Below are 71,366 nucleotides of genomic sequence, written 5' to 3'. Positions count from 1 at the left end.
TGGCAGGGCTGCTGGCCCGGCCGGGAGCGGAGACACGGCGCTCTTGGCTTTGAGAAGGGCGTGAGAGACGCTGGCCCCAAGCCGGCAGTGAGCGCCCCTCCTCTCCCAGTGCCCCCGAGCCGGGCTGCCCCGCTCCCGAGGGGCTGACTCATGGAGATACAATAATCAAGGGAAACGAGAAATATTTGACATTCCTCGCACCCTCTCACAGCAAAAAACAAAAACAAAACAAAACAAAACAAAAATAACAGTAATCAAGGGAAATGTGAAATATTTGACATTCCCCGCGCCCTGTCACAGCAAGAGATGCTCTGGGTTTCGTGCCCTGCGGGCACCTCACACCGAATGTCCGCGTTCCTCTGAGCACGGAAGGGACCGCGGTGTTTCAGGGGAAGGGAAATGCCTGGGCTGGGCCGTGCCGAGGCCGGTGCGGGATGAGGAGGAGGAGAGGAGCCCTCAGCAGCCGGGGCTGGGCCGTGCCAAGGAGAGGAGCCCTCAGCAGCAGCCGGGGCTGGGCCAGGCCCGCCTTGCGCCGGGGCCTGCCGCCAGCACCACGGGCATCGGGACGGAGCGGCGGTGCCAACAGTGAAGAGTTGTGAGATGAAATGGAGACTTTTCCTGTGGAACAGTCTTGATTCACATTTAAAAAAAAAACACAACATAATAATATCAGTCTGCTGCCACACGCCTGGCTTGGCCCTGTTACAATTTACACGCGATTTTTGAGCAGCCCTCCCCGTGGCTGGCGCAGGCATCAGCCATTTTGTGCTTAAGTACAAATTAAAGGATGTCTTATCTTTGTTTTCCCATCGTCTGTCCTCTCTGTACCTCATACAGCTGATCTTTATACATCCTTGCATTTCAGGAAGGGGAAAAACACCCAAGAATTCACTTGTATTGTATCGAAGAGAATATCTTAAAAAAACCCAAACAACAAAACGACAAACCCCCCGCCCTGCCTCTGTTCCTCCCTCAGGTGGAGATTTTGGGACCCTGCAATATCAATCTGGCAGTTTGGGCTCCTGTTTCAATGGAGCGTCTTCATGAAATAAATCTTACTGAAATCTGCTTCTCCATCACCAGAAGAACCCCTGGGATAAATCCCACCTCTCTCCCTTCTGTAAATGGCTGTGATGATCTCACTCACCTGAGCTGGATCTGCATGGCTTAAAGTTAGCAACAACGTACAGAAATAAAATTAGCTTTTTCACCATTTCTTTCTGAGATTCTCATCTCCTGATTTCTCTTTCTTACCTACATAGGAGGAAAGAAAGTGAAAGCCTTTCTGCTTGTGAGACAATTAATTCCTCTTTTTAATTATGAGGGTGTTTTGCCATAAATGTGGTTTAACTTCTACCCAAGTTGTCTTCTGCTTCTCCCACTACTTCTCAAAACCTGTAAAATATGTAATGTGTTATTGCTTCATGGGCTCATTGACTCCCACATTGTGCTAGAATATGCTCCCATGGGAATACTTATTAAGTCAAGCTTTTTTAAAAATTAAAGGGGCTTTAAGCAATCCTTCTCCCTGCCAGTCCTGATGGCATTGCTGAGGACAAACAGGGCTGAGGCTGCCCCTCTGCCCCCTTCCCACTGGGTCTAGGTGGTTTGAATCCCTGCCTCCCTCGGCAAGACTGCTTTTTTGGACCAATTTCTTCATTTATCACCTCTACAACAGCTGTTTCCATTGTTGAAATTTGAAAGAAAATCACCCCACAAATGCCCCAGCAACTAGAGAGGGTTAAACATTTCCTACCAAGAGAAACCTTCTCTATCTGAAAATTTTGGTTAATATGAACCAAAATTATTTTTTAGGCTACATGTATCTGCTTTGTGGGGGGGTGGGGGGGGGGGGGGGAAGGAAGTGATTTTTTTGCTTAACACAGGAGAAAATTATTGCACAAAGGTAACTGAGAGATCTTTGCCTAGACCAGGATTCCAATGTCCCCTCTACAAATAGCTGGACATGAGAATAGGGACTCGACTTTTCCTCTACAGTCTATTATCTGAGTATGAAAACAACATTTCCTGTTTAGGCAGAGATTGAATAAACAGTTAGAGGAGAAATTTTCCCTTAGATTGAACCAAGAAACAGAAGTTTAGGGGTTCTGGAGATGAGAAATACTTCTGTTAACATCTAAGATATTTTTGATCTAAACCCATGTGTCTCTTAGGGGAGATAGAACTTAAACCTTCAAAGGCTTTTTTTTGGTAAATTTAAGATAATTTAAAAATTCAAGATGGCTTTCTGCAGTGAAATGTAAAGGGGTTTGTTTAGCAAAAGCCAAGAAGGGATACCAAAGTAATATTTCCAAAAAATATGTCTCCATTTTGAGGGTCAATATTTTTGGCCAAACTTAACCCAGATTTATAAGTAGATTTATTCTTTCTAAAGGTGTTTTGATTTTGATGGGGCTTTTTGTTTGTTTTGGGTTTTGGTGAGGTTTGTTTTTTTTTTTTTCAGGAAAAAACATACTGTTTGTAAAACTAAATTTGGAAAGCTTCCATGTTCTCTCACTTCATCTGGAATAAGGATTGTGACCATTTGGTTATGCTGAAGTAGGTGAGAGGCTTCTCCCTCACTCCTGTTATTTTTTCATCTCTAAAAATAGTGGTTTTCCCCATGGTGAAACAAGGAATCAGTTTTCTAGTTGGATTTCTTGCCAGGCTCTGACCTGTCTCCCAGCAGGATGAACTCCACTGCAAAACTTCTTTCTCATTTAATGCCTGGCCAAGGCATAGGAGCAGTTTTGAACAGGAAGACTGTCAGCAAATCCCTTAGCACTTTCCAGTCCTCTGGCATCCCATTAAATGAAAGAAAGAGGTGGCAGAGGAATTATCTCAAGCAGTGGTGCAGTCTCTTCGCAACTAATTCCTGAGGGAAGCAAGAAAAAAATTGTCCTCCAGGTTTGAGGCTCTTACTGTCCAAGGAAGAGAACAAAACACTAATGCATTACTTTTGGTGAGCTACCTGTAGGTAAAAACACATTTCATTTCTTGAGCTGGATATCAGTTACACTATTGTGAGTAATATCAGCAGGATTACAGCGATTTTGCCACTCCTGCAGAGTCAGAGGATGGCAAACTGAAATCGCTGCCTTGATCTGCTCTGCCTGTTTGCTCTTGTTAAAAGGTTAGGGACTGGTTTTCAAGTGGGACAGGTTTTTGAGAGCTCATTGTCAACAGCTGTAAGTGCTCTCAGCACAGCTCACACCCAAAGGCAGCTCAGCGAGCATTATTGTTTCTTCCCTTGGAAATGTACTGAGCGACGCCAGAGATGCAATTTTATGTAACACAGTGGTGTGCTACAGCATTCTGCAGGCAATTTAGGGGCCTTGTGATCTAGACTAGCATGAAGAGGCAAGGTTACTTTAATAAATGCTCACTCCTGCCTCTACGGTATCATCAAACCAAAAAGTTTTACATGACCTCCCCTTCAGGCGTGCTGGTTTTCAGTGCAGCAGTGCACTGATGCACATGGGAGCTCCAGCTTCACAGCCAAAGCATGTACCACAAATTATTGCAAATTAATAAAATAATAAAAAAAAATCAGCTTCCCCTATGTAGGACCAAGATGCTGCCATGCATTTTATTGTATCCTTAGATTTAATGACATTTCCTTCTGTGGGCAAAGCCCTCCAGATTAATATAATTAAAACAAAGTAAATGCCAAGGGAATAAGGGCTGCAATATAAACTGCCTACATTCTGACTGCTCAGTGGATACCTTGCTTTTATTAGAGCCAGCAAGTCAGAGTATGACCCTGGGTGCCCAGCCATTGCCTCCAGGCTGTCATGGGGAAAGCAAAGGCTCATCCTGCCACCTACTAGTTCTCGAAAGTGCATAATGAAATACAACATCTGAAAGGGCAGGACTGAGCTTTACATCACTTTTTAATTCAATGGCTCGTTCATTCAAATGAGATTTACAAAGACATTATGCAATTTTGCAGCACACAGTCACCAGGGTTGTGTAATGAATATCTAAGCTGCAGCCTGAGAGCCTTAACTGGGTGTAGATCATCTCATGACCATGGCTGGGAAGCAAACAGAGGCCATGCACCAACTGAGCCTGTAAAAATGTGTTGAAGTATCTGACTCAGTTGTTGTCTTATATAAAAGAGAAATGCTAGAACATTGTGAAACCTTGGAGTTATGCAAGGAAGGAGTTTAATTACTATTATTGAATTTGTACATTTTTTGCTCTGCTAGTAGCTTTTAATTACTCATTACATTTTAAGCACTTGACAATTAGAAATAAGAACTGCAGGCAAATTTGTCCTTGATACTGCTTTTAAAGTAATGGAAAGTTAAACCTATCCATACAGCTTATTTTACAGAGATATGTTAATTCATACATGACATAATGAAAAAGAAAAGCTAATAAAAATCTTATTCACTCATTTCTCCCTGAGAACTTGTCAAAGAGATTAAACATTTCTCATTAACAGTGTTTTAACTTCTATTAGAAACATTTTCCCACCTTGAAAGACTCCAAAAGCATTTATTTATGCTACAAAAAAGCATTTCTGGAAGTTATAACACACACACACACACACACACACACACACACACACACACACACACACACACATCTATTTTCCAGCCTCCAGTTTACTGGGAATATTGGCATCGTTTCTTGCAAACAAAAGGTGTAAAAATGTAAAAATACAATATTTCTTGCTGAATATATGAAAACCTGATAATAAAAACTTGATGCAATTAATTAAAAGAAAAAACTATTTATTTCTCATTTAAAAATTTGGGAAGAAACTTACGTATGCCTCATTATCTACCAAAGTTTTTGAGTGCTAATGGAGTGAAAGACAGAATGCTTTGAATTTTTTTTTTACATGGACATCTGCAATGATCCTTACAGAAAATATCAGGAGAAAAACAAGCAAAAATGCATTTGATAATGATTCATATTTGCACTTGTAAACATGGTGAAAACACTTGACACAAGGAAATGAATGTCAGTTCTGCAGAGTTAGGAAAGAAACAGAATGTACACTAGGCCAGAGAAAATATGATTATTTCAAATAATGCTGAACGTGGTTTCCCTTGTCCCTTAACATAGTCCCCATGCCCATGGCAGTGACAGATACTGGATTTAACTGAATTCTCAGTTACATTTCTGTTGCCACTGCTGGGTTTAATTTACTTATTTGGTATACTAGGTAATTAACGACTTGTGTGAATTCAGGTGTCTGTGATTATCAATACCAGTATTGCTCAATACTCAGGATTGAGTCTCCATTGATTCTATTAACCAGCAAGAAGTACAGAGCCTAAACTGTGGTAATGGGGAGAAAAAAGTATCACATTGATGTCCCTGTATTTTTATAGTTATCAGTTTCCACTGAGTCTATGCTCTTCACATCCTCAGGATTGCAGCAATTCATTCTGGTGGCTGATCTCAGTTTAGTAATTTAATTTTTTTGTTTCTTATGTAGCAGAGTGATGGTACATATAAACAAAGCATGTCAATTTGATTTGAGTATTTTGACTTCTCCTCTGACATCTTTACAGCATAAGCACAACAATAATAAATCTCTGCCACTATTTATTTTTTGTACCCCAAATCCCTGGCCAAGCTCAGGAGATGAACGTAATTTATTTCTGCACAAAAGTGATGATTAGATTTTTGCCCTAAAGGTTCAAGGTGGCTACAAAAATAACTGAGTCACTACCCATGGAGGTATTTTAGAGAAAGACATGCAGATGTGCTGCTCAGGGACATGGATTAGTGGGTGACTTAGCAGTGCTGCTTAATGGGTGGACTCTATGATCTTAGAGGTCTTTTCCACCCTAAAGGATTCTGTGATTCTGTGATTTTGCATAAATTCAGGGTTTATTCCCACAGCCAGGTTTTCCTGGTAGCCAGAAGGAGATGGCAGGATGTGGAGGGTATTGGGGCTGGATGTGCCCAAGTGCTGCACAGGACAGCTTGGTGATCCAGAACAACATCCCAACAGGTACTGGTGCCCATGCCTGGACCTGTGCCCTGCAAGCCTGGTGTCTGCTGGTGCCAACACACCCAACAAGCTGGTCAGACTTCCAGCTCCAGCCACCTACCCAGGGTAGTTACAAAAGAAGCCCCAAATTACATGAGCTCACTCAGCCCACCACCGGATATTTATTTAGCCTTGCCACTCTCAGACAGAGTTTTCAGCAGGGTGGTGAAGAATTTGATGCTAAAGGCTGAAGCCAAAAACCCCAAAAGCTAAGAAGCAGTGAGAGGCAGTGGCACAGAGCCGCAGATCCCGGCAGCCTGCGGTGCCCCTGGCTCGCCTGCCCTGTTTTGGGTTACACAGTGTGGGTGACTCAGCCAGCGAGAGGGAGCCCCGGGAGGGGGAAATAAATGTGTTTGGAGGAGGAAATTGAAGGAAGAAGAGTATTTTCTGTAGGGGAGTAGAGTGGTATGTAGGACTGCTCGGTGGAAATCCAACATAAACCTTGCACAAGCCTGACTGCTATGATCCCCACGACTGTCTTCTCATTCCTTAAGTAATTGAGGCTTCAGCTCAGCAAAGCATTAAAGCTCAGGCTTCATTTTATGCTGTCAGTAAGTGCTTTGCTGAACAGGGGCTTAAAGTATCAAGCTCCTTGCATGAGATTTATCCCACCTAATTTTAGACATTTGCAGTGCAGATATCTACGCCAGAGCTAGTGACTCCAGGCTCTCCTCACTGTGAATGAGGACAAATAAGCATCTCTGGGGTGCTGTTCATTAGGCTACTCTGCCCTGGAACAACAAATAGCACTCACAGAAGTATTTGCAATCAGAGCTCAAAATAGCTAAATCAGATGTAAACATCTACAATCCATGTACCTACACTCATGCACCTGAACCACAACAACCTCTGACAACAGATGAATAGGAAAAAGCCATACCAATTGGGAGATATCAGGAAAATGCAAACTGAATTCTAACAGAGAACGGAAACTGAAAATTATTTTCTCCCTGAGAAAGTTAGAGTTGGAATTGTTTTTAAGACAAACAGAGGAAGAACAGAATAAGCCATTGTTATTCCCTTGTTTAAGGCATTATTTCTTTCATACTTGCATTGTTTGAGATTGCTTCCCTGCCTCCATTGGTTGCTGGGGATTCCTGCTCACCCGCCTAACTTTTAGAAAGCTGTAGTTAGGTGAAATTAATCTCCTCTTGTGTCAGACAGATATTTTTGAAGGAGTAATCTCAAATATTTGAGATATCTCTGCAAAGTTATTTGATTTGGAGCTCATGTTTCTCTGAATATTGAAAGCCACTGCTTTCCCTGCGTAGGCAACTGCAATGTAAACTTCTGGGGATCACTGCAAACATGGGAATGCCTGGAATCCCTCTGGGAAATAACTGCAAAACCTTTAATCCCTGTTATCTCTGAGAGCACATATTTTTGTTTGCTTGATTAGCAGTGGGAGAGGATGAGCGATTGGTGTGTTGGGCAGTAAAGCCTCGTGCTGTTTCTCTGCTGCTGCCTCAGGCTGCCTCGGGGAAGGTGCTGGTTCCTGGGCAAACACCCCTGAGCAGAAGAGCAGCATCAGTGCTTGGTGTGAAGTGGTGGGAGGCAGGGAATGTGTGGCAAATACAAAATCAGCAGCAGCAACTGCAGCTGTTGAAAGTACAACACAGTGACCAGTGCTGTTAGACTTAGTTGGTGCTCAACGACAGAACCACAGAATCCCAGAATCCCAGAATGGCTTGGCTTGGAGTTCCAACCTTCTGCCATGGTAAGGGCCACCTTCCACTAGAGCAGCTTGTCCAACACCCCACCCGACCTGGCCTTGAGCACTTCCAGGGATGGAGCACCCGCAGCTTCTCTGGACAGCCTGTTCCACTGTCTCACCACCCCCACAGTAAATAATTTCTTCCTAATATCTAATTAGGAAGAATATCTAATTAATGTGGTCTGACTCCTATGACAGGAGTTTGGGATGCCCATTTAAGCACTAGGTTGGGGCAGTAAGTTAGCAGTAGAATTGCTTGACTTTTCCTTCTGCAAACAGTGGAGACAGGCAGCTCCAGAAAACAATTCATGCTATCCTGAGGAAAAAAATTAAAATTTGTGAATTGAATCTCTCTCTGAACACAACAGTCTCTCTAACTGCAAGAAAATCATGAGATACTTAACAGTGGTGGATAGTTCACTCCTTAAACATTTCTAATACCAACAATTCTAATACAGAATCTTACCACTGGAAAATTCTTTTTTTCTGCACTTTAACATCTGCTAAAATGAGGACTGTGCTGAGATTGCTGTTTCCATGTGCTCTCACAGGGCAGCTGATAACAGAGCTCTGGTCTCTGTGAAGTAGAGGGAAAATTCACGTACAGGACTACAAGACATCTTTCTATTTTGGCATCTTTCTGACTCTAAGGTGAGTGCTTCTACCACAAGCCTGGGAGCTATGTGGGGAACAGATCTAGTAAAGGGTGTATTTTACTTGGGGACAGATTCTGTCTGGGTGTTTTGTGGGGCCAAAGAAGAGGAAATGATTCACTGACAAAGGGGGGAACAGATGCCTTGACTCACAGTTTCCTGCTACAACCACTAGACAATTCCTCTAGCAATTCCTTAGTGCATCAAAAAGATGGATTAGTTTCTTAATTCCTTCAACATCAAGAAGGAATGAAATGGTTTTCCAGTATTATACATCCAGGCTTACCATATTGCCTACTGGAGGAAGATCTTTAGGTTTTATTCTGTAAGTTAGTAGAAGAAGTGCCAAGTGAAGTGTATTTGCCTGTCCAAATGCTAATTGCTGATGGAACCAAAGTGCCAGGTCCGCTGCGCTGATTTCCTCACATGTGGAGGGCTGGAAATATGGAGTTGATTTACCCCTATCTCACTTAGTTCATGAAATTCCAAACATAACAGAAGATTTTTTTTTGTGCCTAATTTGGTAAGTTTCTGGATGATGCTTAAGAATCCCAAAAGGATTATGTCCACATAAAAGCAAATTTCAGACATTACTGTTCAATTAAATCATTCTGGGGTTTCACTTTCTTTCCAGTAAATAGAATTTCTTTGTATCCATGACCACTGTAAATGGTTTCTAGATCATAGAAGGATGATCAAAAGAGTGATTTTTTAGGCATGAATGCAAAAAGCTTATACTTACATTTAAGCTGTCAGCTGTACTTGAGAATCTTAAACGAAACTCCACTACTATCAGATTGTCTCATATATGCAGTTTCTTTTATGATTATTTCTCCTAAAGAGAAAACACGCTGTTTTCAAAAACAGTATGCTTAGGCTGACAAATCCACAGGATCCCCTTGAAGGAACGCTCAGATTCACAGCCCAGGCAGCATTTCCTCTTGCAGGCTGATTTTAGTTTTAAGACTGTGCCATCTGCTGTTGGAACTGCAGATTTCCCTGGGTCCTCAGAGTCTGCAGTAGTCAGCTCCGACGGCCTGGCCACACACGTCTGTGATTTGTCCCAGGTGGGGGACACGTTGTAGAGTGATTGCCACCCCTGTCAGAGGCTTCAACCATCCCAGGATCATTTATTTCACTGCTTTGAAGGGCTCTGCTTTGGCACGGACATGTAAGGGCTTCCATTTTTCCCTCCTGCTCAGAAGTATCAAAGGCGGTATGACACACATGGGATGCAGAGTCCTATTCTACAATATTAAATTTTAGCAGAAAATAGAACCGCCTTCTGCTCTTCAGTTCCATGAACAGAGAAGGTGCACAGGTAACTAAGGAATGGGCAATTTCACCTTCTTAATCTTATACTTTAGTTCCCATTGTTTATATGCTTGTGGGATCACAGAGCTATTAAAACTAGACTGAACAATAGAGATATTATTCTGCTACTGAAACTGGATTACACTCTTAACCACAAGCATCTCCTATCTGCCAACATGAAAGTGATACCACTTTGGGAAAACTGAAAATGATTGTGCACTGGGTACTCAGATTCCTCACAGGGGTAACCCACATCCTCTGCAGAAGCGTTTCTGAGCTCAAAGGTCTACCAGGAAAGACTGGCAGGGAAATATTCCCAAATGCATTTTGAAGTTTAACATTTCAACACGGGGCATTTTCCTGGCAGTCGCTGCAGAAGAGGCATGCTGTGATCCATGCCTGTGCATGGCAGCTCCAAAGATGAGGCAGTTGGTATAGGGATGAGCTTTCCAAGGAAACAATAGCACATTTTGAGAGACACAACTGACCTGGAATGTCTTAATCCCACTCCTGTTATAAGTACATCTGACTGCCTCACATCACCAGCATGCCTATCTACTGACACTATTAGAAAAGGAAATGTCTTACATTTTACACACAGAATTATGTGAGCAGTTAGTTAATAGGATTCAGTTACTGAGAGCTGCAGGACCTGGCACCTTTGGCACCTGTCTAATGAGGGGGCTGTATATGCCTAGGGATCAAACTGAGAATGGCCATCACACCACACAATAAGCTCATTATAAATCCTGAGGCATATACCTTAAACCCTGTTCTGCTTCAGGATTTAGGCAGTTTTCTCTCAACAGCATGAAGAACTCCCAGATCAACAAGCATCATTAATACTCACAGCTGGCACGACAGCCGTGCTCCTCCAAGTACCTGTCCCCAAGGCTTTTAGGTGCCCATCCTACCATCAACAGTTCCTGCACCAAAATGTCACCCCCTGGCCATGCCAGCCCACGCCTCTGGCCACACCAGCTGACCCTGCTGGCCACACCAGTCCATGGCCCGTGGAACCTGCCCCAATACTACTCACAGGCACAGCACATTCCAAAGTTAAAACTGAGGCTCACAGGGAGAGCAAGGGGTGGTGTTGCCTTGTGTAGACCATGGGCTGGTGGAGTTTGGGGAATGCTGATCTGAGAATACAAGCACATAAAGGATGTGAAAGCAAAGCCATTAGCTCCTTCACTGAAATGGCTTGGCCAGTGTTACCCAGCAGAACTGGGAAGTGAACATGGCCCCCAAAGGTCATGTAAACCATGGTTTGTTTTCTAGTTGTGAAATAAAATGGAAAATACCAGGAACACAAGTAGAAAATCCCTTTTGCAGACTGAGAATGTGGCTAATATTGGTGTTCCTCCTCTGCTTCATTTAATCGTCTTACAATTTGTTTATAACAGCAAATGATTCAATTTCAGGTAGAAACATGATGAAGTGTCAGCAGACACCCTTGACATAATGATGGCCAGCATTTCCTTCCAGGATCTGAGTTTTTCCCACAGGACCTACCATCCACACCAAGCCTTTTTTCAATGGGAGCTGCCTTCTCCCAATCCTGCCTGCAGCCTGCGGCTAATTAGAGGAGAGCTGTACAGAGGTCAAGATGCTGAAGACCTTTCAGTTTTCCTGGCTTCAGGAGGTTTCAGTGAGCCTTGGGCCAGAAGCAGGACTACAAATGAAAACAGAAGGGCTGAAAGCTGGAGGCAAAAGTAGCTGTGAGTTTTTGACCAAGAGGGCTTGGCTGAGAGCAAGACATGAAGGGAAGTGAGCTCTTCCTGGAGGGAGGCCTTGGGATCCAGCCCTCACTGGACAGACCTGGCAGATGGAGTTGGGCATGAAGCCACCTTCTCCTGCCTCAGTTGCCCTCTCCTGCCTGTCCTGAGGCCAGCACAGCTCTGCCCAGCAGCAGCACCACTCAGACAAAGAAACTGAGCCTTGGTATTACTGCCTACATTTTCCAGCCCGGATTGCCTCCTGAGACACTTTACTTCCCACATTCTCAAGGTGGATTTAAAAATAGGACTGTCTCTGATCCATGCCAGGTAAACAGATCTTAATTTCCTGGTTTGCATGTTTGAATAGCATGTGTTGCACAGTATCTAATAACCACAGTAAGCTGCAGGCAGCACAGTTTTTGGAGGCTGAGAAAAGACACATCTCGTCTCTGGAGATGTCTCATACAGTGAATTTAAGCTCAATACCCTAAATTTAGAACAACATTACATGTAAGGAACATGAAGTGTAAGGAATTGCTAAAGGACTTGAACTTAGCTTAAGCACACACTCCTACAAACACTCAGAAAATTGCAAGGTACTCCCTTCTGAAAAACAGCTACCAAATATGCAGCCTTCCTTTCTAAAATGTTGCATTATTTGGGAAGAAATCTGGAAGAACAAGTAACCATTTGCATGGGAGTCTCCAGTAGCACTGCTGCAACTGCATGTTGCTGTATGGTGTGGCTGGCAGGCTGGTGGGTTGGCATTGAGTGCTAAATTTTGCCATGTTGTGAGAGATACAGCCCCAGAAATGAAATGTTATCAGAAAAGTTACACTGTAGTTGCCATGGCAATTATAAAAAGGGAAACCATCGGTGCCATTTATTTCATTGTCACATGCCTTATGGTGAAATCTTGGCACCCTGGGTTGTGGAAGGAGACGATAAATGTGGGCTTTATCCCAAGTGGCTGAGGGGTTTTTGTGTAGGCTGAGCTGAAGAGCAACAAACCCAACAAATCCTGATTGTCTGGATCCTTGGGGCACAGCTCAGGGACACAGTCTTGGGATCCAGAAAAAATGGTATTTTGAGAAACCTTAGGACTTCGTTGCTAATAGAGATTTCTACTAAAAACCCAGATCCAGAATTTTCTTTGTGATTACTGTAGCCCTGTGGCCTGGCTGTTCATGGGACAGAGCTCTTGTTAGACAAAGCCTATGTACCCTGGAACCACAAGCAACTGCCAGCCATGGAGGAGACTCAGCCCTTCACTGTGACTCCTTTGAAGGAACCGGGGTCACATTTTATTTAAAGGAAATTGGTAAACTGGCTATGAAGCAGAAAAAACATGAGCAGCCAGCTCCACTGGTGCCCTTCATATGCTGATGAGGAAAAGAGAACTAAAATGGTCCCACATCATGTGTCTAGGATCAAGTTAATAGGTTACAAAGGCTGAATGTTACCTCTTCATAAGACAATGCAGAAAAAGGATGTCAAGGGAATGTGCAAAATAAGAGACTCCAAAACCAACATCAGACCTGTTGGAAATGCCTTTTGATGAGAAATACAGTTTTAATATCTTTTATTTATCAGAAGTGAGTCTAAGAGGTAACATACATGTGACACTGAAGCACTTTCTCAGGAGGAACAGGAGAATGATACTGCTGTCAGAGCAAGACACAGAAATCAGTGGTGGAAAACCAGAGCTAGATAACATGAAATTAGCAACAAGAGGTAGGTTTTTTTCACATGGAGGATGACTAAACATGAGAAAAAACCATAGGGGATGTGGTGGATGTGGTACATTTTTCAGACCTCCACATCTTCAGATCAAAGTGGAAGATCCTCTTCAGATGCAAAGCTTATCTGAGCACATCTAGGGACAGCCATGCCTTTGATAGCCAGATCTCATGAGAACGTGAAACTGCCTGAACACTGCAGGGTAGCCACACTTTTACCAGTGGATGTGTATTCAGACATTTTTGACACTAAAATCTCCCTGAGGGAAGTGATGCCCTCCCTCCAGTGTCTCAGCTGCATCTCTCAGAATGCTGATTTTGACAGCAATAAACTGTGTGTCATCACTCATTTACTGCATGCTCACTGTGTCGTGTGTCAGTTTGGATTAAAGCAAGGAGAGACATCTTAATTTGGAGACCTCTCTGTAGACATCATGTTCCTGTAAAATTGCACACGTGCTGCTGGTTGCTGATGAAGGAACCTAGGAAGTCTTTAAAGCATGAGTTTGAAGTGTTTGTCAAAAGAAACAGCAAATTACCAGCTGGTTTCCCAGACAGCTGGATGTGGGACAGGCTGAAAAGCACTGAAAATAAATATTCATGGAAAGAACATAATAAAGCCCTGTCTTTTGCAGCTAAACAAATACATTTATTGCTTGTATAAAATATTTATAATAGCATGTTTTAAGTTGCACTCAGCTTTTTTAATTTTTTTTTTTTTTTTTTTGGGGGGGGAAATAAATTTTCCTGCCTGACTCCCAGATTACCACTGAGGAGATGTGCAAAAAACCTACCAATCCTGCTGTATATTCATGCAGCTCTGCACTGGCTTCCACCCAGGGGAAGAATGGGTGCTAAGGATGCGAGTGACCTGGGGCACTTAACAGCTTCTTTCTGAATTGTTTGACAGGGATGCAAACCTCTTCACCTCCAGGAAAGCCAGTTATGCATACTTTTATGTCTACTTCTGCTTTGCTCTCAAGGCCTTTGATTTTATCTTTAAACCAGCAGTGTTTACGGTTCTCAAGATGATGTGTTCTGCTAAACAAGTTCCTTTGTCCCACAGTGTGGCTGACAAGTCTGCTAGTGAAACAATTTTACTATTCAGCAACTTCAGTTCTGCCTCCAACATTTTCTCTGTCGCCTTTGAACTGCCACTGCTGCATTGATGCCTGCTCTGGCTCTGCCTGCCATGCATGTCATTGCTATAGCCCATTAAAAGCAGTTGCAGCCGTGCTTACCACTGGCTTCCTCCTTCCTTTGAAGCCCTTTTCTTTGACTGGTCTTAATTAATGCATAAGCTGGGAAAGTGCCTTCTTTCCTCCTTTCAAGATGTTTTTTGTTTCTTTGTTTTAGTTTCATGTCTTTGGCTGAATAGATGTTTCCAGTATGTTCTTTATGAAAATGAAAGGGAAATTGAAGCTTACACAACTTTTTTATTGGTGAAAGAAACCCGGGCCGTGGTCTTTCTTTGACTGCCTTACCATTGCGTGCTTTTTTGACTCCATTGCTTCTCTCTATTCAGGAAAGCCAAGTAACATGATTAAAGTCTTCTTCCAACTCAAAGACTTTGACAGCAAACAAAGATGGATCACTTACCAACTGAATGAATCATGTACAGGAAACCGAGGCAAGTGTTAAACATATTTACTAGGGGAATCAGTTAAGAATGGTATGCTGAAGATCTGCAATTAATTAACAGAAGTTCCCTGTACTGAAACAAGAGATTGAAAAGCTATTAGATAATTAATAAAATTCTATAAAGCTGCATTCCTCAAAGCAGCCACAGATGCCGAAAGGAAATGCCGGACTGCTAGGCCAGATACCAACTTGTCAAGGAATTAATCATCTTATTTAATGGCAAATACCTGGCCACGTGGGCAGCTGTGCAAAAGAGCTGAATAGTCTGAGCAGATGGAGCACTCCTCTCTCATTACTGGTCATTGTCACGCTGCTGCCAGGCGTGCAGCCACCACCTTCCTCAGTTTCCTCATCCACAGGCTAAGCAAGCTCAGTGCTTCATCAGCTTTAGGCATGTCCATGGGGAGTCACTGCTGCACCAGGGCTTCAGACAGGAGGAAAAATGGGAGAAGTTTGAAAATTACACAAATATGTGATGAATACATGCCCTGCGCATCAGCAGATGAACCTCAGGACTTGGTGCAAATATCCCTTCAAGCCTGTAAACGAGCAGGTTGTGAGACTATCTCAGCCTGTAAATATCTTCATTACAGCAGAGCAGGAGGGTCCCAGCCCACAGCAGGGCCTGCAGCAGGAGCTTGCTGGGGGTCACATCCTCTCTCAGTGTCTCATTGCCCCCAAATGCCTGAAACAGAGACCTGTGCTTCGATCTCAGCCACGTCCAAACATCCTCCTGCCCACATCTGCTCAGTGCTCCCCTGAAACCTCTCCCAGCTGTGGGCTCAGAAACACAGGGACTGCTCCATGGCACTCAAATGGGTGCAAACCCCCGCTGTTTTCCACCCAGTTACCACAAATTCCCTGAGGCTCAGAGAGGGGAAGGGTCTGCTCTGAACAGCCTGGTCAGCACCAAGGGCTCCTCCAAGGGCAGGCACAGCTCCTACTCTGCCTTGACCTAGGGATTTCTGAGCAGCTGCTTGGAAACAAAACTCCCTGCCTTCTTCCAGATGCAGCTCGCTGAACTCCTCAAGGTTAGGGAGTCTGATTAAACAGGTCTCCTCACTGCCCCTCAAAAGGTGGTTTTGATGGGACCTCAAAAGATGGTTTCTCTGGGGCAGTTTAAAAGCTTCCTCTCTATATCTCTGACTTCTTTGAAATCACTAATTTTTCTGTCATGTCTGTTGCTTTTGATTAAACATGAGCAGTGTCAGCATAGGGCATTTCTCTTGGCTTTTGTGGGAGAATCCTTAAGTCTACTGTTAATACATCAGGTCAGAACCTTATAATTTCTGTGAAATGTTATTAAAAGTCATTTAATTCCTTCCTTTTTTAGTAAATTTCATTTTTAATGGTTCAATAGAAAATTGAAATAAAAATAATGCTTTAATTTCAGCCAGAAAACTCTGCTTTGCCTTTACCATGAAAACTGCCCAAACCAAGATTTTTGCCTTTTTTTTCAGTTGCCATATGATTTTGTCAAAATCAAACAGCTTTCATGAAATATTTAAATATTAATAAGACTGGATTTTTCTCCAGAAAACTTCCCAAAGCCTACCTTCATAATTTCAGCACCCTGAATGACAAACTCAACACAGAAGCAGACAGGTTTAACCAGGACCCATCAGGCATTAGTGTCTGCACTGTTTTGTCAGTGGAAGTCCACCACATTTTGATCTACAACAGATAGGTTGTTCCAGGTCCTAATTATTGGACTTTCTGTCCAGGTATGAAGGGAGAACAATTCCAAATCTGACATTTGCAATTAGCTCATGTCTCATTTCATAAATGGAAAAATATCTGCTCATGTTTGCAATAAAATTTCAGTCTTTCCATATAACATGACATGATAATAATTTGTGCTATTTTCATAGAGCAATAGTGTAAGAGATATGCTGCCAAATGAGCCTGTAATAATACTAAAAAAAAAAAGGGTCTAATATTATGATGCTTATCTTTTTAAATAAATGCCATTAGGGGCCAGCCACAGTAATTGCCTCTATTGAAGAAAAAAAAGAAATAGAAAGGAATAGTGCAAAGCAGTAATCTCATACTCAGTTAAGCAATGCTGACTCCTGAAATGTCTTTTAGCTATGTTTCCCCAGGAAAAGAAAAACAAACTAATTTAGACGAGCTGAAAGTAGTGAATTTATGTATGAGCTGAGATATAGACTGCATGCATTTAAACAGCTCAGACCTGAAGAGATGTATCTTAATTTTACAAACAGAGAAATAAAGAAGGGTAAAAAATAAAAATCAAGATAAGGAAAAAAATAAAATACAAGTATCTAGACTAAACACATAAGTGCGATTTTTAACTATGGAGGAAGTCCTCCTCTCTGACATTTGCACATGACTACTCAGTCAGCAGCTCAGGGCTCCAGATGTGCAAGATAGACATATTCTCACAAGACATCAGTATCAGGCCTAGCAACAGAAACACTCACATTCCTGAGGTTTTAAATCACAAGATTATTCAGTGCTGAATTTGAGAAGATAGGCAGTGTGAGATACAGACAGAAAATGATAACTTGTGTGATCCGTGTTTAAGCAGAAGCTTCCTATCCCAACAACAGTATTTGAAGCACCACCACACCCCCACAGCTCCCTCCTGTATATTAAGCATTTCTCTCTCCCTCCCAAAACCTTCTTCTCCCCATATGACCATTCAACATATAATTTTATTCACAATTCTCCTGTATTTCATCTGGAAATTTCTAGAGTGCTATAAACAACTTATTGTGCTTTCAAAACTTAGACTTCTTTAGGTTTAATTGTAATTTGGCCCAGGATGTGGGAATAATAAATCTTTAATCCCTGAAGAGTTGGTAATCCAATGGAAGGATGGATAATGAGCCTTCCCCATTGCTATCTTTTCAGTGGGTTTGAGTTTGTGGATCCAGCACTTGGATCCACACTCAAGAGAGAGCAGTCCCTGCTGGGTGTGAAATAAACAATGACAGATAAAAGCCATTCCCTTACCAGCCTTTTCTCTGTGCTGGATTTCCTACAAACATGACTTTTTATGCTGTTTTGGTTAAATAAGTTTGTGAGGTTTTTTGTGGTTTTTTTTGGGGGGGGGGAGGGGCAGTTTTGGTTTTGTTTGTTTGTTTTGGTTTTTTGTAGGTATGGCCCCTGGTAAGTCCCACTGTGCCAGGTGCAAGACACAACCATGCTGAGAGAACGAGGAGCTCACTCCTTCCCTTCACTACTATTCAACGTTTATTAATTGCTCAGAGGTTGTCCCCCTAGATTGACCAAGGCAAAACTCAGCTTTCCACTGTAAAAGAAACTCGGTGTCTTGAAAAAAGACCTTTTGAGAGCATCATCTGCACTTATTCATCAGGTGGCTGAAGAAATTTTCCATCCAGCACGGCAAAGAGGTCTGCGGTTCGAGGCGCTCTGCTCTGCGCTCCGCTGGCGGCGGTAAGATGCTGCTTCTCGGAGATCAGCAGAGATGAGAGCGCATCTCGCGCTGCGTTACATGGCAGCGCCTGTCATCATCACAGCGATGGTGCTCGATAACGACATATTTGTAGCGCTGCCTGACAACAGAAGTACATCCCCGAACACTGTTCCGACTAGACCGGGGAATTTTGCAGAAAAACATCACTTGTGAGCATCCCTGCGTACCCCAATCCCCGGCCAAGCATCTGCTCTCAAACCAACGCTGCTGCTTCCAATCGCATCGCCTTCACCTTTCATCGCGTACCACTCTCATCCTTCCATGGGGGAGACCCAATCCGTGCATTAACCCCTTCCTCCCCCGCACCAGCCATCGGCCGCGCCCGGGGTCCCACTCCCGCCCCCCGCACGGCGCCCCCGCCCTTCGCCACGAGGCTCCCGTAAGCACCGACGTGTCCGCGCCCCCCGGGCCCCCCCGCATCCCCCGCCCGGCCGGCCGGTCCCCCGCCCGCGCCGCTCCGCAGCCGCGCTGGTGCCGCTCGGGGCGGCGGCGGCGAGCGCGGCTCCGGTACCAACTTTGGGAGCGGAGCGAGAGGAGCATCCCCGCCGGGGGCGGCGGGGCCGGCGCGGCCATGCTGGGGCCGGCGGCGCGGATGGCGCTGGGCGCGGGGGAGCTGCCGGGGCGGCTGCTGGCGCTGCTCTGGCCGGCGCTGGTGCTGGCGGCCGCCGCGGCCGCGCTGCTCGTCCTGCGGGGGCTGCGGGACCGAGGGGCCGTGCCGGGACCCCCCCGCCGCCGCGCCGCCGGGGAGGCGCAGGAGGAGGAGGAAGAGGAGGAGGAGGAGGGGGATGGCCCCGCGGGGGCCGGCGGCCGGGCGGCCGGGGCGCTGCCGGCGCGGCAGCCGGAGGAACAAAGGCGCACGGCGCAGGTAAGGTTAGTGCGGGGTCGCGCCTGGCCCGCTCCCCGGGACGTGACGAGCATCCTTCCCTCTTTCCTCCTCGGCACCTTTTCAGGGCAGAGAACAGTCCTGCACCCTCTGCGTCCGGCCCCACCGGGCTGCTGCCATCCCATCTCACCCTGTCTCGTCCCATCTCATCCCGTCCCGCCCAGGACGCACCGTCCCGAACCTCTCGGTGTGATTCAGGGGTGAGGGGCTCAGCATTCCCCGCTGAACCCTGTGGTGCCATCAAGATGACAGTACAAGGCAGCAGGTTGCCCGAGCACCTGGCTGGGGGTGCTGGCACTGGCCTTTCATCCGCCGTTCTGTCTGACAGCGTAACTCCGTATGAGATTGATCCTCTTTGCAGGGAATTGAGAAAACTCCAGTTAATGTCCATCTTATTAAGAAGGAATATACAATAATAGTATCCATACTACGGTGTTAATACAATGTGCTAATTATGTGTATTTACTCCAATTCAAATCTCTGTTACTGCATGAATACCTGGCTGTGAGCTGATGACCATGGCCACCCTGTTGAATGTGTGCTGTGAGTTTGATTTGATGCAGTGTTGAAGTTTCTGAATGACATTGTCATGACTGTTGCTTTGACACACTGTAAGCTGTCTGTAGCAGAAAATCTCAGTGTAAATTACAGAAAACAATTTCACCGAGGCACTGCAATATGGCAAGTAAAGGTCTCAAAATAACTTATCAAACATAAGTATGTACTTAAAATTAATGCATCGAGCTTTTTAAACATTTTAATCTATTACTGTTGTCTCCTAAGTCTCATTTCTGAGCAAGACAAACAAAATGATTTTGCAGGATTTTTTTTAAGCGTGTTAAAAAATAAGTGGGTTTGTTCCTCAGGAACAGAAATGTGTCAGGCTTTCCACTGTAACACTAGTTTTCAAGGGTTTATTATTTTGTCATAGAAGCTTTAGCTTATAGTTGTATTATAGTTATCTTTTAATAAACTATTCAATTTTAGGGCATTTTTTCTTTCATCAGTCAGAGCAGAATCTTGACCTGGCAGCACAAGTACCCCCGAATTAGTAAAGAACAATTAAATCCAAAAGCCATCTGAACAGAGCTGCCAGTGTCAAGGGGTGAAGAAGGATTTCAGTGACAATTTTATCATACCTTTATAATCATCAATACTAGATAACTTGAGTTGCCTGCAGAACGAATGAAAATTTTCCAGAGCCACCAATACTGGAGGCAGTGTGGGACAGCAAGGGGAGACACCCACTTTATTGTTTAATCTGTTACTGTTATCTCCTAAGTCTCAGTTCTGAGAAAGACAAAATGAATTTGCAGGGATTTTTTAAATGTGTGCTATAAAATAAGTGGTTTTGTTCTTCACGAACAGAAATGTGTCAGAGACAGCCCAGGTGCTGTGATGGTGGCAGGGTTATTAGTTCAAGCTGAAGGCATTGATTTGAATAGATATCTTCTAGTCAGACATGCTGCATCTCACAGGCCTAAGTAACAGAAAACAAAGAGGAGGAGGGATAAACTGAAGGGATAAATTTGTTTACAGTCATGTGCAGTTTCTGCCATTAATTTATCTTTTCCAGTGCTGAGCAATTCCTACTCTTTAGGGACTGGGCTCTAGCAGTTGCATTTACACAGTAGCATCATCTTCTGTATGAGACTCACTGATTATTGTGCAGAGTATGGAAAACATGGTCCTGAGGAGGTGGAGAATGAGAAGAGGATGATCAAGAAAAATAACTTAAAAGGTCCTAAAGATAGATAACCCAGAGAAAATATCTTGCCTACTGAAAAGAAAAACGAAGGCTTGTCCTCCCATGACAGTACCGTGCACTTTCTTTTCTTTGTCTCTTTTGTTTTCTTTTCCCTATCGTGCCTTCTCCACTGCTCCTTGTCATTTCCCATCAGGTTCTCTCTGTCTTTGGAACATCATATCCTTGAGGCAAAAACTGTATCTCCTTACTTAATTGTAAAACACTGCACTGGTTTGGCACTTAGCTGATGGGAGGATGCCAGAACAGCCAAACACTTCTGATGTACAGAAATTTGCACATGAAAATCTCTACCAAAGCAGCAGCAGAGGTGTCATTAATAACTAAGTCTCCCATTCATACACATGGCCAATGTGATAAGATGGGGTGTGCAGGATGGGACCCCCCCTCTGCTGCCTGCTGAGATATGAAAAAAACAAGACACAAATTGCCTCCAGTGCTCAGGTGTGTTGATACGTCCCAGCAGCCAAACATCTGCATATCCTGGAGTGGTGGATTAGTCAAGATCTTAATTAAAAGAACCTAGATGGTTAATTATTTTTTCAGTTTGGGAATGCATGTTTGCCAGTGATTCCCAGTTGCTGCCCCAGGGGTGGGCTGTCAAGTTGCCTTCCCATGAAATCTGCTCTTACTTGGCTGCAGGATGAAGGTCTTCCCCTTGTGTGTCCCTACTCCCCATAGCAATAGGCAGAGAGACGCTGTTCAGGAACCATGGGTGCCCTGTTAGACCCAGTGTGAGTGGCTTCAACAGCCCTTGTGAGATTAGTCTGTTGAACAAACAATCATGGAATGGTTTGGGTTGGAAGGGGACCTTGAAGATCATCCGGTTCCAACTCCCTTGCCATGGACAGGAACACCTTTCACTAGACTAGGCTGCTCAGAGCTCCATCCAGTCTGTCCTTGAATACCTCCAGGGATGGGGCACCCACCACTTCCCTGGGCAACCTGTTCCATTGCCTCACCACCCTCATGGTAAAAAACTTCTTCCTAATATCTAATCTAAACCTCCACTCTTTCCATTTGAACTCATTCCCCCTTGTCCTCTTACTACATGCTCTTGTAAATAGTTTTGCCCTATCTTCCCTTGAAGTTCCCTTCAGGTAGAGGAAGGCCTCAGTTGCATCACTGTCGTGGTTTAGGAATGGTAGTCCCCAATTTAGTGTGCCCACCAAGATTCCCCAAAACCACGTGCTCCTCCCTCCTGCTTCGCAGCTTTTCCCCTCCCACCTGCAGTGGGATGGACTTGAGACTTGGAGGCACAAAAGGTAAAGATCATAAACTGAGATAAGATCGATTTACTGGAAACAGCAACGAGATAAGGAAACAAACAGGAACAGGAGTAATAATAATGACAGAGGCTACAAGAAAAGAAATGATTTACACAGAAACCTCTTGACAATAGACAATACCAGACTGGAAGGAACCCCTTTTTCCCTTCCCCTGACACCCCTGGTAATGACTGTAAGGTGGGAGAGAACAAGCTCCAGGTCCTGTCCACACCCCCCGACAGTTTCTGCAAAAAATTAAACCTGTCCTCTCCAGAACCGGGACAGTTACCCTGAAGTCTTCTCTTTTGCAAGCTGAACAACCCCAATTCTCTCAGACTTTCCTCATAGCAGAGGCACTCCATCCCTCTGATCAGTTTGGGGGCCTCCTCTGGACTCACTCCAACAGGTCCTCCCTGTGCTGGGACCCCAGGGCTGGATGCAGCACTTCAGGTGGGGTCTCAGCAGGGCAGAGCAGAGCAGAGGGGCAGAACTCCCCCTCTCCTGGTGCTTTGGGTGCAGCCCGGGACACACTTGGCTTTCTGGGCTGTGAGAGCACATGGCAGTGTCATGTCCAGCCTCTCACTCACCACTTTGTTCCAATGGATACATGGCCTCCACACAATCACACAAGCACATTTTGAATGTGATCTCACCCAAAAGTTACATTCTGGCTGTTGTCACACAGCCATACACACACACAAAAAAGTCTAGAAATTATGCTGAGTGTGTTTAGTCTTTCAGAATTGCCTTTTCCCTAATTTTGGGAAATTGCTAATGAGACTTGCTGGAAGCCAACTGATCTGAATGGCAGTTGTTGAGTCGGGTGGTTTATGTTTATTCAAAGTTTTTGGGTTGTTCTGCAAATTGATCAGTTGTAAAGAAGAGCATTTTTTACTAATGCAATGACATCATCTTCCTTTAAAAGCTTCTAAAAATATGTGCCATATGATATTCCAAAAGAAAGCTTTCTGTTTTTCTGAAGTATCTTTATAAACTGGAGATACTTTTTGCTTCTTGCAGGATTGCTTAGCAGTACATATCCACCCCTTCAGCTCCAGAGTTTTGCAAATAGCAAATAGACGTTTTCTTTTACCTTTTCAGGTTACACAGTATTTTTCATGCCAATGCAACACAGTTGCACAATTATTTTTATACAGCTGTCTTGGATGAGAATTGATTTTTACAGTATCGTGGAAGATGTTGGAGTTTGGTAATTGCCTCCTTAAAATGGAGCCTTTATCCCTTATTGAGATGGTGCTCTAATTAATCAGAATAGAAGTTCCCAGGAAACTGATTTCTTCATCCCTCCTCACAACAGTAGTTTTAATCTACTCATGCTGCAGAAACTCTTTCCCCAGATATGGTTTTTTTCCCCTGATGATGAGAGCTGCTGAACTGAGGCAGGTATGTGTCAGGAGGTGTGATTGTGTTTATGGCTGCTGTGTGGCTTCTCATGTGTCCAGGGAAGGCTGGCCAGCTGGAGGACATGTAATGCAACTTAAGGATGTTTCCCTAAATTTTCTTGTGCAACTGCTTTTGCATATGAATGGCTACATATGCAGTTCTGGCTCCCACTCCTTGTTATCAACCTGTGTTTGTGCTCAAGGGGTTCCTACAGGCAGCTCCACCCCTGGGAATATGTGCAGATGAATGGGTTTTCTGTGCTGATGGCCCACATCCTTTTCCACAAGGTTCTTGGAGCATCCATTTGATGGGACAACTGCCCCTTTCTTTTCTATGTTAGGTGCCTTAAGGGAAAATTTCACATATTCCTAGTGTGTAGTTCTGTATAATTCTGTCTGTTCATTGCACGTGTTTCCCATGTAATTTTCCTTTCTAACAGACTCCTCTTTCCTACTGGGAACACATTTGTCTGAAGTGATTTTGCCAGGGAAAACTTTGCATTACCACATATCAATAATAGCTATTAACAATAAGATTGTTAGTACTTACAGTATTGATCAAAAACCAGGACTCTGCTCTCTTTTCCCTCCCCTTTGCAGATATGTCTCTGTAGTGTTGTGAGCAGCCATTTCCCAAAGAAGATCCTTTATGTCCTTCTCCCATGCATGGACAGCCACTCAGTTTCCTTTGCTAACAAACCCAACATTTTTTTAGCTTTCCATTTTTACCTGAGCAGAAATTGCCATTGTGTTATCCTTTCTCTAGCTGCTAGAACTGAATGAGGGATTTTCTTTGAAGCTGGGACTTTCCTGTTTCTCTGATGGCCTCTGCATAAACCCCATCCTTTCTCCTCTGACAAATGCATGCTTGTCTTTTCCCATTCTCCTGGTTCCCATTGGTTTAGGAATTGGTCTCCCAGAGCAAAGTCCATCATCAGGACAAGACCATGTGGCAAAGCCAGACTGGCCAGGATGTCTGCTTCCATTTATGAATCAGAGTTAATGAAAGCCAGCCCTGCTTTGTTTCCCAACACGTTTGTCTCGCCGATGGCTCGCTGTCCGTGGATGGAGAAATGCCAGCCCTGTCTGGCTGCAGCAGCAGCAGCACTTGGGTTTGCTCTCCCTGTGGCCCAGCCCCTGCTTGTGTGCACAGGAGACAAGAACCCACCTGCAGAGAGCCAGCAGTGAACTGCAAGTGGTGCTGTGAATAATCTGACTCAGAGCATGGAGTGTAGGGAGCAAGGACTGGATCTTCCAGAGGATGCTGAGAGGGATGAAGACTTCCTGCTCACTTTTCAGCTTGTTGAAGATCTACTGAGAAAGCTGAAAAGTGCAGTCATACCTTGTTCAGTTCTAACAGAGCATGTTTAATGGAGATTATTTATTTTCCTGCTTAGAAAGTCCCTTTCTTTTTGTTCTTTTCTCCCACTCCCTCCCTTAATATTTTAATTTAGTGCATGTTGGTGTTACTTTTGTCATACCAGTATTGCCTTTTGGCCTACATCCACAACATTTTTCTTGTGTTGTAACATAAAGTGAAAAAAAACTCCAGTTTTTTTCACTGGAATTGAGCACTATGAAACAATTTAATTGAAGTACTTCTTAAATCTGGAAATGGTTTTGTGTTCACAGACCCCCTGCCAGAATGGGGTCGTTTTGCTTCCTTTCATTTCCAGTGTCCAACCCACTTAATTTGAGTTTTCTGAAAGTGGTAGCTGAGAACAATTTTCTGAATCTTTATTCATGTTCTTAAATGAATTTCCTGATTTCCAATGTGTGAAGCATATAATAGCTCCCTTTGGGTTTCATAGCTGAGTTTATTTTGTCCTAGTATCCCTCTACTGGGCAAACCTTTCCATGCCTTCCTCAGGAAGGCAATTTTAAGCACCTTTCCCAAGAGGGACAAAGAGCAGTTAGTGAACCTGAAGCTGATATTCACACAATTTTTAATTACTCCTTTAACCAGTTGGTGGCACTGAGATGTGAAAGCAGGCAGCCTGATCTGAGAGACACAAAGGTGTTGGGTTTTATAAAAATGACTAGTCTAGCAGAACTATTGAATTGCATAAAGCTGAGTCTCTAGGTGTACAGCTTTATGGCTTTGAATACAAGGTTTATATACTAAACCCAGCACTTTTTGGCACTTGGAGATGTATCACTTTGCCTCCTTTCTTTGTGACTTTATGTAGAACTATATTAAAAGCATGAAATAAATTAAGCACTAGCTCAAGAGAATCAGAAATTGCTAGTTTCAGAACAATCATCAGAAATATAACCTTAAGTTACATAAAAAAGGGGAAAAAAGGCAGGGGGTGGGGGGGAAATCCTGTTCCACTGGGTCACGAACCAAATGGCCATGAACTAAAAATAATCTTTCTATTGTTCCACAGAACGTGAGTAGAAATTAATATGCTAAGTCTGATTCCATTAAAAGTCCTGATTCTGTTTCTCTGCATATATTTGATGTATTTGGAATTGCACTTAAGATTTAATATAGTCATTTAATGTGGTGGATTTAGATGTGTTTTCCCTGTACAAAATGACATTTTTCATTAAGAAAAAAATTCCCCTGACAATATTAATTTCTCTTTAATGATTGCATTAGGTTAAATGAAATAAAATAATGAAAATTCCTTTTTTCCTTTTCATAGTGGCCAAATGGCACGATAAAGAGGCATGACTAATCCCCTACCCTAAGGGCTTCAAAAGGAAAGAATAGGGTAGGGTGGGGTTCCTCAGCCACACAGCCAGTTTACTGCCTGAAAAAGGGTTGGATAAGGGCAGGATTTAACACAAAAGTTCAGGCTAACATAATACATTTCCACTGAAAGGAAATAGAACTCAGTAAAAATTCTTGGTGATGAAAGAAAGGGAGTTGCTGGTATTACTGAAGGATGGCAGAGAAGCAAGAGATATTTCAGGCTCAAAAAAAGAGCATCACCACAGTGGTGGGACATTTGCTGAGCATCAGTCAGTGGTCAGGTTTGGTATTTTTTTGCACTCAGCTGCTTGTTAGGAAGGATGCAACAATGTTGAGGAGTCCCAGGTGGGCACTTAGGGCTGAATAGCCACTCAGTCATCATGAAGACCCCTGGGACACAGTAAATGACTGTCAACAGTATATATTTAACCTCCTAGTCAGTGATGGAGAGAGAGGGGGATATTTATCTAGCAGGTGAAATATCATTTCAGTAGCAAAGGTTGTGCTTGTCTGGTAAAAGTACGCAGCAGTCAGGCTGGCAAAGCACTAAAACAAAGTGCTGCAGTTTCCAGCTCCTTGCCTACTGTCAGTTATCTAGAGAGAAGGTCCAGGAACATGATCCTGACCCAGCTGAGACAAGTCTGTCAGAGCCAACATCATTTGCATCTTCCCTAATCTGTTATTGCACTCAGCATTTTCCTTCTGGATTCTCCCTGCCCGTGTGAGGGCCCTGTACAGCCTCGGGCTGTGCTGGCTCACACCATCCTGGGGGAGCAAGGCACTTTCACATCCTTAATCCTGACATTTCCTTGTCTCTGCCTGCAGTCCCTTGTGCTTGCAGAAGCATCTTGATATAAAGAGAGGTTAACAGGAGGTGGGATGCCTCTTCTCCTCTTATCTGTGTGTTTCTGAAAGATGGCAAAAAAGCATCCTCCTCCTTACCTCCTAAGCTGGTGTTGCTATTTCTGTGCCCACGGTGGCAGTCTTGCTCAAAGCGCCTTCACTTGGGAGGTCCATTTGCAAAGCTTTTAGAAAACAGTGAAGATTTCATTATGGGAAAACAGGGAAATCATCAGGGTTTGATGACATCAGGAAGGAATATTTCACTTACATGTTGTTTGGCTGCCCCCAGTCATCTCTTCTTGCATTCATCCGATAAAATTCAGTTTTCCTAAAGTTCTGTCATGTAATTGAAAGTCATTCCCCCAAGATTCTATATTGCATAGGAATTGTTGTCCACTGAGACAAGATCTGTATTTTCACACATGTAAATGGAAAGAAACATATGCTGAGAAAGAAAGAATAGTATAAACTTAATATTTTCCATATCTACGTGGTTCAAATTTTCACCAAAATGCCCCTGGTTTTGTATTTTATATCCCACATTTTATATGAGAAGCTGCTTCTCTCCCTGCTGCAGGTAAAGTGGGATATTTTTTCCTTGAGCAGAGCAGGAGATAGAAAATTATTTGCTTTGTGGTGGTATTTATGGAGTGCCTCTAGTAAATGAACCTGAGAGGCTTAGAAGAGAGTGCCCATGGGAAAAAACAAGACAGCCTTGCTAGCTACTAACAAATGTTGCTGGGTTTTAACAGAGAAGTAATTATTTTACTAATGTTCAGAATAACATAATTGTAAACAATAATATTGTTTGCATTTGACAGCTGAGGGAGATGGAGGAGCTTTTGGCTTAAGCTTGTAATGTGAAGCTGGTGGAATTACTGATATAATAGGCAGGGGTTTGCCTCCTGCTGCTGTGATGTTTTACTGGAAGGCCCCAAATCAGTATTGTCTGTGTGCTAAGTCCACAATTTTGGGGCTTCCTCTCCTAATCATTGTGGAACTTGGGATGAACACCAGAATGCTGGGTCCTTGTCCACCATGGGCTTGTAATTGGTCTGGAATTCCAAGCAAACACCTCCAGGGATGAAGCATTTGCCAGCATTTACCTGTTATGCACTTCAAACCAGACCTTTCTTAGACTTGTGGAAAGCAGCTCTAAAATCCTCAAAATATCAAAGAGATGACTATTAAGAGTCTGAAGGATTGCAGCCCCACTGGGTCTGCTGGGGAGAGACATGGGCAGTCACCCACGGGATTTTATCTGCTGCTGACTAATCATGGCCCCATCTCAGAGACCTGTGAGAATGGGGAGAGGGAGGAAGCAGGAGGAAGCATCAGCTGGCTTCCCTTCTCCAGGAGGACTGGGAACCTGAATTCAACAGGATTTTGCTCCAGACAGGGCTGCCTTCACCTGCCAGGGATCCCTTTGCCCCAGGCAGAGGATGGATCAGGGATTTGGGTGACAGCCTGAGTCAGGCTCCCTTCTGGGAGATGTGGGTTCAGCTGGGCAGCCCAACAGGTCTGATGGGCTGAAGGAAGCCTGGGCAGTGCTGAACAGCAGCTGCACCGCACAGGGGGAGCGACCTGTGTAAGTCAGAGAAGTGCCATACATCCAGCAAGGAGCTGCTCTGTGTGTCAAGGGAAACAGGCACCTGTGGAGGGAGCTTCAGCCTTGTCTTGGGTGCTGCTGGCTCTGCATAGTGTGCAGTGGCCCTTGCTGGCACAGCTGCAGATTTACACCCTCCCATCCCTGTAGCTGGTGGCTGGCAATTCCCAGGGAATTCTGAGACAGCTGAGACATTAGTCAAACTATAATTTGAAAAGTCCTTAAACATTTATTGTTTACTTTACTGGATCTAGGTAGGATAAAATCTATTCTTTTAGTTGGTCAGATAGACTTGAGAGGGAACATAAGGCCCACCCCAACTGGTAAACAAGAATTAAAAATAAGAATATTAAAATAAGCCCTCTCATGTCTATGCTGTTTCTTTAAGACAGGCTTACCCTATTTGAAAAACAACTTTGATCCTAGACAAATCTTATGATAAACCACAAATATGTCTGCTTTGGAATAAATCTTTGTGAAGTTTCTGGATTTACATTCATAAAGGCTTAGCATGCACTAATTAATTTGGAATAAATTACTCCAGTTGGAGCAAGGCCACAAATTCTAGCCCAGATTTGTAGAGGGGGTTACTTAGCTGTATCTTTCAGACTATTGTATGTATTATAGGAAGGTATTGAAATAAGTATATTTATATACATATTTACACATACACAGACATGCATGAATATGTACTATAATGCATTTTGTTATTGTCCACCTCCTAGGTTCCAGTGAATGGCCATCTTATCACATCAGTCAACATCAGAGAGAAAAAGCTCCTCAAGGTACCAGCAAGAGTTTTAGAGTTTATGTATTATCTTTCAAGAGACAGTTGTTTTTAGAGGGCTCCTTTTTTTAAGATAGTTTGTTCTTCCTTGGTTTGCTGCACTTAAGAGATGCTGCAGGAATATAAGACCATGTAATTTTCTGGCACAGCCACACTGTAGTGTTTGTCACTGCCACCACAAGGGGGATGGTCTCATCATCCAAGCCCAGAAGTGGGCGCAGGAATCTCCTGTATTTCCATTCCAGCTCTGACAGGGACATTTCCTTGTGTCTGTTTAAGGGTTTTACCTTGGCCATTGAGCACTTGTACTGGTGTGGAGGAAGGGGCAAATGCTTTAAAGAGCTTCCAAGGCTTCACAGCAAGTTCCGAGTTGCCCAGAGAAGCTGTCTGCCCTGTCCCTGAAACTGTTCTAGGCCAGGCTGGATGGGCTCTGAGCAGCCTGGTCTAGTGGAAGGTGGCAGGGTGGGGGTTGGAACTGGATGGTCTTTAAGGTCCCTTCCAAACCATTCTGTGATTCTAAGTGAGGAGCAGCCCCTGAGCCTGGGCAGGGAACTACATTTTCTGGCAGGGGTTTCCCACCTTGGAAAAATCAAGAGCCACTGTTTAAACTAGAACATTCAAAATTTATGATTTAGAGTTAGTGCTACAGTTTCATCAAGCTGTATGCAAATGGCCTCAGCTACTCCTGAGCCTTTCAGATTAGTGCAAACTGAAGATACCTTCATTAAAAATAGGCTGTTCCATGGTTTGAAGTGGGGGGAAGGTGGGGCTGGGTTTTTTTTTTGATTAGCATTGGCAGGGTCCTAACTCTTGATTATAGCATTTCTGATTTTAAAGGGGGTAGACTTTACTAGGGAAAGACTAGTAAAGACTAGACTTTTAAAGGGGAAGCTTAGACTTTCCTCCTTCAGAGGAAGAACTTTAGAACTTAGGAACAATGAATGCAAATCTTACTATAGAGCGGGTGCCTGAATTAAAATGTGAACTTTCTAATCTAGCAGATAAGTTAAGATTCGTAGGTCCAAACCAATAGTGTTTATTGGTTTGGGATTTGCAATAAAATCTGCTCAGGAAGACTTTTGCACACGCTTAAAAGACTCCAGCAGCCCCTACTCTCTCTGAGTATTATGGGTCGTCTCCATTTCACAACTACTGCCCTGACTCTTTTTTTCTTCTGGATGAAACATAACAAATACTTGTTTTATCTTTCTGTTCTATATCTCCTCTATTCTGCAGCCTAAGAAGAAGAGGAAAACCCAGTGCTCAGACAAGGAAGTGCCAAAAGATCTGCATTCTGTGGAAAAAGACAAACTGCAAGAGGAAGAAGGTAACAAAAGATCTGATTCTTCTGTTCTCTGATGCATATTCCAAATAATAACATGGGATGAAATATGTCAAAAGGGAGGCCTTTTCCACTATTCTAGAGTTCTGTGTTAGTGGGGAAAGCTGCCAGTTTGAGAGTTATTTCTATCACTTCCTCCTTCCTACGTGTAACTATGTGGACAGGTGCTGTAGTGATCTGGTTTAATTACAGAGGAGTAAAGAGAACTTTTTAAAGTCTCCTTGAATAAAATGGATCGAACCCTGGAAGATTTTAATATACCCAAAAAATGTGATTCAAACCAAACAAGCTTAGATGTTGATATCAAAAAATTGTTATGTTTTATTTCATAGTAAAAGAGGCAAAGAGAAAGAAAGAGAAAAGAAAGAAAAAAAATAGAAAAAGAGGTGTGTGAGGGAACAGGGAGAGGGACAAAGATTAGAAACATATCATGGGTTCCAAGGATGCCTCGTTGTTTCCCTCCATATTGGTGGTGAGGGTCCCATGCCTTAACATATAGAATCCCATGGATTAATATACATTTGGGAAGGTGGGAATGCCCATGTGCCTCCCCTAAGGGGGGCAGGTTTGACACCATCCCTTGCAACACTGTGGGTCTCTCGCATCATGTGCAGTGCTCTGGTGCAGGGTCTGGGGGCTCCTTTGGGAGGGGCCTTTGATGGGCCATGACACCCCCTCTGCTGTCCCTCACATGGATGTCCCTTAGATGTGGCTGTTCTGGGGTGAAGGGGCCCCTCAGCTGAGCTGGTCTGCACAGCAGAGGATGGGCACTCACTGACCACAGGCTGTGCCACACAGCCAAAACCTTTCCTCCTCCCTGCTTTGGTGCAGGGTCTGTGGGAGCTTGGCAGCTGATAAACCTGGGGCTGTGGCCTCCACCTCGAAGCAGGGGCTGGGCTGGGCCATGGGTGCTCTTCCAGATGCTCTGAACAATAGTGTCACTTGCCTTATCTCAAGTTGTCTTATGGGTTTAACTCACAGTTTAGGGTTTCAGTCAGGAGGCCCATCCAGGGAGGGCTTTGGTGGTGCAGTTTCATTATGCACTTTTCCTATAAGGGGCAAAAGTCCTTCTTAAAGGTGTTTAAGCCAAAAACCACAACAGTTTAGTCTCTGACATGGGCCATGTTCTTTCATGCCACACTCCCCAAGTTCTGACTGTGAACGCAGGGAGGACAAATCTGCAGGTGAGGATGGATCTCTGAAGTGGTCAGAGGGTCCTTCCCCTAATCCTTGGCCTCTGCCATGCTGATACACAGATGGAGCAGCACACTGTTGTGCTCATGACTGAGGCTGGTAAAGGTGCTGGGGCAATTCACAGCCAACCTGTAGCACCCTGTGAGCAGAGCCAAGACCTTTGTTTCAAGCAGATCTGCAGAGAAACCTGGCAGAGGCCAGCAAGGCTCAGGCAGCTAGAATTTCACTGGAAAATACATTGCATCCCATGAGCCCCTCTCTGCCTCCCCCCACCAAGGGTTGCACTGAAAACAACAAATTCTAAGCTTTTCTGGGCTTAAAAGATTACACTGTGATTATGTGGTGGTGAGAGCAAGAGAAGCCCTCGCTGCTGTTGGACCAGAGTCCTTCCTGGGGCCTGTGAGGCTGCTGGGGGAGAAAGGGACACAGCAGAGGCTTTCTGCAAATGGATCTGTAATTTTTTGAATGGATGAGGCAGCTGAACTGTTTCATGAGTTTTTCAGGGATGCTTCATGTGTTCTTCAGGGATGCTTGAGAGAAAGGAAGTGTCTTGGTCAGCTCCAGGGGCTGTGTTTTTTCCTTCATTAACCATTTTTGCCAGCACCTCCTCTGACTTCTTGGGTCATGGAGGGCATGGATGGAGACAAGATGTGGCCCCAGGGTGTGAATGAAACCAGCTGAGTGGGAGAGGGCATCCACATTGTAGGACAAGTCTTAGGGCTACAGGAACCCAGTAAATAGAAACCTCATTTAATGGTTAGGATTTACATTAACCTCTCCCCACTGTCACACATATAAGGTGGCTGATGCTCTGCTGTGACATTTCCCTCAAGGGAGTGGGTGTCACATCAGGCTGACACAAAGGACAGAAGAACATGTGCAGTTACATGAGTCAGGACACAACAGACAGGTCTGTGATGGGGATTTCTTATGTAACACATCTCTGCAGAGAAAGCAAAGGCTGCACACAGGAGACATGCTGCATGGGATCTGATGCCTCTCTTACAGCCAGCATCAGAAACTTTCAGATGGCTATTTACCTTGGTGCTAAGCAGTAAAGGCAATGAAGAAAATTGTTAGCTTAAAAATGAACTTTGCTCTCTGTTGCAGGAATTTGGCAGACCAAGATCAGCAGCCGTGAAAAGAGACACTTAAGGAAGGAAAGGCTGAAACAAAAAGGTAAATGTACAGGCTCAATTTACACACCTGATCTGGCTGGGCTGGTTACCCCTCCCCACAGCCCAGCATCTGTTTGCTCTATTCATCATTTGGCAGCAAAATCCAGGCACTTACTGAGGCTATTTACTTAAGAAAAAACAGCTATGGGAGCTTTTACTTGGGAGCTTGCCTTTTACTCCATGCTCTCATTAAAGCACACAGCAGAGCACACAGGACTTTGAAAGCAGATGTCTCTTAGATGGTAGATCTGCTGGAGGCTTGGTGTCACGTGGGCTTGTTCCTTTTGCGTGGCTTGACAGAAGTTTTCTGATAACGGATGTTTAAAATCACAAATAATTTTCTCAGTTCCAAACAGGTTCCTTAGTCCAGGATTGCCCAGACTAAAGAACTATAGTAGGAATATACTCTTATCCTAATGAGATCAAATGAAACAACGCTTTGTGCTCACTCCACATTTTTTTTCTGGGGATTTCAGGGTGTCTGCTGTGCACTTATGCCTATATACATTTCTGCTAATCGTGTTATGTGTAATAACCACTAAATGAAAGCGGATCATGGAATTAAGACATTTGGAAGTATTTTCATTATCTGTGATAAAATGATCAAAATAAACTTCAGGTTCATAATATTAGAGTAATTTAGAAGCTAAGATAGGAGTTTGGATGTTGGGGAGACATAACTGGATTAGGAGATGTAGTTGGATATATGTGAGTTAGTGCACTGTCAGCAATAAGGCTCTTAAAGTGCTCTCAGGTGCTCTATTAAAATTGAAGGGTAAGGGAACAGGAAATTTCAATAGAAAAATACACAGAGTTAAATAGCAAGAGTTTAGATTTTTAACTCTAGGTTTATCAAGGGTCTTTAAAGGCTAGAGGTGCTGAGGTCTCCACTTTCTCTCCAGCAAAGTGAACGGGTCCCCATTTCTTTCTTCATGTAAATTGACCTGTTGTCATCAGTGGTGCCAGCTCCACATGCAGAACCCCACAGGGATTAACCCTAAGGTCATGCAGGTTGTTAAGGGCTTTTCTGACCCAGGAAAGGGAGCTCAGTTCACCAAGTCTCATTTGAAGCACCAGAAGTCTTTGGTGCAGAATGCTGAACCCCTGATCTTGCTGGCATGGGCATTTCCAGAGAAGTGAGATCTGACCTAGGAAGAAGCCCTAACCCTGCTGAGTGCTGGCTGCTGTTCCCTGGCAGGGGAGAAACAGCAGCATCACCATTAAGGTATGTGAAGGTGGAGTTGGTGTCAGCAGTTGGTGGTCTCCTCCTCACCAGAGCTCCAGAAAATACTTTGCTATTCTGAAGGCTGGAGTCATGAAAAACTTGAGGAGTCATTTGGAACAAAAATGCTGGAGATAACTGTTATTTTTTAAAATATCCGTATGCCTGCACTGATTTCTCTAGCAGCCTTGAATGACCAATATCCAAGAGGTTTGCTTTCTTTTTTCTTGGAGGTCCAGCTGTTCTCTTTCTCTCCCTTTACTGCTCTGAGCCCCAGCAGGACTCTGGAGGCCTTGAGCCTCCCCTCCAGGGAGGGATGCCCTAGGCTGCTGTGGTGCAGTCCTTCTCACAGTGGCCTTCCTGTTCTCCACTTCAGTGTCCCATCCCAGGAGCTGCGTTTCGCTGCCACCATGTCTGCAAATAATTTCAGTTGGAAATAGTCCGATGGGTTTAGATCAGGCTTTGTTCTGTTTTCTCTCCTGAACAAACTCTTCCTTGTAACTAAAAATAATGATGATCCTGTGGTAATGTTTATTCCCGAGAAGACCCCAGCAGAGCATCTCTGGGTAGCTCAGCAGTTGAGCCAGCCTTTGACTGGGACGAGAAGAGAGCAGTGTGGCCACTCACAGAGGACACTGGTGGTGGTGGAAAAGGTGCTTTCTTTGCCAAGGCAGAGTGTGGGACTGTGCTGAGGGGCTCAGGAGCCCTACGGGAAGAACTGGCAACCTCCAGATCAGAAGACGATGTTTTCTCCAATGTAGGTGAGTGTTGACATTCAAATATTGCTGAGGGGAAGCTTCACAAATTGCTGTGTCCTTATGAGAGTGCAGCCCCACTGACATTCATCCTGCACACACAGTGTTGTCCACCCCCCTAGGACCCCTAGGTGTCATTTATTTCCCAGCAATGTGAAAAGAGGGGTCCTTATGGCAGGAATTCCTTGTGTTGTAGATTACCTGCTGGGTGCAAGTTGTTTTCTACCCACAGGTATTATTTGTCTTTTACAACCAAAGCCTTGCCTTCTGAGGATGCTTACACCTGGTCAAAGTTAGGCTGCAGGGTATATCTGTGTATTTCAAAAAAGGAAAAGGCAGGGTTCCTAAATCAAAAGCATTTGGTTTTGACTACATTCTCAGTGATTAATTGAGCACGGTGGCTGAACTGAATGGTATATAAGGCCACATGATGACTCACCTTCAGTAGCAGTCATCCAGTACTCTGATGATTCAGAAAATGTTCTTAGGTTGCCCTCATGTGAGTTGCCTTCTCTGCTAGAATCCTTTTCTTGCAAAGTACAGGGTTGATGGAGGAGGACATTAGTACCATTTTTACCCTAATGCTTTCAAAAGGCCAAATTCCACTTTGCCAGCAGTGCATAAAGGGGGCATCAGTTCAGATGAGTGAGGAATTTAAGTCCAGAGAAGCGCCGCGCTGGTGTGACATGCATGCTGAAGGTCTGAGAAGGTGTACATGGTGATGGGGCTGGACTCTCCCTGTCCATAAAGGTGATTTCTCCTTGCTTGATGCTTGTCCAGCAACAGCAGTGGATATAGGCTTGGAATGAAGAGAACATGGAAGGACTGTAATGAGCTTGGGGGCATGAGGTGGAAACAGTGAACATGACATCAGATTTTGGGTTACTGTTTGTTTGCATTTTAAATTCAGGAACATGGGATATTGCAGATGTAAAATCCTGCCCTGTGACCTTTGGGACATTGTCAGATCTCTCCAGGGATTTAGGTGAGTGACCTCTCATTGTACTTCTGTCTAAATTCTTCTATCACTTTCTTAGCTGCTTGGCTGAAAAGAGCTCTCATTGATCACACATGGGTCTTCTCCCCTGGAGCCACATCTCATTAGTCACTCTCCCTTGCAGAGCTTGCTTGCATCTGCAATCCAGAACACCCGTGTTTTAGGGAGCAACATCAGAACCTTTACTGAGCGCTTTCCAAACTCATGTACTCATCCTGGAATAAATTAAAAAATACTGCCTCCCCTGCAGATTCTATCTGTTAGGTTGACTCACACAGAAGGTTTCTGTTGTGCTCTGATAACCGACAAATTCAGAGAATTTCAGACCGAGGGAGGGAGTGAATGTGCACTTGGAAAGGCTGTTTTAGAGGCTGCCTAGCCAGCAGCTTCTCATCCAGCACTGGGGGATTTCTTGCCTGAGCCTCTCCATGCACAGCCTTGAGAAGGATGGGGCATCTCCTCATTTTGCCTTGAGTTGAGCCTCGTTTCTGGCTTTCACTTTGCATATTTGCACCTGTCAGTCTTCACTGATTGACTGCATGTACCCCTGGTTCATACATTCCCTGCCTACCAGAAACTCACATTGGCTGAAAGTTTAGCTGAATGATGAATGCAAAGTCTAGTCCTGAATCTATTAGAGATGCTAAAGACAAGCATAGATACATACAGATATCTGTGCACAAAACAGTGTGTGTGATGTTAGCCAGAATGATGAAATCAGCTTCTAAAGCCAGATAAGGCAATTAATATAACACATGCCATATTTAACCGTCTGTTTTCCAACACTTTGTCAGTGGATTCAAGTTCCTCATGTTTAGGTACTCAACAAGGAGAAATAATTTTTAACATCTGCATTTATGCAGCAAAAAACCCAAACTGATACACAGTTGCATAAACCTCAGAGTTCATTAGGTGAAAGGAAGAAAGGAAAAGTGATTTATGAAAGATGTGAAGAATACCCTGGTCTGTTATCTACAGGCCTTAGAAAGGGGCTAAGGGGAGTCATTCAGGGAGGCATGAGAATCCGACTGGTTGCTTTAGTTACTGAAAGTAATCATCAAAGCAACTTTTTCCTCCAGCAGCTCTCTCACCTGTGCTCTTTCATGGAGCAATTAATTTGGTAATTATGGATTTCTGTTAGCTTGAGCAGAAACCTTCTCACTCAAAGTGGTGGGAGTTGGAGCTGGATACTCTGGATGTGACTTTTGTTCTGCAGGAACTACAGCTCCCTCCTTAGGTCCCCAACAGAGATGTGCCAGAAGTTTACTTTTCTGAGTGCTGTTAGTGTAGCCACTCCTGAGTGAGTTGTTTTTAATAACTTGTGCATGTAGTGTCCTCATCCAGCCTTTGTTAATAAATCCACAGTGATGAGAAGCATAGATTAATGTGTGGCTTAAATTACATAACGTGCATCGTGACATAGTGAGCAGACAGAGGCATGATTAATTGGTTTTAATAATGTGAATATACCTATGTGATTATCTTTTAGGTTTGGGATTTGGGCTTTTTTTGGTTTAATTTTTTAATGAAGATGCTTTCCTGTGTGCAGATCATGTGTTGAGCAAATCATCTGAGGACAGTCCTTCCAGATGCTGTTGGCATGGCAGCTCTACTTTCCTCCCAGCAGATGATGCATGGCAGGGGCAGGGTACGTCTCTTTGCCCTTTTTCTGCAGACAGACAAGTGCACCAATGCAGGAACTCTCTTCAGTCCATTCCCTACGCCTCAGACATCAGGGTCCACTTCCCATGTGGCTCATTTGCTGGTCAGGGAGAAGTCCTGTGTGGGTCTGGTTTTGAGCAGGTGCCCAGAGTTGCTGTGAGCTCGGTCAGGGCAGCAGTTGTCCATGTGGAGCCCTTGAGAAAGGCAAGAAAGTGCATTTTATTTATGCTTTCCCTTAGAAGAAAAACAAATAATGCAGTAGGTACAGTCTGTTTTGGTACATACATACTGGTGCAAAGTGTAACTAGAGCTGCTGGGCAGCAGCAGCAGCTGTAGGAGTTGTCTGCAGGCTCTGCAGCAGTGCCCTGCTATCAGCTGTGGGCAGATAAGCACAGGAACAGGGCAAGCACAGGGTGATCCCTCCCCACACCCTGCAGAGAGCGGGTCAGGGACTTCCTGAGCCAGAGGCAGCAGGATGGGCTCTGTGTTTCAAAAAGCCCCATGTGTTAGCAGTCAACTTGGATTACTGAATTTGTGAAATGAGTTCAAAGCTGTGTTTGGTTTTCATAACTGAAGCATTGTGTTTCCCTCCCTCCTATGGTTGTGTGGGAAGGTGGAGCTGAGTGGCCTTTTCCAAGCAGCTGCAGCCCGGGCTCAGTGGGGTGGCTGGGGGAGAGCCATGGGAGGACAGGGTGCTTTTCAAGCTCCGTGTACCTTTGCCAAAACTTTAAATTTCCTTGGAAATGTCCTGAACCCAGATGCAGAATACAACTCCAGTGCATTGTAGCAGTCAGGATTTCAGTATTTTTATGGCTTTTAATTTTAAAAGAAAGACAAGCATGGGTCCTGAGTTGCTGGAATAATTTGGCATAAACAGTGTGGGTATTAGATGACCTTTTCTCTTGACCTTTTGGTCAGGATCGAGTGAAGTATTTATATATATACCTCTGTTGTTGAGAAGCCTTTCCCTGCTCTTGCTGGAATGATGGCTGATGAGCTGAGCAAACTTCTTTGTGCTCTAGCTGCTCTGATTGCTTAACTGCAGGAGAACCCAGAGGGGTGGAATGCATTAAGGAGAAAAGATTGTGGTTGTCTTCCTTCTCTGCCCAGCGGTAACTGAAGCTCTGCAGCAGATGCATCATTTGGGGCATGATTTTATAAATAACACAGTTTGCTTTAAAAAGAACAAAAACAAAACCCCCAACCTTGAGCCTTCCCTTCCCTTGGTGCTGTGTTTCTTTACCCCCGCGTTGCTGCAAAGGGTGCCTGGCCCTTTCCAACTTTGGAGCCCCGTCACGCCCACGCGGGATGGAGGGAGGCAGTGTGGGCAGTGCGGGCAGCTCTTCAGCAGCGTTCCCTTGCACTACATTTAGCACATGTCAGACTTGGCACACTCCGGGCTTGATCTGCACTTGCAGAGCCAAGCAGAGCTCTGCTTTTGGAGTTCCATATCTGTCTGAGAGTTGAACGATAGGAGCAAATTCAGGAGCTTGCTTCTGCAAACATCAGAGCAGAAGTGTTTAGAGGATTCAGTCTGTCTTACAGCTTGCTTTTTTGTCCTGGTATTTTTTTTTCCTTTGAATCATCAGCCTTGCTATTGATGCAGGGGAGGGGCACGTCAGAAGATGTATTCCCTGAATTTAGATGAGGTAATGGTTGGCATGAAAGTTGGCGCTGCAAGCAAAATGAGCTCTTAGACAGTTAAACACGGCCTGTTAGCTCTTGCAGGCTTGGGAACTAAAAAAAAAAGCCATTCATAGCCTAAATATGACCTGGGGTCATTTCATCAAATCCAGGGCAGTACATGTAATGAGTCTCTTTGTTCTGTGCTGGGCTGGTACAGCTGAAGGAGCTGGATGCTGGACTCCTGCCTCTGGCCTGGCTGGTGGAGCTGCCTTGGCCTGCTCCCTGCTCCACATCGGGTTATCTTTTTGTGAAGTACCAGCAATAATAACACCCTCACTTACAAAAGGCTTGAGATTTAAGTGTTGGCACAACTGAAAGCATATATACACAGAGGGAGAAAGGGAGTAAGTAAAGGGAACTGGACAGTCACTTTTGGAATATTTAAAAGACTCTCAATCAGGCTGGTTTTCAAACAACACACTCCTGTGTTGACATTCATTAATACACATTTGATGGTGGTTATTCTCAATTAATGGAGTCCTGTGTCCATTTCTGGGCTCACCAGTACAAGACAGTCAGGGATATACTGGAGAAGGTCCAGCCATGCCTGTGTATGAGCACCTGATGGAGTCATGGCCTGGAGAGTGGGGAACAGGCAAATAGGTAAGAAGTAAATTTTCACTTATCCATAAGTGAAAGCTTTTTTTTATGGTGAGAGTGGCTAGGCAACAGAACAGTTTGCCCAGAGAGGTGGCAGACTTTCCACCCTTCAAAATATTCAAAACTTTGCTGCATTCCTGAGAAACCAGCTGAGCCCTCTGAAAGACATGAGGTGGGACTAGACAATTTCCAGAGGCCATTTCCAACCTCATTGATTCTGAAATTCTCATTCTGTCATCAGTCATTGTCTCTGCATATTCAAACAATTAGTCCTTAGCAATCTAAGCCTTTGTTAGCTGGGGCCATTCAGTGTCTTGGAGTTGAAGCCACATGGTCAGCACTGATGGCTGCTGTCCCAGCAGTCCCACCAGCAGACTGAGGTGGCCAGGACTCTGCTATGAGGAAGGAGGGCCCCAAAGTGGGAAGCTTTGCTCATCGTCTTTTTCCCCTACTCATCATTAGTGTTTGCATACTTTTCATTCCTGTCACAAAGAGAAAGAAAGAAGGCTGGACCTCTTCTGGTCCTGACATAATTCACTTCATTTTTGAGCCCAGGAAGTGCTCTGCTTTCACCAGGCGCCTTTCTTGCTTCTTCTGCAGGGTTGTTCTTGATCCTCCTGCCTCTACCTTGGAAGCTTTTCTTGCATGTGCTTCCTAATACTCCTTTCGTGTACCTATGGCACACATCTGCCACTGCCCCTGTGGTGACATTTATGTTCTTCAGCTTTGCTGTCCCACAGACTGCATTGCAAGCTGTGGCTGGTTTTGCTGTTATAAAACATGTAGCCCACATGGTGTGGCCAGCTGGGCTGTTTTAGAGCACTTGTGTCTGGTTCCAAGGCAAGGGAATACTAATTTTATCCCATGCATCTGCTTCCAAGTGCAGCGGACCTGTGCTTTGGCAACAGTGCAGTGCAATCTCAGAAAATCCACATTCTGCTTTGCAAATGCAACAGCTCATGACCATGAGAGTCATTTTTTATCTGTGTCTTGGCATCTTCCCAATGAATCCCTCTTGATTGCCAAAGCAAATTTTCCCCATAACCTTAAGAAAAGTTCCATGTCTCCTGACCCTATGTCTCTTGATTCCCAACCTTCCTTCTGTTCCAGAGTTAAAATCAATTGTAATTCCTTTGTTTTATGGGAATCAGTAGCTTTTTTCCACTAAAAGAGGTCTTCAGTCTGGGGTTTATTTGATATTTTGCCTCTACTGAATTATGCTGAAGGAAGGTGCCAAATAAGGGATTCTTCTACCCAGCTATTGACCTGTAAGACAGAAATTCAAGCTTTAGACTGGAAATTATCTACCCATTTCAAATGTATTACACCTAGTCTAAAAGCAATGTCTTGGCAAGGATTTGGGTTAGGACTGTGTTCCTAACACAGTAAACTGCCCTTTGCAAAGGGATGAGTTTTCTACAGCAGCCACAGAAAAGCTCAGTGCCATGGACAATATGCAGCCTACTGAGGGGTTTGCCCTGCCAGATGAACCTCCCTTAAGTTTCTGCTGCCCATATTTTGTGACAGTATGCAAGAGAGATGCTGGTAGATTAGAATCCAAATGTACAACTCCAGATTAGAAAATTTTTAATCCCCTTCTGGATGACACAGACTGTTTTGCTGCAGTACTTTCCAGTTTCATTTTCCAGACCAGATAATTAGGTTCAGCCTGTACAGTACTGTACTCCACCCTATCTATCAGCAGGCACAGAGAAGTTGCTGAGAGTCCCCTTTGAGCAGATCCTGCTGCTGTGGGGCCCTGTTTGCCTGCTCCCCAACAATCCCCAGGGCACAGCCATCCGCTCCCTGTCCACTCCTTGTTACACAGGGGAGAGACTGGAAACCAAGGGCATTCAGGTAGCTGGTGCTGGGATGGACTTTCTGCCTGCAGAGGTGCTGGCAGCCTCCCTGGTTTCTGAAGACACCTTCAATGTTGTGCCTTTCAGGATCTAAAAGTGTTTTCATTGCATGGGGTACGTGGAAACCACCTTGGCCTTGAAATGCACTCTGCAAATGTTTGCTGCCAACAGAAAAGTACAGCTTTGTCTGGGTGGAGTTTGCTGGAGGACTGGGGTGGGTTGCAACCAAGAACTTAGCTGGAAAATGACATTTAACAGCATTGCTTTTGCAAAAATGAGCAGCATGAATTGCCAAGTTGTTGGTCTGTGCTGCTGCTGAGAGAGGTATCACCTCTGTCAGGGCTAAACCCTCAAGGGGAGCAGGGGGACATGCTCTGCACGGCATATTTCTTTTAGTGTTCATGTTCATAGGCATTACTGATCAGTTTTAGCCTGTGAGAGAATTGATGACCCAAGGAGAATCAGATTTAGAAATACTAGAGAGTATTCAAAGTTTAAGAACACTGTGGGAGATCTCACTGAAGGGAAATATGCTACAGAACAGAAGAGATTTTAAGTCAGAGCTTTAGGATAAGTACATTTAATCAGAGCTTTGGGATAAGTACATTTAATCCGATTTCCCCATCAAATCCAGCAAATTGTAAAGAATCTTATATTGCCCTTAATTTTAGTCTGAGTTGATTTTAAACATCCCTGGGACACAGTACTTTGGGAGGAGTAATTCTGAGATGAGGCAGAGTCACCACTGTCTGGCAAAGTTTCATGCCCACATGTGACAAGGGTGAAGCATTAATGTAAGCCCATTGCAGGCAGTTTGCCATCAAACTATTTTCATGTTTAGAAGCATATACATAAACGCACTTTTTGATATACGAGAAGTTAAAAAGGTGAAAACAACAGTTGTGTTTTTCTGTGTGTTAAATTATGGTCTCTTTTGCTTGCACACCCACGAGAACATCCATCAGCAGAGCTGCTGCCTTGCAGCTCAGGAGGCTGAATTTTGTTTTGGACTAGAATTTTATGGGGGAATGCATTCAAAATTAGTTGTTCCTTTCCCTTTTGAAGAAGGAAAGACATATTGTCTATATAGAGGGCATGGATTTTAAACCGAGAAGCTTGAACAATGTTTATAATCATGTTTATAACATTTGGCAGCAAACTGGTCAGAGCAACTTTTTGGAAACAGTTTTCTTTTATCATTCCCAGCATGCTTTTGGTTTTGGCCCTGCTTCAAGTAGAAGTTTTTCCATCTCGCTTGGGATTTTTTTTTTTAAGAGAAGTAATCAGCTAAGAGTTATTATTATATGTTTTCAAACTTATATTGTGTTTTTAGTCATTCTTCCTGTTAGGATAAGACTCAAGATTGTTACATTCAAATTGTTAAAAAATAATCAAGTAGTCCTTTCAACATATTATGCTGATTTATCTGCTTTTTTGCACCTCATTCAGTTTGGGTGAAGGAATTAAACTGGTCTGTTTTGCCTTCTTGACTAGGATAGTTTGCCAGTACTTTGTGGAGAAGCAGCTGAGGGCTTGCAGCCAGATTTTCAAAGGTACCAGATGCTGAAAGATAGAGAAACCTAAACGATTTTGAAAAGTTTTTTGCCCAGTTCCCATGAAATTATCAGAATTGATGCAGGGTAGGTGTTCTCTATTTCATGCCTGTTTAGAGTTGTATATTAAGGAGGTTTGGAAATCAGTGCTGGGATGGTGTTTTTCTGGCTTACATTCAAGAAAAGAAAACAGAAAAGGAAGATGAAGTTGAGAATATAGTTGGTTCTATTTTTTGTAAGAAAGAAAACACCAGTGAGAGCAATAATGAATGCACAAATCCTTTGTTAATATTACTCTTCCATATGAATAATTGCCCAGAGGATGGTGTGTTGCAGTGAATGGAAGAGCCTGCTGTGTCTGCCAGTGTTTTTGGATATGCCTCAATCCTTCTTCATAAAATTAAAAGGAAATATTTCACAAGCCAGTCTATTAGTTTTGTAAAGCTTGTTTTCTTGAAAAACAAGCTTTACAAAACTAAAAGGGCTTTTGGTTTTGTATGTGCTTTTATTCCCTTCTTTAATTTTTCTCCTGTCCTGGAGAGTGCTGTCACTAATTGTGAATTGGCAGTCAATGTATATGTCCTAATACATTTTTAAAATAAATTTGTAAATGTTTTAACACATTTAAGACATGCATACACGCACATCCAAATATCACATGAGCAGGCAAGAAGATATTTTTGCAGCATTTGTGCTACTCATGTGAGGCTGGGAAGTAGTATGGATTTGAACATAACCCATTCATATGCTTGCCCTGATAGGTGACCCTTCAGTGATTGACCTGGACTCTGACTGGAAGGCTCCCACGGAGGAGTGGGGAAACTGGACTGGAGATGAGGAACATCAGACAAGGGATGAGAAGGTGAGGCAGTGCTGTTGATGGCCAAGGGAGACCTGGTCCACTGGTGTCTCCAGGACCTAGGCTCCTTTGGTTGTGGAGGCTTTCTCATGCCAGGAGAAGTGCTTGGCATGGTCCCTGCCTCACCTGTCTGAGATAGCTGGAGCTGGGGAGCACGCAGGAGGCATGAGATGGGCTGGGGGGAGCTGGCTAGTTCTGGGAGTTCATCATTCCCCTGGGATCACTGTCCTAAGCAGCAAGCCTTGGGTGTTTGCACCCTACTGCTGCTGACCTTCTCAAATACCCAGGCCTTAAAAGAGGTGTGGAGTCCAGAGCTGACACAGCCTTCACAGAATCTCGGGCAGCTAGGACATATTTATTTAAGTCTGCTGATAAGAGGGTTTGGTGACAGTGATACAGTGATATCTTGGGTGGAGATGTAGAAGCAGAAGTCTTGCTGTTTAAATGCTTTCTAGAAGCGCAGAGAAATGTTCCCTTCAGGCAGCAGTGGGAAGAGCAGGCTGAGCTTTTTGCAAAAATATGTGTTAAGCTGAGGTGTGCACCCTATCCAGAGAGACAGCCCCTTGTACACTGTCAGCACACGTTCCTGGAGGTAATCAGTTTTCCTGAAAAAAACCAAAATTAGCTGTCCCATGACTCCTCTTACAAAATCTCTGATGATTTCAGGATTTGCAAAAAGACAAAGCAGGCATTCGTTTCTGTCCTTCTGGACCTGAAAGCAAAACACAACGGAAGAAGAAGAAAATGGAAGTGAAGGAAGCAAAGGGTGGAGTTGGACTGAGGCATGTGAGTATTTTGTATTCCAGGAGTAGTGTTTGGTTTTCCATTAGCAGACGGGATTCTTCTCTGTTAGGATGACCTAAGGGAGACTTTTCTTCCTCTCTGTCTTCTGGCTTTCTCTTCTCTTTTCTCCCTGTCTTCCCATAAAAAGAAGTTATGAGCACAGTGAACGGTGGAGTTTTGCAACATGGTATTCCCTAACATATTTTCAAAACACTTTGATTTTGCAGTACAGAATGTTGTACACTAAACTTGGAATGCATCTGCCTAAACATTTTTTCATCCATGATTAAAACCAGATGCACTCCAAATTTAGTGTACAATTGGCCTGTGTTTCATCTGTAGCTGAAGGTCACCCAGAGATATCAACAGTAATGAAAAGGTGGTTCCCAAAAGTCAGTGAAGATAAAACAAGGCCACTGTTATACCACTAAAAAGGTTATTGAGAGAAAAATGTCTCAGAGTGCAGAGAAAGGCTGTGGAGAGTGTCAGTTCATTTGGGATGGGAAGTGCACAGGAACAGAGTGTTGACTGGCTTTTGGTCCAGTGCTTGCCTGTGACTGTGTTCAGTGAAATGAGAAATGGTGGGGGAATGCCTGAAATGTCCAAACTGTATTTCATTCACTTGTCACAGAATGTGTTTTGGACATGTACAGCTGCCTTTTTTTTCTTTTTTAATAATTTGTCTTCCCCTCACACCCACTGTGGTCTCTCATAATCCTTGAGATGATTTTGCTCCCAGATCTCCTGATGCTCCCATTTTAAGGAAAAGGTTTTAACTACCTGACTGACCAGTCCACATAATCATTTGGACATCCTATCAGTTCCCAGAGTGCTGCCATACCTTTTTATGTCCTTTTTGGACATAAAAAATGAAATTACTTATGAAGCCAGATCCACAAAGTTGCTCATCACACTCCTTGTGCTACCTCGAGTGTTTCTGTGGACTCTAGTCACTTAGCAGTCACTGGGTACATCTTACTCTTCAGTGTTACTACACAATGACAGTACTTTCATCTCAGTATTTCTTGCTGCTCTTCTGTTCACTGGGAGAAGCAAGAGGAAAAATAACACTGAAAGACAATTCCAACACTTTAATTCCCTCTAAAACAAATAAATAAGAGGTAGGTAGATAACATGGCAAACTATTCTAATCATATAAAAATTAATTTTTCCTGCAGTTTCTTTAAATGCCCCACAATAATGACATTTTCTCTCATATTTTGTACTTGCATATGCTTTGTTTAACTCATATGCTTAGTGAAGCATATTGTTTCAATTAAGCCCCAGCAAGGTTTGCAAACAAGAACGGAAGAAGGCCCCAGGGACTTGATATCTACAAGAGATAGCAGTGATGCAGTCAGTGCTTCCTTCAAAAAATCCTTGGACATTGTTAATAATTCATCCAATAACGGTAAGTGATTGTTTTTGCACATCTGATGAATTTTCAGAATAATGTGTAATCTAAGAAGTGTTCACAAATGCATTTTTAAGTGAGTATGTGAAATGCTTCTCCTTGAGCTGCATATTTTAATTCTTTGAGAGCTCTGTATGACTCACAGGCTATTCTGACAAATACCTGTTGCTGTTCTCAGAGTTACTGAGCAAAAAAAAAAGCTACTATTGCATTTAGTGACCGTAATTTTTGCACAGCTCTTTTCAACATGAAACAGAAGCAAATATGAGTGAGTCAGAGCCCACTAAAAACATTGAGTCCTCCCCGTGATTTTGAATTACCCTAGAAAGTAGGTGGCCTTTGTAAAAGACATCTAAGAACCCTTAAATCCTCTTCATCAGGCAAAAAGCCAACAGTTCTCAGGGATGCAATTGCATGTGGAAGGTTTGTGCATTGTCCCTGTTGTTTGTATGGCAGTTGTACCTGGAAAAAAGGAGAGGAGGAAGAGGAAGAAAATGAAGAAAGAGACTTGAGGGAGCTGTGTAGCTGCCAGAGTGCCAACCCGATGGGGCAGACATGCCAATGAGCTGCAAGGATTCTGCTTTCTGCCATGCCGCTGAGCCCCAGGCAAAGAAAGGCTCTGGGAGACCTCCCAGCGAGAGGAAGAGAAGAGGAGCAATGAGCCAGAGAGCGTGAGTGTGTGAGAGAGGAGAGAGGGAGCAGGCTGTGCACAGGAGGTGGTTTTGAAACAGAGTGGCTGTTCGTTGCAAGCTGCTGCCCTTGATCAAAAGCTATTGAATGGAGTTTGACTGGTTGCATTAAGTCCTTTCAGTTTTTTGCTGTCATGTTGTTTGTCAACTTGTAGTGTCCTATGCCATTGTAGAAATAGTCAGGCTGTACCTGACTGTGATTGTACTTTGGTCCCATGGAGGATCCACCAGCTAGCCTGGTCCCTCTGACATTTTTGCAGAGGTGCTCATCGACAGGCTAGTAATGTACAGAAGGAAGCTCTGTTCAGAAACAAAGGGAGAATAACATGGATCATTCTCCAACCTCCTAACTTTTAAATCCTTGGTGGCTGCTACTGTCAGACTTTTGCCTCTTACCTTGCCATATTTATACTTTTACCCCACATCAGACTAGTTTGCTCCTCAAGGAACATTTCTAAAGGAGGTTTTTGACTTGTTTGGAAAGATGGTCTATTTTTTCCCATTTCTTTCCCCTGGATTTCATGGTGGGCTAAAGTTTAAAGTCTGTATGTCCAAAGCATGTTGCATTTGTACTTTGAGTAGACTGAGGTAACTTTTAAAAATAATTCTTCTTAATCTGATGTTTGGAAGTTTTTTATCATTTTGTCACTTGAATATTCTAATATAAGCTAAATTTGTGAATGAAGTTTTTAAGTCAGTTTAGTATTTATTGAAGGGTGTGTATTTCTCCTTGTCAGAGGGCTCATAGTATGGAGGAGAATGTGTTACAATAGAATACTGTGGTTTATAAACAATGCTGAACTGACACAACTAAAAGCAGAAGCCCTTTATCCCCAGAGGAGCTTCACGTTTGGTGGGAGTTGGGGGTCTTCTGTAGCTGGTATACGGTCCTGAGACTGTGCCTGACCCATCCCAGAAGTGCTGCCTCGAAGGATGAGATAGTTTTTCTCAAATCTCCATCTGCATTTGACTGTGCCTTTGGAGATGGTGGGGGACAATTACTAATGCATGTTAAGTGTGTGCACATTTGTAGGCTTTGGGCTGATGCTGTGAAACTCTTCACTAGGACAGTGAATAACCAGGGATGTCCATGGCTTTACACTGCCACAGCTGCACTCCTACTTGCATCATGGAGCCAGAGGAGAGCTCTGTGCTTCTGCCATTGCATCCCTGATCCCCAATCCCAGCTTGTCTAAGCTTTACTTGCAGCTCAACACTTTTCCCTGATGGCCTTCATCTGTTGCATAGCTGTCAGATCAGCTGTACCCTTCAGAGAAGCAATTAACTGCAGCAATGTATTTGTGTTTAGAGTTTAGCTAATATATGTTGAAGCTACTATATGTTGAATCGCTCTTGTGCTGTGATTTTTGGGGTAGTTAGCTGTACTGTGTGCCCTGAAATTTAGCACAGTAGGGTTGTTTCAGAAGGCAGGGGAAGGGTAATCTTAACTGATGCCACTTAGCAGCCCACTGTCTAGGATCTGCACATCTTGGTGTTTGTGTCTCAGTGTAGGCGAAATATTGGCAGTTCATGAATGGACTGAACAGACCAAAGAGCTTTTATCAGGAAAGTAACTGGTTTGGAATAGATGCGTAACAAGAAAATACATGGCCTCGCTGGAGGAACAGGTACAGCAAGTTCAAGGATTTAGAAGATGTGGTAATGAGTATGTGGGTAATGAACAAAGTTCTGCTATCTCTGAAGCCAATGGAAAACATTCATTGACCTCATTGGGGCCAGGATGTTGCCCATGGCCTTTGCTTAGCATTGTAGATAACCACTGTCATCCAAAAAAGAAAGAAAAAAAAGAGATAAAGAGAAGCTCGCAAGATTGGTGGACTACAGATTTCTTCTGCTTTTTTCTCTATATCTGCTTGTAAACGTTTTGATGTCTTTGTAATCATGCTTTATTTCAACATTTTTCAGTATTTCAAATGCCACTGTTTTTATAATAAAAATTAAAACTTTTGTCCAAAGCCCAACACTCATGAGGTGTTTTATTTAATTTGTACGTGTGTGAGAGCATGTGTTTTTTGCTAGAACCATTCAAATTTCAAGATTTTTTAAGGTACTATAATTTTTTTTAAGAGATTCCCTTCATCTGACCTCTTCAATTTTTAGGAAATCCTAGTGACATTCTTTTGTTGTTGGGATGAAAGAACAATCCAGACTTATAACATTGACAAACTGACTGAGGTGCTGATGACAAGCAGCAGCAAATGATATTACTGTTCTTCTGTCAAATTCTTCAGTACCCCTCTTCCTGACTTCAGTGGTGTCTGAGGCCTGCATTTTCCTTCTGACTTCCCTGTTTCACACCTGGGAAGTCATCACAGTAATACAGAGATGGGCTCAATAGTTTACAGCAGCACATTGTTTAATACCACACTCTAATGTAGGCAAAAAAGAATACACTTCTATGACTAAACAATCTTGATCATAGGCTTTTCTAAATAATTGAAAAGCACCTTTCAGGACGAATTAGGTGGCAATGTACAGCATGCTTGCGTGATTAACCTCTTTTGTCAGCAGTTAGGAAAGGGCATGTTGGTTGTTGCTTGTTTGATATGGCTGTGGCAGTGACTGGAGCCTTCCTGTACCACGTCCCTCAGCAGTGCTGCTGCACAGGCTCCCAGGGATGCAGAAGTGTTCTTCAGTGAGAGAACTGAATTTACAAACACAACCACATGAGAACACAAAGCTCTAAGCAACTCTGTCAACTTCCATTCTTTCACTTCCCGGTTGTCAGAGGCTGAAAAATCATCACACCACTTAATAAAATAGTCCCTGCAGATGCTTTGAAAATCAGACAAAACTTTTGAGTTCCTGAAGAAACTCCCCTTCATCACCACATGTTCAGGTAACTCCCTGGTTTCTGTGCTTTTAGGACAGAGGCTGTGCACATCATCAGACTGTACTGCTGCTCCTGGCTTCGGGAGGGTTAAATGGGTGTGCTGGATGTGCGCATTCCCCCAGTCTCTGATCTTCGCTAGCTGGAAAGGACTGAAAACCTTCAGAAGATTCAACATTCCCCCAGCATGCTGAAGCATTGTTTGAGCTATAACTGAATGTTATCTCTTAGAAGAGTAAATTGAGAGTAGTTCTCTCTGGTCATTCAGTAAGCCAGTGTAGTCTAACTGTCAGTTCATGGGCCAGGTCCAGCTGGCACCCCCTGCCTTTTCCCTAAGCAATTTATTAGCAGCTTGAGGGGCACTTGCCTTAGGAACAGCCAAAAGCTCTCCACATGCCTGCAAATGGCCCAGCAGCTGGAAATCAAGCCTCTGATGCAGGCACAGTGTGGGAGGTGGGATGAAGTGTGGCTGGCAAACATCTATGATCTCATTAGGGGCAAGCAATTAATTGTTACAGCAGCAGCTGTAAATGACAAAATACAAGGCTTTAAGTTTCCACCTTCTCTTAAACTCAGTCAGCTCTATTTTTCTGATGATGCTCTTTCTTGTGGGCAGCTCTTGAAGGGGGAAGATTGGCTATATCCCTAATAAAAGAGCCATGTCCAGATGTGATGAATCCATAGACATTAAGATGTGGCTGATTATGTAACTGACAAGCTCCTGACCTACAAAGTTGTGTTTACTTGCAGGCAGACAGCAGGATGCAGACGGAGAAGCTGAAGCTTCACACTCAAACCATGGTGTAACACTGCCACATGGGCAACCATAGAGAGGAATTTGGCCTGCTGTTCCATAATTATCCTTAACTGCAATTGTCTATAATTATCAAGGTCCCACCCAATAAGGAGATCGGTGGCACAGCCAACATGTGCACAAGCTGACTAGCAGGTAGACATGCTAATTGCCTGGCAGGAAATAATTTCTTTACTACGCTTACAGCATGGGCCAACTCTGTAGTGCTGAGGATTTTCTAAGGGTAGCTGGATGTTGTGAGAGAGGGGTTTTTAAGTCATGGGCCACAAAAATCAGATACAGGAAACTTTGTCCTTCTTTGATTGTACTGAACGAGGCCCAGGAATCTTTTCAAGGTAAAATGAACTTTCTAGCATGTGCCATCCCTGACATTCAGCCCTGCAGGTGTTCCTGCAAAGGAAAGACCCTCCTGTACTGACTGAACAGACACCGTAATGCATTGATCTCAGAAACAACTCTGCGTCTTCTAGGGAAAAGGCCAATGTAAGAGAAATTGACCCCAGTGTCATCCCACCAAGAGAATATCAGAAATTTGGCAAACACTATTTTCTATCAAACTTTGACTCTCTTAGCACACGTGATTTTCCTTTGGTGATGGTTCTGTGCAGCACATTTTGCAGGGACTCACAATAAACGGCTCTTTCAAGCTTCTCTGGCAGCACCAGTCTCCTGCCACAGTGTTCCTCCTGGACACCTGCTGGCGTCCCCAACTGCACAGCCAGTCAAGGAGCACACGTGTAAGGAAATCCCAGCCATTAGAAGGCGACTCCCCGTTTCCCTCAGGAGGTAGTGTTCGGGTGCTCAGGCTCCTCCTTCACCCTGACAAGATTAATGGAGGGGCAGGTCCAGGCTAAGGCTGGAAGGGGGAGGCTGCCAGTGAGTACAGATTTTCCATTTCCAGTGCTTACTGTTGTTCATGTGAAAACACTGAGATATCTGAAATTGCAAATACCATTTTAGATCATGTTATTTTTAGACATTTTCATAGCTCCTCAAATGTGTGGAGGCTGCTATAAATGAACCACAACTCTTTTAGTTTAGAAGATTTTGATTATATGAATACAAGAATTTTTATTCTGTGTTTGAGATTTAGAAAATCTGAGCATGCAGTGAGTAACCCAGAAACAGTCCTGGGTTTAGAGAAACTTTATATCATGCTGTCATATTTTAGCTTATTTTCTAACCCTGACTTTCTGACCAATCTGTTATGAGTTTAAAAGGTTTGGAACTGAGTTAAACTGACTCATACTGGTAAAAGATAATTCATATTGTTAACAGCAACCAACTAGAATAGTACAGAAGCTTGGAACATTACATTAGGAATCCCAAAATGAAGTTGATTAATTTGGTAAACAAGAGTAAAATTCAATAATCACAAAACTCATTGTGATACATTATTATTACTTTCTAACCCTTTTTACAAAAAACCACTGATCCTCCAAATTAGGTTGTTTTCCTACAAAATTCATCTTGGAGAAAAGGATGGTAAAATTTGTTAATGCTGACTTCAGGATATCTGTGATTTTGCTGTATGAGTCACCAACAGGAAAGCTTCTCCCTGACTAATTTATATGAGGTTCTTTTTCCTCTCATTGATATGTTAATGCATTGCTTTTACTCTAGTACTTTCTTACCTTTTTTTAAGGAAGCAAAAAGTCAATCCACACTCTCAGTCTGGGTATTTTTCACATTTTATGCACCAGTTCTATAGATTTTTCCGAATTCTGCTAAGGGGATACAGTATTTTATATTGCAGTTTCCATGTAAAGATACTACTTTCTCTGTGATGTTGAAAAACTTTGGTTTTTTTAATCTAAAAATGTTTGTTCAGCATAGAAAATAACTGAATCTGAGGAGCTAAGTAACCATTTCTCTCTTTATTTTGTTGGTTTTTTTTGATTTTGGTTTTTTGTTTGTTTGTTTTTTTGTTTTAGAATGCAGAGTAGCAGGCACATGCATAAAGTTATGGGAAAAAAAAAATTAAAAACAGCAGTAGCTTGTTCCTGCCCTCATACTCAAGTGCCTTCCATTTGGGATGGAGGAGCTCCAACATAACCTGCACTGCACCTTTTATCTCCTGGCAAAGAAGCCAATAGACAAGATGTTCCTGTAACTTTGATTGACCTGTAGCAGTGTTGGTCAGCTGAGTTCATCTCACGGCACCTCCGTTTCTCAACCCCCATCAGGACAATATTTTCACTATAAAGTGATATGAACTCTGCCCAAAATTACATATGATTATCAGTTCAGAGTCTGTTGGTTTCCATTCGCACAACACAGCAAATGCTGAAGCAGAACAGCACCTTACTCTTCAAAATATTGCCATCCTGCCTATAGTTCAGAATGTGGTTACAGCATTAAACCACCATCTTCTAGGCAAGGATAGACTGAAGAACAGCACAAGAGAGAGAAAAAATGATATTACAAAAATTAGCAGAAAACAGTCTTAGTGCTGCATTGTTTTGACTTCTTGCAAGGGTAGGACTTTATATTTTTGAAGAAGTTGAAGCCTGGTCTCTCATTTAGCTGATCCTAGCTGTTTTGCTGTCACCTTACTAAAATCTGATTATCCAAAACTAATTTGTGTTTGGTAAAACATTGTCAGGCTCTCTCAAGACAGAAGTGCAAATCTCCTGTCTAGACATGGGTTTTGAAAGCCCGACTAGTTTGACTAATGAGGAACACCTCGATATCAAACCCTCCCTACCTGCTGAGAGGGAAGGAGTTAAAATGTCATGCTGGTAAAGGAATCCCAAGCATTCTTTTGCAGCTGCTTCTGACTTGCAGATCTGTGCATGGCTTCCTGCTCTTAGTGCTGTGGATGCTTTGGTCTTGCACGCCGTGGTCAGCTTGTGAGGAAGTTTTATGACTAGTACTCGCTGATTCTCTGCGATTTTGCTCGGCCTGTCATGACTGTAAGCTGAGCCCCGAGTTTTTAATATATTTAGCCTCAGAAATCCTCTTTGAAGTAGCAAAGAGGAGAGAATTAAGGCTCAGCGAGAAGGAAGTCTCTTGCCTGAGGTCATCTGGGCTGCTTGAGGCATGGAAGAACTGGAATCGTTCACAGAGGGTAGGACTAAAATCATTACCCTATTACCTCTTCCCTTAAGTACAAGAAACAATGCAATCATTCTCAAAACACCCTTTAAATCTTTCTTTTTCTTTTTTTTTTTTTTTTTTAAGGGAGGAAAAAGTGGAGAGGTTTTTTTATGCAAATTCAATAGTTCCACATCAGCCTATCCTGCTGTGGAAAGCTTCTTTGTGATGTTAAATGAGATTCACATTATTCTTCCCAGTATCTTTGTTGCCGAGTATAACAAGCAGCGTTTGCAGAGTATAACAAGCAGTGAAGCTCAAGGGAATCACATCAATTTTTATTCTGAGTCTGGCTGACAAAGATATGAACACTTAATTAAGATTTCTTTCATCTCATGAAAATAGCCCTGACAATCTGAGCCTGAGGAGAGCTTGATCTTGGCAAAGGCAGTGTCCAACTGCAAGCTCTTAGCTGGAGCACTTGCCCTCACAAATCGCTTGAACTGGGAGTGGGATCTAAAGGTTTCCAAGAGGATGTCCAAACTTTGAGGGAGGGGCTCCTCCTTTAATTTCTGACTCATTCTAATCCTGTAAACTCCTGCTTCACACAAGGACAGACCAACAGGAAGGAGAATCTCAGCTCCGCAGAACAATGTAATCAATTCAGGCATGCATGTAGCAGGAATAGTTGGCTTAGGCTTCCCAAAGTGCCATCTGGAAGAAAACCGATTTTTTTAATGACTGGTTACAACAAAATACATATTCTTTTTTCCATTTTTTACATGGACATGTGTATTTTTATTAAAATTAGTCTCTTCTTGCTACATTAAATCAGTGTTGATAATTAGGCATCTGTGCACAGGGCTGAGAACATCACAGCACTAAAGAAACAAACAGTAGTTTGTAAGAGGATCATTACAGCCATCTTAGCAGCACTTACAACATGTTTATTCCAAAATGAAATATGCCCGAAGGAAGAAAACACCAACTATGGAACTCTGGGGATTTAAAATAAAAAGGTCACTTTTAAAGCCCTTAAGTAAATAATTTCAAACAACTCAGCAACAGCTCACATTAAAAACAGACTAAACAGCTAAAGCAATAAAACGTGTTAATTGTACAATCTGGAATGTATCAAAAGGACAACCACTGTCACCCCCATTACCTTCTCATTGTTCAAAGTGAAAAAACTCAATACTGAGTACATCTCGGTGTATATAGGCACAGCAAATATTTACAGTTCTGTGTCTCAGACTATGCACTGCCAAGAAGGAAATATTGCAGCTGCAAGGACAAGGTTAAAATAAACTGGGTGCACTTCTGCATCAACAGCTCAGGTCTCCAGAAACTATTGGGTCAGGGGAAGTTTAAGGGTCCTGCTCCACTTGGGAGCAGGAGACTGTGTGTCTAAGTGGTGCTGAAACTTATCACATACACAAATGAAGACAGCACTTGGATTTACGTTATTTCTAATAAACGTATTTAAAAGTGCAGCACCCGCAGGTTTCAGTGAAACTAATGAAGCATTTCCATTACCCGCTCACCAGCAGGGGCTTGAGTAGGGCTTAGAGTCACCAACAAAGTAAAGCACTTCTGTGGACTAAATTTCACCTCTTCTGTTTTTCCTCTGATGGCATATCCTCTTAGCATGTAACACAGTCTTAATATTATTCTTTAATCCAAGGAATTAACTCAATAGAACAGCAAAACGGTTCATGTGAACTAAACCTTCTGCAGCGAAATTCAGCGAAAGCCGGGGGATGTTGGCAGCACCTCAAAGCAGACCTCTTCAGGCTCTGCCCAGGTGTCACGGTTTAGGAATGGTATTTCCCCGTTCAGGATCTCCACTGAGGCTTTCCCAAACCACAACACTGCTCTCTCTCTTACTCCCCCTTCCCCTCATCTTTCCTGCTGCGTTGCGATGGAGTTGAGAATTAGAGGCACAACAATATACTAGAAACATCAAGGAGATAAGAAACCTGCCCCCGCTTCCAATACACACTACCAGTCGGCTCCCTCCTCCACGTTTTCTCCATAGGAAGAAACCCCTTTTCCCCCTGCTCTGGCAATGGCCAATGATGTGAGCTGGGACAGAATAACCTCCACATCCGAGCCATGCCCTCCTGGCAACTGCAAAAATTAACACTGCCCCAGCTGGAATCAGGACATCAGGAGATATTACTTAATCACAAAATCAATTAGGTTGGAAAAGACCTGTGAGATCATCGAATCCAAACCACAACCTAACACTATGTTAAACAGACCACGGCACTAAGACTGGACATGGCACTTTCTTTAAAGACCTCCAGGAACAGTGACTTCTGTTCCAACGTCTAATCACCCTTCCAATGAAGAAATTCCTCCTGACGTCCAGATTAAACCTCCCTGCCGCAGCTTGAGGCCATGTCCTCTAAAGCTGTTACCAGCTGCCTGGTAAGAGACAGAAGAAGCCGACCCCCACCTGGCTACAACCTCCTTTCATGGAGTTATAGAGAGCAATACGGTTCTGAGCTTTCTCTTCTCCAGGCAAAACACCCTCAGCCGTTCCTCCTTCTGCTCCAGCCGCTTCACCAGCTCTGTTGCCGTTCTCTGGACATTCTCTACAACTTCCATGTCCCTCCTGAACTGAGGGGCTCAGGACTGGCCCGAGAATTCGAGCCGTCCCTCAACCGCGCTAAGTACACGGGAACGTCTCTAGACAACGCAGCTTTCCCCACAAGTTTTTCGCTGCCTCCCCGGCTGCTAAGTTCCTGCTCTCCAAACGCCGGCGAGCTGTTCCCCTTGCACCAGGCAAGCAGAGAAGGACCTTTCGCCGCCAGACCCGCCTGAGGGCCGACGGCAAAGGCGGGCAAACCCCAACATGGCGGAAAGGGCACCGCCCCCACCTCAGGTGCGGCCCCCGCCGCCGCAGGTGAATGCGGGGAGTCAGTACTAGAGCTATTGTGATTGGTCAGCGATGCTGTCAATCAGCCGTCACCGCGGCAACACAGACTCGCCCCACGACATTCTCTTGGCGGTTGATTGGTCAGTGCGGCGGTGACGCGCGCCGGGAGTTTTACGGCCCTCGGTGTCGGGAACTGCTTGGAGAGGGCGGGTGGCGGGTCCGGCGGTTGGTGCTGTGCGCTACCGCCATGACGTTCAAGAGGAGTCGTGACCGCTTCTACAGCACCCGGTGCTGCGGCTGCTGCCATGTGCGCACCGGCACCATCATCCTGGGCACCTGGTACATGGTGAGAGGCGGGGGCGGGCAGCGGCTGGAGGGGCGGCGGTGGGGGCTGTGCTCAGCACGCGTGCGCGGGGTGCTCGGTGGGGCGGGGGAGCGGCGCCCGCGCGGCCGCTCTGAGGGACCGCGCTCGTCCCGTTCCCGCCCTGCTCCCCTGCCCGGGCAGCTGTTCCCTGTGCTGGGACGGCCGGGAGAAGCTGTACCGGGGGATTTCCTGGGGTCACCCGGCGGGGCTCAGGTCCCTCTTCCGGGCTCTCCATCGGGCTAACGAAGTCCTGCTGTCCCTCGGCATCCTCCCTTGTGTTTGGAAAAAAAAAGTGAAGAGAAAGTTCAGAGCGTTTTATTCTGTGTCTCAGAGAGATTGCGTAACTCTTCTCTTTCTTGGTTTGGAGGGGTTGAGACTTTAATACAGCACTGAGCGTGTAAGGGAGTTCGGGGGAGAGTGGAATTTGGGGTGCATAAAAGGGGAACAAGATGAGATACCCGTGAATGGTCTGAAACTTCTGAGAGGAAGATGAGTGTCCCCCACTTTGTGGCGAGGGAAGTTCCAGGTTATTCCATACTCTGTTCCTGAAACACTGATTGAAAAGCAGTGGCAACAAATTTGTCTCCCAAAACACTTCCTTTTTTTTCTGAGAGGTGAGTGCTTTGTCTCCGAGGAAGAGCTGCGGTAGTGCGGTGAAATACTAGAAATAAAGTTCTGAACTAGGGCGAAGTAGAAATGTGAAAACAGTAGCAGCAACTTAAAGGCCTGGAGCCCTAACTTGCCTTGGTTCCCTTAAAGGGGGCCTGAACTCCCCTTTATTGAAGTAATTTCCTCATCTTTCCTTTCCCTTAACCCTCGTGGGCAGTAAAAATGAGAGGATAGTTTACAAAAGTTGCATCATACCTTTTCTGTTCTCTTGAAGCTGTAATCAAAAGCTGTGTTCTTCTTTGCCCTTCTCCGGATCGTAAGAAACAAGGAATGCTGAATTTTTGTGTTGCTATGAAACAGCCATGCACAGAAACTGCCTTTAGAAGCATGGGGGTTTGATTTTGGGGAGTTCATGGTTTATTTTCAACAAGTATGGGGAGATCCTTTATTCATCTTCTTCCCTCAGTTGACAGAAAAATGTACAGGCAAACAAAGTCTCTGGAGAGATAGGACTTGAGGAAAAGGCGGGGTAGGGGGTTGGAAATGTAACAAAACTTTAGGGAAAAGGTATCTCTTTCAAAATGAAATTGGACAAAAGTCTTGGTGCTAATTAAGTTCTACCATTAGTTCATTTCAAAGGAAAAGGTCCATTGTACTATTGAGAATCAAACTTATAGAAACCTGCAAACCACCCTGTGCTGACGGATGGAGTTCAGAATATGTTTCTGGTCCCTCAAGTAAGAGCACAAATCGTGAACAGCAAGGGGGACAGTGATCCTTGTTACAGAACAAAAGCCCCTCGCTGCCTTCCGCACTGGCGTTCCTGTTCGCGGGAATGGCTGTAAACTCAGGAACCTGCTGGGGGCGGGGGACAAGGAGATGTTTCCGTGGCCACAGACCTGGTAGCACTTCCAGTTTCTGCCTTTCCTGCTGTGCTTATGTTTCCTCTTGTTGCCTGGATGCGGCACCTCTTTCTTCTATCTCAATGGGTGCTGGGGACGGTGGCGGCCGCCCCGGGCAGCTCCGAGGCTGTGGCTCAAGGGGCGGAGTGCGGCTTTGATCTCGCGTAACCGCAGCCACTCGGTCTGCTGGAGGGAAAAGTAGAGCTGAGTTCAAGGTAGCAGGGGGCATGCAAAGTGCTTTAGAGGTGCGAGTTTTTATTAAAAAACCCCTGTGTATCGAACACTTTGTTAAGCCGTGCGTTGAATACTTTTATCCAGTTCTCAGCTGTCACCTGAGTAAGGGTGAGAACTTTAAAGTCTGGCAACAGCTGTCTGTTTGAGCTGAAAAAGGTTATGACATGCTGGTCTTCCCTAATGCTTTAAAATCAGAATTCAAATATAAATTGCACTTTTTTTGAAGGTAAAATACAGTTTTGACTGTGAAAATTAAATTTAATTGTCTTCTGCCAAGCTTTAAAAAATTGTCCAGAACATGTCAGGTTTTTTAGACATGTTAATTAATGCCCCATTTAAGTATAGCTCCAACTTAGTCTTTCAGGTTCTTACGAGAAATATTTCTAAATCAATTGAGTAATCTCTGCTTTTAAATTACAGTGGGACAAATAGTAATAACTTTATGTGTAGGGTGGTGTTTTTTGGTTTGTGAGTTTGCTGGGGCTTTTTGTTTGTATTTTGTGTGTTTTGGTTTTGTTGGGGTTTTTTAAAGGATGTAGCTTTTTGGAGGGGGAGAATGTTTAGTTCAAGAATAGTTTTATGTTGCTGAAAATCTTGCTTTTTACTATATAAACTGTGTTCTCGTGCAGAGCAGTCCTGAAGGAATTTGCTATCAAACTTAAAATGGAGTCTCACAGCAATCTACTCCAGATGTTTTAGTAAGATAAGACTTCTGTCTACTTAATACATGTGTTATTCTTACATAACCATTTCTTTAGGCATTCTCCTATTCCTTGCTTTTTTGTGTACTTTTAAATCATGAATGTAATTGACTTTGCTCCTCACTTGAACAGTTTTATCACTGTCCTTGCTGTGTGCTTCTGCAAGTCCAGAGGGAACTAGGACTACCTTCTAAAATGTCTGCTGCTGATGCTGTGTGAGCAGAGAGTGTCTCAAGCACGGTTCTGTCTGTGTGCTGCTGCTGTTTGTGATCAGTAAATAAAAGTGTATTTACCAAAAGACAAGTTAGGAACATTTCTGGCAGAATTGTACTTGAGTTCCAGGTCTGATAAAGCTTGGTTAGCTCTGCAACACCCATTGCTGTTATGTGTAGGAAGGAAAAAGAAACCTCCCGTTCCTCTCTCCATAATTGCAGTCATGTTGCTTTGAAGTTTGTTTCTTCCTGTAAACTTTCATATTGGGCACTGCACTTTCCAGCAACCGGAAGCACGAACACTGCACTGGCAAAAATGGGATCAGAGTTCAGTAAACAGCATAAAAGCCAATGGTATTGTTTTGGAGGGAGGGGCTGCTGCCTTCTGGCAGTAAACTTCAGGGCTGCAGGCAGTGATGCAGTTGCTGCTGGTTAGCAGGAGCATGAGGGGGATCTCTGGAAGTATGTGTTCACTAAACCAGATTAAGACTAGTTATACTGGCTCATTTCTGTCAGTCTCATACTGGTAGTGCTAGAGGCTCTGAAGTACCCTATTTAAAGTTACTCTTCTTCAGTTTTTTCTATTTCAAAATATTAATAAATCAAAACAAATCAGAACATCCATCTTGTTTAGTTTTTTTTTTTCCTTTATTTTTTCTTTCTTTTTTTTCCCCTTTGGAAACATGCCTAGGGAAAAAAATACTGGAAAAGTGAAAGGAAAATGAGTGTAGTAGTGCAAGGCAATTTCCCTCTTTCCCCTCATAAAAGGATATTAGCAAATTATAAGTAGGAATTCTTGGTTTTGCCCAAGTCACTCTGAGTGCTTGGGGAAAACTACACTTCATGTTTGGGCCTCCAGAGAGTTGAAGCACTTACATGATGAGGCATAAAGTGTACACTGTGGAGATAAAACTCACTAATTAAAAAGCTAATGCTTCTTAAGAGTTCCACAGTCTTTTGAGTTCTAATCATATGGGGAGGTAATATTTTGTTACCAGTGTGTAATAAATGATGACTTTCAACTTGAGAATTTGAAATTTCAGCTATTTGTATTTTGATTCACCAAACTATTAAATTTAACTATCCCAGATATGAAAATGTAAAATACATTCCTTAAACTATTACATTCCTTATACTATTACTATAACCTAAATTAAGGTTATTTTCATCTTAATGGGATTATTTTTTAAATAGGAACTTGAACACGCATTTTGCAATTTTTTTTGGTTACTGTTTTTTATTTCCTAGCAAATAAAGACCAGAATCAGGCTGCTGAGATTTCTGAGGTGTTACTTTAGGGTGCTGCAGTATCCACTGAGAGCTGTCTTGTCAGGCTTGGGGGTTTTTTGAGTTTGTTTTTTGTTCTTTTTTTTTTTTTTTTTTTTTTGAGGGGGAGATGGTGATGGGTTTAATCTTCATATTACACTGAGTTACGTTTTTTCTGACTTCCCTATGTAGACATTTGTGAACATACATTTGATTTGCAGTTAGTATATGCTTAAAAGCTCTAACAATGTTCTGTGGTCCAAACCGTATTCTTGCTGCCTGTTACACTGATTATTTTGAAACTGGCCTTGTGGTCTTGCTGTTATCAAGCTTCTGGGAAAGAATGAAAGTAGTTAAAATACAGGCTCTGGCTATGTAGTTCTTGATCACATTTAACATATGAATTTCAATTAATTGCTCAGTGTTGTGATGGATTTGTAAACAGTAGTAATGGAATGCCGGAAACCCTGAGGTGTTAATTGACCAAGGTTTTGGGTTGTTTGTTTTTCTTTAGATTTGTTTTGATTTTTTACTATTTTTATTTGATCTCATTGATTCTAATAGATTGAATTTTGAATGGCTCTTATTTTCTGTTTTACTTGCATACCATCTCAGGTTGAGAAAATAAACCTTTAATACTTGGAGCTACACTCAGTAACTAGTGAAATTACCAAAGACTTTGGTATTCTGAATTAGTACCACAGATAAGATGAAAATAAAAAAGAAAGAGACAGATGGAGAATCACAGTCTCAAAATTCTGAGGCATTCTAGTTCCTCAGTACTTCTATAGTAATTCAAGTGCTGCTTACTCCTTATCCTGAGGCAGATAGCCTGTCATGGCAGTCAAACTCATGACTATGTATAAACAGTAAATGATTTAGTTCTAATTGAACATGTACTTTTGTGCTTTATAAAGAAGAGATCAATGTTTCAGCTGCCAGAGATGTGAACCTTTGACCTAGGCTTTTTGAAACAAGTACAGTGCAGAAAGGTATTTTCCAATATGCTCAGTTCACTCATAGAGAAGAGGAAATAGAAGGGTTGAAAATGCAGAGAACATTGAGAGCAGAAGGTCAGAGTACAGAAGGATGAAGCAGGTGGGAGATGAAAGTGTTCCATCTTTTTGATGAATGGTGAAGCAAAATAAGATTTGGAAACAAGAGGCAGGTGAGCAACTTGACAGTTTGCCCTTTAAGAAGTATCCTGTGAGAGTGAAAAGAAGTGCATTTCGAGGCTAAAGATATTGGTGGTTAAACAGAGTTCTTGACTACCAGCTGTTTCGTCTACTATGTTTTATATAAAATGCCTTATAGAAATACAAGTGGCTCAAAATAGCTGGAAATTCTAGTAAGTTTGTGTAATACATGATGAGATGATTTCATTTCTACAAAGTGAAATGCACTACCAACTTTAATTCCTCTAAATGGTTCTTCTAGCTGAAAGTGCAAGCAAGCTTATCACCATTTATCTGTAAACCCCTGGGGAAAAAGAAGAAAAAAGTAATAAAAACACTGAGGGGAAAACAAGTTATAGGAACTGTGAGCCTCAAAACTTTTAGTAGGTTCAGAATTTTTTTTTTTCCTTTCTGAAATCTTCAGTACATAGACTTGCCACCATCGTTGACTTCTGGAACCATGCCCATAGAAGAAGGAATACCTGGCAAATACTCTTAAGTTGTGAGAAACTGCAAACCAGTTTTTTTTTTTTTTTCTTTTGAGGCTAATTGGAAGGGATCCTGCTGCTGGTGGTGACAGTACTGAATACTGATTGGAAAATGTCTGCAGCTAAAAAAGACCATCATGAGTTTTTTTTGGGTTTTTTTTTTTTTTTTTTTTTTGTTTTTTTTTTGTTTTTTTTTTGTTATGCAACCTTTGGCATGTGTCTCCAGATACTAGTAATAGAAACTATGTCCCTGTAAACTTTGGATATGTTATAAATGCTGTCAAAGCAATTTTACAGAGGCTTCAGCTACTTCTGATTCTTTGAGCTCTTACTGAAGACATTTCTGGTGTGTACCAAAATGGGGCAACAGAAGGAGTCTTAAGTGGCAGCGTGAGGGAAGAGAGAGACTGGTGAGCACACACTGTGGGGCTTGATCTTCATGTGAAATTTTTTTAACTTCCCCTGTGGTTGTGTAGACCTTTCTGATAAGGTCTGGTGAGGTTTTAATAAGTGATCTGGGAAGCAGAGGAAGATCATCTCTCTAGATTATTAAGGCTGAAATGTGGCAGAAACCCAGTAATTTATTTGTATGTTAAATTAACTCAATTTGTTGTAGAAAGCAGAAATTCTTTCAAAATATTACTCATTCTGTACCTTTATCTTCCTGACCTTTTTTAACTGTTTCCAGTTTTTCAGTTCACAACTCTGTACATTCATCAAGCAGCATCAGCTTAATTAAGTTATTTGAATCCCTAGGAATCTTACCATCCCCTCAATTTGCCAAGTTATTTAGTGGTGATTCATTGAACCTAGCAAGTGCTCCACACTCTTTGGGTTGTTTTAGTAGTCATTTAATTAAATGAGCTTGAAATTTAACTGTAAGTTGGGCTTTTTTTTTTTTTTTTCTTCCACATACAGGCAAAGGGAAGAGTTTATTTTTAACTGAAATAAAGGATTATTAGTGGTCATTAAAAACATCTTAGCTGTTGCAAAGTAATTAACCGTGAGGTAACTGTGATCTCTCTCAGGTGGTGAACTTGCTGATGGGCATCTTGTTGACAGTAGAAGTGACTCATCCAAATATGGTGCCAACTGTTGACATCCAGTATGAAGTCATTGGAAATTACTATGCTTCCGAGAGAATGGCTGGTAGGTCTAGAACTCTGCTGGCTGATGGGAATATAAAGCATGCAGTACCATGGATTTGTCTTACACTAGATTGTAATATATGCATACAACTTTTAATAAATATGGTTATCTTATTTTCTGAATTTCTCTTTAGTTATTCTGGTATTGAATTCTTCTACAAGAATAAAAAGAAAGCTTTATGGATTATTATTTTAACTTCATTTTATACCCAAGCATCTTGAGTGATGAGATTTCTTGGCCTTCTGATGCTTTGAGTGTTGAAGTATGTGTGGGACATCTCTGATTCACTTTCTCCATAGACATTAATTATCTTTGCTGTCTCAGTAAACAAGCAGCAGAAAACAAGTTTAAAGACTTCTCGTCAGAATTTTTGGTCATCTTCATAGATCAGGAAATAACTTAGAGCTCCTGCATATGAATTTACTAAGAAGAAAACCATGATAACTTTTGAAGAAGAGATGAACAATTGGGATGCCAAGTACTTGAGTTGAAACCAAAGTGTTTCTCTAAGTTTCACCTGAATAAATGAAAGAGAAAGCACCATGAGCAAAATTATGCCCACTCTTTTACTGAGTGTATGATGTATACAACTGTAATTGGTGGTTTTAACTATTGTATCTGTAAACTTAAGCATATGCTTTGCTTCTCATGGCTTTAAATGTGCAGAAATGTGTAGTGTGGCACTTCTACCTCAGTCTGTTGTATTACATTAAAATTTAGGGAGGGTCAGATTCAGTAAATTTAAATAGTACAGCACTAAACTGGATTTTGAGCATTTTGGATTAATTGTTCATGACCCGAGTTGAGGATCTTTCAGTTCTGCCCTGTGACTGTAACTCACATTTCCACGGATGAAAAAAGAATGGGAGCAAGGACCAAATTCTTCATGAGGCTAAGATATTAAGTAAAATCACAGCAGATGTCTGTAAAATGTCATATGATCTGAAAAGGCTGTTAAGCTTATATGAGTGAAAGATGCTTCTAAAACTGAAGGTGCTTTCTTCACTTTTTAGTGTAAAATCTATCACATGCTTTTTGACTTAAAAATTCTTATTCCTTATGTTGGGATCTGGGCTAGAAGGCTTTGTGTGTGTGAAAGAACCTTACAGGTGTTATTGTACTAGTGTATACTGTGAGTAATAACTCTTCAGAAGACAGCCACACTCGCTGGTGATTGCTGAGACTTATGTCTGATCAACACAGTGCATTTCATTCCTGGGGGGGCTCTTTGATGCCATCTCTGTATGTAGATACTAACTGCAGAGTAGAAAGGGTTCTCAGATAATCTTTTCCAAGCAGGGCAACAAAAAAATTTTGGCTTCAATATTGCTAAAAACCATTTATTTACCAAGTCTATAGACTCTCAGGCTGGTTTCTTTGTTTTTAAAAAAGAACAAGTATAATCTAATTTGTGGAAAGCAGCTCTGCTTCTGTAATCAGTAACTGTGATTACACAGGAGAATCTTTATCATGCAGCTTCCATGAGTGTCCTGGATTTTGCTACAAATTGGTTTCTATTCAACTGCCTTTTCTTGTAAATAGTGGGATACCTTCCACACAGTGATTTCCTGTTTTCCTTAGTGTTACTGAAGGAGCAGTGCTGCTCCCACTGCCAATGACCAAATTATGTAACCAAACCATTTTCAAGTGTAAAGGTTGATAGTGTGTTAGCTTCACTTAAGATTCTGTCGAGTTGTAAAGTTAATCACTCACATATTTTCAGCACTGACACATATTGCAAATCAGCATCATTATGGTGCATTACTGTCAAACTGTGTCAAGCTTCTAATTGGTGTTCCTGGGCTTTAGTCAGGCATTTGATTAAGGCAGAGGGATTTTTCCAAGTAGTTGTAGGTTTTCTTGAACCAGATCTTTATTTTTGTTAGGAAGGATCTGAATTACTCTTTTTTGCTGCTGGTAGTTGGCATGGATGAGTCAATTGAGAACAGATCATAGTAATGGACAAAGCTTGGTTACCTGTCAGCTGCAGTGTGACAACTCCAGGAAATTATTGATTCTTACTGGTTTTTAATTTTTTTTTTTTTAATCCAGAAAATGCCTGTGTTCTGTTTGCTATCTCCCTCCTCATGTTCACAATCAGTGCAATGATGGTGTATGGTGCCATTGCTGTAAGTATATTTTTAATCTATGGTTTGAAAGTTGCTACTTGATTTTTTTTTTTTTAACTAAATAATTCACAGGCTGCTCCTTTTTTCTATTTCTTAGCATCGTGTAGGCTGGCTGATCCCATTTTTCTGTTACCAACTCTTTGACTTTGTGCTCAGTTGTCTGGTTGCCATCAGCTCTCTAACCTACTTGCCCAGAATCAAGGATTACCTGGATCAGTTGGTAAGTATTCAGCTCAAGTTGCTATTTTACATTTGAAATTTAAGTTTGCTTTAATTGGATCAGTGACTGAGCTACACTTCTCTTTGCATAAGAAAAAGGAATTCAGCCTGCAGCAGCCATAGGTGGTTATTACGGGCATGGTAGCTTATCAGGGGTGGAAAAGTTAAAGTTGTCATTGCTCCCTAAAAGGAAAGCCAGGGAGAGTAAGGAAAGAATTGTGATGGGAACTACTGGTTTAAACTGTGTTGGCTACAGTTGGACTTGGAAGTGTGTTCCTAAACACACTTAACTGTGCCTTTTAAGCAGTGGGGCTCGGTGGCAAATTTGATTCTGCAGATTAGAAATGTGTTGACCCTTTGTTGGTAGGGAACAGGAAGAGAAGTATAGGTAAGGACTGTAGAAGAGTAGGTAAGGATTCCCACAGCATTGCCCATGGAATCTGAGCTTTCCTTTTTACATTCTATGCGTCTCTTCTCAAGTTGCAGCAACACTTTCTAAGGAAACTGCAGTGGAGTTCTCACTAATGCTGCCTGTGTTTTAACTGCAAGAAGAGTCAATGCATAGAATGTACTGTCTGCAGGGACCAGGAGCTCTGTCTGGCTAGTGTTGTGATTTGTTCAAGTAGATGTTTAAAAGCAAGTCCTTCTTAAAGGGAGAAGGATTTATCTAAAGATAAAATCTTTAGATTAAGGTTTGAGGGAGGCTTTGTTACTGTGGTCAGGGAAGGAAAAGAGACAGGTTTGCACAAGTTCTGTTTTGGCTCTCCAAAGCTTGGGGGTGACATCTTACACTGCACACCAGTGTGTTACAGGTTGGACTGACAGGATGTAATTAATAGTAAGTCATTAAAGAGTTGTAGAGGACCATGAGTACAAATACTGTCCTGCAACTGTGAAGAAGAATTTGTGTTGGGATGAGACTGATGAAGTGACTAGGGACACAGACTGTACTGTAGTGATCTGTTCTTGTGGGACAGAGACAGGATAAATACTGTGCTTTGTGGGGGGAATAAAGAGGAAACTTGTTAGAAATGGAACTTTTTGTTTCAGGGGAGTAGTTTACGCAAGGGCTTGTTTCATTTGGTATGAAGCTCAGAAGTTTTTCTATCATATTTGATTGTGCAGTGTTCATTCTTATCTCTTCTTTTTCTCCCCCTTCCCCCCTGATTTTTTTTTTCACTAGCCGGATTTTCCTTACAAAGAGGATCTCCTTTCTTTGGACTCCAGCTGTCTCTTGTTTATTGTTCTGGTGTTCTTCGTATTATTTATCATTTTAAAGGTAAGTTAAAACTTAATCGTGTGTCTGTTGCAAAAGTTAATAAATATTAAGATGGTGTCAATCTGAGTTAATTCTCAATGCTTAATTCAGAACCCAGCTGCCTTCTTAATGCTGAGGTAAGAACTTACAGCACAATTGTTGGGATGTTCAGTTCCAGTATGACTTAGATCTAATATGTTGTGTACTGGTGCCTTCAGCTAACTTGTGTGTGTGCAGTGGGATGTGCTTATGCCGCTCTGCCCTTCCTGAGTAGGTAGGAGGAATGCAAAAAGACTTTTTGTCTATGTGGAGATAATTTTAATATTTGTAATTAAGCTTGTAGTGAAATAATATTGAGTTAATGCATACAAGTTTCTAAACAAAATGTTTAAAATCTCTCACTGTGCCTAACAAACCAGAATGCAAGTTTTGGAAGGAAGATGATGGAATGAGGAAATGTATAAGTTAATTCTAGACCTGCATCTTCCTCCCTTCTAGGTGATAGTAGCAGTTACTTTCTTTCTGAAGATCTAAATAATGAGGTGTTCATTTGGGTTATAAAAACTCTTGTGTAGACAAAGCATATTAGAAAAATAAATTTATTATATACATTGGCCATGATACTGTTCCTTTATTACATTCATGTTGCATTTAAGAAAAAAATTAAATAATGAAAAATATTTTTACTGATTTTTCTATACTTTTTCCAAGAGGAATGTTTAACTGGGGAGAGTGAAAGTCTAATACAGTAGATAGCATTTCTGTATTGTGGGAAATTTGGTACCTTTTGTACAACAGTGCTAACTTGTCAGTGAGAGATTTGGAGAGGTTAATGTTACACAAATTAGTAATAAAAAATGCCTAATCCTCATCATATCATGATAGTGTTTCTTTCTGCAGCAGTCAGTGTTGACTCCAAGTTCAAGGTTCACTGCTCTACCCTCTCCCTGCTGCCTCAGTTGTGTGTCTGAGCCCTTTCCTTAACGCTGGCAGTTAGCTGGAGCAATATTGCTAACTGGGGGATGAGTGGGATTGTACTGTTGGCCTCTCCTCCTCCTCCTGGCAGGTTTGGACTGAGATCAACAGAAGCATAAGCTAGTTGGGGATTAATTTGATTAGCACTGCTGAGGCAGACAGAGATTTGTTGAATGGATCTGTGAATTCTTTTGCTAAAATCTGTGTGGTGCATCCTCTATGAGTCACTGTAAATGCAAACTGGAGAGCAACATAGGTATGTGGCCAGGTCTGTGAAATAGCAACCATTCCTCAGATATGTGTTGTCTAAGTTGATTTATGCTCCTTTTTATCATAGGAATGTCATCCAACATCTAATTTCTGAACCAGCCAATGCTTATAAGGTGTTTAAAAGAAAAATCTCTCTTCTTTCAGGCATATCTAATTAACTGTGTATGGAACTGCTATAAATACATCATCAGCAGAAATTTGCCAGAGATTGCTGTGTACCCTGCTTTTGAAGCTCCTCCACAGGTAAAACCTTGTTTTAAGATAAAAGGAAGCAGTATCAATAATTTTGAAGTAGAAAATCACCACATCCATGTATGTTTCCAAGCCTTGTCCAGCTTTCTAAAGAAAGACTGGAAAGATAAAAAAATTTAAAGCAGCTAATTTTGTGGTGGATTTCTTAGCTAAATTCTGAGTGCCTAAAAGGAGGGTCTTTAGAGACAAGTCTTTGAATGTTTTTCTTGCGATAGAGGGAAGCTTTGATTGCACCAGTCCAAACCTTCCTTGCTGCTTTGCAAAGTCAAGATGCAGTGGGGTGTGGAATGAAGGACCAAGGGTTAGGCTCAGCAGAGCAGTAAACTGCTCCTGCACCTTCTTTCATTTTGTCATTTGCGTACTAGGAACAGCAGTAAATTCTTAAAATAACTTTGCCTGCAACAGAGGATTAAGCTGCTGATGAGCCATGTATGCTTTTGTTCTCTTTTTCTCTTTTTTTTTTTTTTTCCATTTGAAATCTCCTGCATTAATCACTTCAAAATGTCTTCTCCTTAGTATGTTCTGCCAACCTATGAAATGGCAGTGAAGATGCCTGAGAAGGAACCTCCACCTCCCTACATACCTGCCTGAAGCAATTTTTACGTTCATTAACATCTGTACCAGCTTCCTGGAGGTTTTGTCTTTTAATCTTGCAAAACTGCTTAAGTAATAGAAATATTCAGGGCTTTAGGAGCAAACTGTTCTGTTTAAAATATGTTTGATATAAACTTACTAAGCAACACACATCTGAGAGTGATTTCATTTGCTTTAATTTTTGTTCTCCCTAATGCTCTTAAACATTTTATTGCCTTAGGGCCTTACACCTGCAAGAACTTATGCATGTGACTAACTTGTGGCTTTTAATAATACCAATTGAGCCACTCTGATTGAAGTTAGCTGTGATTATAAGTGTCTGCAGGATTTTGCCCTTAATTTATATTAATTTTTTGTAAAGTAGTTCATAAAGACAATCTGATTGTGCAGCAAAATGACAGTTTGCCTTTATCCATTTTTTGGAAGGGGAAGGGTTTGAATGTGGTATATATGTGACTTTTTTACTTTGCACTTTTCTCATATGTTATCTTACCTTTTATTGTGGTTTTTTTTTGGTTATCCTATGTCTTGAAACAGTATTTTTGAGGAACAAGTGAGGGTGGCACAGGAGTTCTATTACAACGAGCTGGGAATGCAAGAAAAATAAATAGAAATGTGGAAGATGGTTGCATGCTTCTAATCTTCTATGTATTTTCCTCTTTGTGATAAATGATACTTAAATAAATCTTTTACAAAATGTTTACCAGTAGTGTTGGTTGATCTTTTTGGTGGCTTTTTTGTTTAAGTGCTTCAGTGTGCTGCAGACAGTCTGGCATACTTAGTTGCAGGTTTAGTGGTTGATCCATGCTTCAGTAGAAGTCCTTATGTGGCTGGGGAACATGGATTCTCTCTAACACACCATCCTGTGTTAAAGCCTTTGCAGTTCAAGTACTTGGGTGACTTCTTGTCTGATGGGTACTTAGCATGATCTGGGAAAAGGCAATTGTACTGGAGGCTGTGAGCCCTTGGGGTAATCTGATGTCTGGTCAGCTCAGGCATTAAAGCAGGACAGGCACCCAGCAGGACTGCAACATTTACATTGGAAAATGTCCAGAGTTGTTGGAGATATGCCATAACTTAGTGATGTTCTGCTATCAACAAAAAAAAAAACAAACCAAAAAAGCAAGCTACAAAAAACTTTCCACTCTTTTGTAGCAAGAGCTGTAAAGAGGTAAAAGATTATTTAACGATTTAGTATGGCTGAAGAAATAAAACACTTCACTGCTTTGGGAGAGATGAGGTTACCTGGTGTTAAATTCTAGGAAAAGGGATTCAGATAGTTGCAGCATATAATGTCTGGGGTTATTCCTGTATTTTCAATATGTTATCTCTGTACACATTTAAAAATGTTCTGTAAGGGCTGTTCTATCAGCAGTAGTTTCTCCTTTTTAATTAACTCATGTGCCACCTGTGAGAACACTTTGAAGTGCAGTGGTCTCAGAGCCTCTCTGCCCCTGTTCTGACAGTGCTGTCCTGGTGGTTACCCCGGGGGGGTACCCAGGGTGGGCCCAAGTGCTTCCAGCAGCTGCACTCTTATTTCCAGATTCTGAGCATTAGCAGTGGATCTGAACTCCCCCAGAGACTCCAAACTCAGGGCATCTTTGGATGCTGCCACAGACAGCTTCAGTGTGACTCTGGAGTGAGGGGAGGGGGGTGTCAAAGACCTCTGTGGTT

General features: G+C 42.9%; 2 protein-coding genes across 2 annotated transcripts; both read left to right on the top strand.

Moving 5' to 3' along the window:
• Positions 1-18,252: 18,252 nt before the first annotated feature.
• LOC132325736 (protein LYRIC-like) lies at positions 18,253-49,286 on the top strand. The gene is made up of 13 exons (XM_059843313.1): positions 18,253-18,410; positions 18,571-18,973; positions 19,043-19,126; positions 29,456-29,515; positions 30,754-30,844; positions 33,164-33,232; positions 34,999-35,214; positions 36,119-36,193; positions 37,755-37,853; positions 44,327-44,427; positions 45,091-45,210; positions 46,489-46,618; positions 47,078-49,286. The coding sequence occupies exons 1-13, from the start codon at positions 18,253-18,255 to the stop codon at positions 47,131-47,133; spliced, it is 1,662 nt and encodes a 553-aa protein (XP_059699296.1). The 3' UTR covers positions 47,134-49,286.
• Positions 49,287-56,911: 7,625 nt separating this feature from the next.
• Positions 56,912-70,395, top strand: LAPTM4A (lysosomal protein transmembrane 4 alpha). The gene is made up of 7 exons (XM_059842933.1): positions 56,912-57,241; positions 63,875-63,995; positions 66,048-66,124; positions 66,222-66,344; positions 67,527-67,622; positions 68,991-69,089; positions 69,615-70,395. Exons 1-7 carry the CDS (start codon positions 56,927-56,929, stop codon positions 69,687-69,689), a joined length of 906 nt encoding a protein of 301 aa, XP_059698916.1. The 5' UTR covers positions 56,912-56,926; the 3' UTR covers positions 69,690-70,395.
• Positions 70,396-71,366: the final 971 nt, after the last annotated feature.

Source organism: Haemorhous mexicanus, chromosome 3 (genome assembly GCF_027477595.1).
Source record: "Haemorhous mexicanus isolate bHaeMex1 chromosome 3, bHaeMex1.pri, whole genome shotgun sequence".
Taxonomy (NCBI): Eukaryota; Metazoa; Chordata; class Aves; order Passeriformes; family Fringillidae; genus Haemorhous; species Haemorhous mexicanus.
The sequence above is the reverse complement of the archived record's forward strand: the minus strand, read 5'-3'. Positions and strand labels throughout refer to the sequence as shown.

Coding starts and splice junctions, on each gene's coding strand:
- LOC132325736 (XM_059843313.1), top strand. CDS start 18,253: ATGAGAGCGCATCTCGCGCTGCGTTACATGGCAGCGCCTGTCATCATC. Junction 18,411..18,570: donor TTTGCAGAAAAACATCACTT/GTGAGCATCCCT, acceptor CCCCCGCACCAG/CCATCGGCCGCGCCCGGGGT. Junction 44,428..45,090: donor ATCAGACAAGGGATGAGAAG/GTGAGGCAGTGC, acceptor TGATGATTTCAG/GATTTGCAAAAAGACAAAGC.
- LAPTM4A (XM_059842933.1), top strand. CDS start 56,927: ATGCGGGGAGTCAGTACTAGAGCTATTGTGATTGGTCAGCGATGCTGT. Junction 57,242..63,874: donor TCCTGGGCACCTGGTACATG/GTGAGAGGCGGG, acceptor GATCTCTCTCAG/GTGGTGAACTTGCTGATGGG. Junction 66,125..66,221: donor TGGTGTATGGTGCCATTGCT/GTAAGTATATTT, acceptor TCTATTTCTTAG/CATCGTGTAGGCTGGCTGAT.